This window comes from Apostichopus japonicus, chromosome 19 (genome assembly GCF_037975245.1).
Source record: "Apostichopus japonicus isolate 1M-3 chromosome 19, ASM3797524v1, whole genome shotgun sequence".
NCBI classification, from domain to species: domain Eukaryota; kingdom Metazoa; phylum Echinodermata; class Holothuroidea; order Aspidochirotida; family Stichopodidae; genus Apostichopus; species Apostichopus japonicus.
The window spans coordinates 9,750,625-9,809,077 of record NC_092579.1 but is presented as its reverse complement, the minus strand read 5'-3'; the positions used below and the strand labels follow the sequence as shown (position 1 = coordinate 9,809,077).

General features: G+C 44.2%; 1 protein-coding gene across 5 annotated transcripts; it reads left to right on the top strand.

Annotated features, from left to right (window-relative positions):
* Positions 1 to 28,595: 28,595 nt before the first annotated feature.
* LOC139959939 (3-oxoacyl-[acyl-carrier-protein] synthase, mitochondrial-like) lies at positions 28,596 to 55,968 on the top strand. 5 transcript variants are annotated; one of them, XR_011790264.1, is made up of 13 exons: positions 39,941 to 40,280; positions 42,380 to 42,496; positions 44,070 to 44,134; positions 45,355 to 45,462; positions 46,094 to 46,165; positions 47,023 to 47,109; positions 47,614 to 47,765; positions 48,385 to 48,499; positions 49,215 to 49,281; positions 49,858 to 49,995; positions 51,426 to 51,574; positions 51,977 to 52,197; positions 55,523 to 55,968. XR_011790264.1 is itself a non-coding variant. In XM_071957885.1 (12 exons), the coding sequence occupies exons 1-12, from the start codon at positions 28,611 to 28,613 to the stop codon at positions 52,145 to 52,147; spliced, it is 1,347 nt and encodes a 448-aa protein (XP_071813986.1). In that variant the 5' UTR covers positions 28,596 to 28,610; the 3' UTR covers positions 52,148 to 55,351. The 5 variants fall into 5 exon arrangements, 2 of the variants coding, with proteins under 2 accessions (XP_071813986.1, XP_071813985.1); XR_011790262.1 differs by having other exon boundaries at positions 39,942 to 40,280; positions 51,977 to 52,201; XR_011790263.1 differs by having other exon boundaries at positions 39,942 to 40,280; positions 51,977 to 52,213.
* Positions 55,969 to 58,453: the final 2,485 nt, after the last annotated feature.

Below are 58,453 nucleotides of genomic sequence, written 5' to 3'. Positions count from 1 at the left end.
CGGGGAGCTGTAAGTATTAGTTAATCCGCCTAATATCTCAGTCCATACAGTGGCGCGATGGCTCGGCGCACTGTACGAGCTGATGATCGAGACTCTCTTTTGCATCCGTGGTTCGAACCCCGGGTGATGACGTCTTTTGCCGATCTCTTACAGCAAGTGCCTACACGGGGAGCTGTAAGTATTAGTTAATCCGCCTAATATCTCAGTCCATACAGTGGCGCGATGGCTCGGCGCACTGTACGAGCTGATGATCGAGACTCTCTTTTGCATCCGTGGTTCGAACCCCGGGTGATGACGTCTTTTGCCGATCTCTTACAGCAAGTGCCTACACGGGGAGCTGTAAGTATTAGTTAATCCGCCTAATATCTCAGTCCATACAGTGGCGCGATGGCTCGGCGCACTGTACGAGCTGATGATCGAGACTCTCTTTTGCATCCGTGGTTCGAACCCCGGGTGATGACGTCTTTTGCCGATCTCTTACAGCAAGTGCCTACACGGGGAGCTGTAAGTATTAGTTAATCCGCCTAATATCTCAGTCCATACAGTGGCGCGATGGCTCGGCGCACTGTACGAGCTGATGATCGAGACTCTCTTTTGCATCCGTGGTTCGAACCCCGGGTGATGACGTCTTTTGCCGATCTCTTACAGCAAGTGCCTACACGGGGAGCTGTAAGTATTAGTTAATCCGCCTAATATCTCAGTCCATACAGTGGCGCGATGGCTCGGCGCACTGTACGAGCTGATGATCGAGACTCTCTTTTGCATCCGTGGTTCGAACCCCGGGTGATGACGTCTTTTGCCGATCTCTTACAGCAAGTGCCTACACGGGGAGCTGTAAGTATTAGTTAATCCGCCTAATATCTCAGTCCATACAGTGGCGCGATGGCTCGGCGCACTGTACGAGCTGATGATCGAGACTCTCTTTTGCATCCGTGGTTCGAACCCCGGGTGATGACGTCTTTTGCCGATCTCTTACAGCAAGTGCCTACACGGGGAGCTGTAAGTATTAGTTAATCCGCCTAATATCTCAGTCCATACAGTGGCGCGATGGCTCGGCGCACTGTACGAGCTGATGATCGAGACTCTCTTTTGCATCCGTGGTTCGAACCCCGGGTGATGACGTCTTTTGCCGATCTCTTACAGCAAGTGCCTACACGGGGAGCTGTAAGTATTAGTTAATCCGCCTAATATCTCAGTCCATACAGTGGCGCGATGGCTCGGCGCACTGTACGAGCTGATGATCGAGACTCTCTTTTGCATCCGTGGTTCGAACCCCGGGTGATGACGTCTTTTGCCGATCTCTTACAGCAAGTGCCTACACGGGGAGCTGTAAGTATTAGTTAATCCGCCTAATATCTCAGTCCATACAGTGGCGCGATGGCTCGGCGCACTGTACGAGCTGATGATCGAGACTCTCTTTTGCATCCGTGGTTCGAACCCCGGGTGATGACGTCTTTTGCCGATCTCTTACAGCAAGTGCCTACACGGGGAGCTGTAAGTATTAGTTAATCCGCCTAATATCTCAGTCCATACAGTGGCGCGATGGCTCGGCGCACTGTACGAGCTGATGATCGAGACTCTCTTTTGCATCCGTGGTTCGAACCCCGGGTGATGACGTCTTTTGCCGATCTCTTACAGCAAGTGCCTACACGGGGAGCTGTAAGTATTAGTTAATCCGCCTAATATCTCAGTCCATACAGTGGCGCGATGGCTCGGCGCACTGTACGAGCTGATGATCGAGACTCTCTTTTGCATCCGTGGTTCGAACCCCGGGTGATGACGTCTTTTGCCGATCTCTTACAGCAAGTGCCTACACGGGGAGCTGTAAGTATTAGTTAATCCGCCTAATATCTCAGTCCATACAGTGGCGCGATGGCTCGGCGCACTGTACGAGCTGATGATCGAGACTCTCTTTTGCATCCGTGGTTCGAACCCCGGGTGATGACGTCTTTTGCCGATCTCTTACAGCAAGTGCCTACACGGGGAGCTGTAAGTATTAGTTAATCCGCCTAATATCTCAGTCCATACAGTGGCGCGATGGCTCGGCGCACTGTACGAGCTGATGATCGAGACTCTCTTTTGCATCCGTGGTTCGAACCCCGGGTGATGACGTCTTTTGCCGATCTCTTACAGCAAGTGCCTACACGGGGAGCTGTAAGTATTAGTTAATCCGCCTAATATCTCAGTCCATACAGTGGCGCGATGGCTCGGCGCACTGTACGAGCTGATGATCGAGACTCTCTTTTGCATCCGTGGTTCGAATCCCGGGTGATGACGTCTTTTGCCGATCTCTTACAGCAAGTGCCTACACGGGGAGCTGTAAGTATTAGTTAATCCGCCTAATATCTCAGTCCATACAGTGGCGCGATGGCTCGGCGCACTGTACGAGCTGATGATCGAGACTCTCTTTTGCATCCGTGGTTCGAACCCCGGGTGATGACGTCTTTTGCCGATCTCTTACAGCAAGTGCCTACACGGGGAGCTGTAAGTATTAGTTAATCCGCCTAATATCTCAGTCCATACAGTGGCGCGATGGCTCGGCGCACTGTACGAGCTGATGATCGAGACTCTCTTTTGCATCCGTGGTTCGAACCCCGGGTGATGACGTCTTTTGCCGATCTCTTACAGCAAGTGCCTACACGGGGAGCTGTAAGTATTAGTTAATCCGCCTAATATCTCAGTCCATACAGTGGCGCGATGGCTCGGCGCACTGTACGAGCTGATGATCGAGACTCTCTTTTGCATCCGTGGTTCGAACCCCGGGTGATGACGTCTTTTGCCGATCTCTTACAGCAAGTGCCTACACGGGGAGCTGTAAGTATTAGTTAATCCGCCTAATATCTCAGTCCATACAGTGGCGCGATGGCTCGGCGCACTGTACGAGCTGATGATCGAGACTCTCTTTTGCATCCGTGGTTCGAACCCCGGGTGATGACGTCTTTTGCCGATCTCTTACAGCAAGTGCCTACACGGGGAGCTGTAAGTATTAGTTAATCCGCCTAATATCTCAGTCCATACAGTGGCGCGATGGCTCGGCGCACTGTACGAGCTGATGATCGAGACTCTCTTTTGCATCCGTGGTTCGAACCCCGGGTGATGACGTCTTTTGCCGATCTCTTACAGCAAGTGCCTACACGGGGAGCTGTAAGTATTAGTTAATCCGCCTAATATCTCAGTCCATACAGTGGCGCGATGGCTCGGCGCACTGTACGAGCTGATGATCGAGACTCTCTTTTGCATCCGTGGTTCGAACCCCGGGTGATGACGTCTTTTGCCGATCTCTTACAGCAAGTGCCTACACGGGGAGCTGTAAGTATTAGTTAATCCGCCTAATATCTCAGTCCATACAGTGGCGCGATGGCTCGGCGCACTGTACGAGCTGATGATCGAGACTCTCTTTTGCATCCGTGGTTCGAACCCCGGGTGATGACGTCTTTTGCCGATCTCTTACAGCAAGTGCCTACACGGGGAGCTGTAAGTATTAGTTAATCCGCCTAATATCTCAGTCCATACAGTGGCGCGATGGCTCGGCGCACTGTACGAGCTGATGATCGAGACTCTCTTTTGCATCCGTGGTTCGAACCCCGGGTGATGACGTCTTTTGCCGATCTCTTACAGCAAGTGCCTACACGGGGAGCTGTAAGTATTAGTTAATCCGCCTAATATCTCAGTCCATACAGTGGCGCGATGGCTCGGCGCACTGTACGAGCTGATGATCGAGACTCTCTTTTGCATCCGTGGTTCGAACCCCGGGTGATGACGTCTTTTGCCGATCTCTTACAGCAAGTGCCTACACGGGGAGCTGTAAGTATTAGTTAATCCGCCTAATATCTCAGTCCATACAGTGGCGCGATGGCTCGGCGCACTGTACGAGCTGATGATCGAGACTCTCTTTTGCATCCGTGGTTCGAACCCCGGGTGATGACGTCTTTTGCCGATCTCTTACAGCAAGTGCCTACACGGGGAGCTGTAAGTATTAGTTAATCCGCCTAATATCTCAGTCCATACAGTGGCGCGATGGCTCGGCGCACTGTACGAGCTGATGATCGAGACTCTCTTTTGCATCCGTGGTTCGAACCCCGGGTGATGACGTCTTTTGCCGATCTCTTACAGCAAGTGCCTACACGGGGAGCTGTAAGTATTAGTTAATCCGCCTAATATCTCAGTCCATACAGTGGCGCGATGGCTCGGCGCACTGTACGAGCTGATGATCGAGACTCTCTTTTGCATCCGTGGTTCGAACCCCGGGTGATGACGTCTTTTGCCGATCTCTTACAGCAAGTGCCTACACGGGGAGCTGTAAGTATTAGTTAATCCGCCTAATATCTCAGTCCATACAGTGGCGCGATGGCTCGGCGCACTGTACGAGCTGATGATCGAGACTCTCTTTTGCATCCGTGGTTCGAACCCCGGGTGATGACGTCTTTTGCCGATCTCTTACAGCAAGTGCCTACACGGGGAGCTGTAAGTATTAGTTAATCCGCCTAATATCTCAGTCCATACAGTGGCGCGATGGCTCGGCGCACTGTACGAGCTGATGATCGAGACTCTCTTTTGCATCCGTGGTTCGAACCCCGGGTGATGACGTCTTTTGCCGATCTCTTACAGCAAGTGCCTACACGGGGAGCTGTAAGTATTAGTTAATCCGCCTAATATCTCAGTCCATACAGTGGCGCGATGGCTCGGCGCACTGTACGAGCTGATGATCGAGACTCTCTTTTGCATCCGTGGTTCGAACCCCGGGTGATGACGTCTTTTGCCGATCTCTTACAGCAAGTGCCTACACGGGGAGCTGTAAGTATTAGTTAATCCGCCTAATATCTCAGTCCATACAGTGGCGCGATGGCTCGGCGCACTGTACGAGCTGATGATCGAGACTCTCTTTTGCATCCGTGGTTCGAACCCCGGGTGATGACGTCTTTTGCCGATCTCTTACAGCAAGTGCCTACACGGGGAGCTGTAAGTATTAGTTAATCCGCCTAATATCTCAGTCCATACAGTGGCGCGATGGCTCGGCGCACTGTACGAGCTGATGATCGAGACTCTCTTTTGCATCCGTGGTTCGAACCCCGGGTGATGACGTCTTTTGCCGATCTCTTACAGCAAGTGCCTACACGGGGAGCTGTAAGTATTAGTTAATCCGCCTAATATCTCAGTCCATACAGTGGCGCGATGGCTCGGCGCACTGTACGAGCTGATGATCGAGACTCTCTTTTGCATCCGTGGTTCGAACCCCGGGTGATGACGTCTTTTGCCGATCTCTTACAGCAAGTGCCTACACGGGGAGCTGTAAGTATTAGTTAATCCGCCTAATATCTCAGTCCATACAGTGGCGCGATGGCTCGGCGCACTGTACGAGCTGATGATCGAGACTCTCTTTTGCATCCGTGGTTCGAACCCCGGGTGATGACGTCTTTTGCCGATCTCTTACAGCAAGTGCCTACACGGGGAGCTGTAAGTATTAGTTAATCCGCCTAATATCTCAGTCCATACAGTGGCGCGATGGCTCGGCGCACTGTACGAGCTGATGATCGAGACTCTCTTTTGCATCCGTGGTTCGAACCCCGGGTGATGACGTCTTTTGCCGATCTCTTACAGCAAGTGCCTACACGGGGAGCTGTAAGTATTAGTTAATCCGCCTAATATCTCAGTCCATACAGTGGCGCGATGGCTCGGCGCACTGTACGAGCTGATGATCGAGACTCTCTTTTGCATCCGTGGTTCGAACCCCGGGTGATGACGTCTTTTGCCGATCTTTTACAGCAAGTGCCTACACGGGGAGCTGTAAGTATTAGTTAATCCGCCTAATATCTCAGTCCATACAGTGGCGCGATGGCTCGGCGCACTGTACGAGCTGATGATCGAGACTCTCTTTTGCATCCGTGGCTCGAACCCCGGGTGATGACGTCTTTTGCCGATCTTTTACAGCAAGTGCCTACACGGGGAGCTGTAAGTATTAGTTAATCCGCCTAATATCTCAGTCCATACAGTGGCGCGATGGCTCGGCGCACTGTACGAGCTGATGATCGAGACTCTCTTTTGCATCCGTGGCTCGAACCCCGGGTGATGACGTCTTTTGCCGATCTTTTACAGCAAGTGCCTACACGGGGAGCTGTAAGTATTAGTTAATCCGCCTAATATCTCAGTCCATACAGTGGCGCGATGGCTCGGCGCACTGTACGAGCTGATGATCGAGACTCTCTTTTGCATCCGTGGCTCGAACCCCGGGTGATGACGTCTTTTGCCGATCTTTTACAGCAAGTGCCTACACGGGGAGCTGTAAGTATTAGTTAATCCGCCTAATATCTCAGTCCATACAGTGGCGCGATGGCTCGGCGCACTGTACGAGCTGATGATCGAGACTCTCTTTTGCATCCGTGGCTCGAACCCCGGGTGATGACGTCTTTTGCCGATCTTTTACAGCAAGTGCCTACACGGGGAGCTGTAAGTATTAGTTAATCCGCCTAATATCTCAGTCCATACAGTGGCGCGATGGCTCGGCGCACTGTACGAGCTGATGATCGAGACTCTCTTTTGCATCCGTGGTTCGAACCCCGGGTGATGACGTCTTTTGCCGATCTTTTACAGCAAGTGCCTACACGGGGAGCTGTAAGTATTAGTTAATCCGCCTAATATCTCAGTCCATACAGTGGCGCGATGGCTCGGCGCACTGTACGAGCTGATGATCGAGACTCTCTTTTGCATCCGTGGTTCGAACCCCGGGTGATGACGTCTTTTGCCGATCTTTTACAGCAAGTGCCTACACGGGGAGCTGTAAGTATTAGTTAATCCGCCTAATATCTCAGTCCATACAGTGGCGCGATGGCTCGGCGCACTGTACGAGCTGATGATCGAGACTCTCTTTTGCATCCGTGGTTCGAACCCCGGGTGATGACGTCTTTTGCCGATCTTTTACAGCAAGTGCCTACACGGGGAGCTGTAAGTATTAGTTAATCCGCCTAATATCTCAGTCCATACAGTGGCGCGATGGCTCGGCGCACTGTACGAGCTGATGATCGAGACTCTCTTTTGCATCCGTGGTTCGAACCCCGGGTGATGACGTCTTTTGCCGATCTTTTACAGCAAGTGCCTACACGGGGAGCTGTAAGTATTAGTTAATCCGCCTAATATCTCAGTCCATACAGTGGCGCGATGGCTCGGCGCACTGTACGAGCTGATGATCGAGACTCTCTTTTGCATCCGTGGTTCGAACCCCGGGTGATGACGTCTTTTGCCGATCTTTTACAGCAAGTGCCTACACGGGGAGCTGTAAGTATTAGTTAATCCGCCTAATATCTCAGTCCATACAGTGGCGCGATGGCTCGGCGCACTGTACGAGCTGATGATCGAGACTCTCTTTTGCATCCGTGGTTCGAACCCCGGGTGATGACGTCTTTTGCCGATCTCTTACAGCAAGTGCCTACACGGGGAGCTGTAAGTATTAGTTAATCCGCCTAATATCTCAGTCCATACAGTGGCGCGATGGCTCGGCGCACTGTACGAGCTGATGATCGAGACTCTCTTTTGCATCCGTGGTTCGAACCCCGGGTGATGACGTCTTTTGCCGATCTCTTACAGCAAGTGCCTACACGGGGAGCTGTAAGTATTAGTTAATCCGCCTAATATCTCAGTCCATACAGTGGCGCGATGGCTCGGCGCACTGTACGAGCTGATGATCGAGACTCTCTTTTGCATCCGTGGTTCGAACCCCGGGTGATGACGTCTTTTGCCGATCTCTTACAGCAAGTGCCTACACGGGGAGCTGTAAGTATTAGTTAATCCGCCTAATATCTCAGTCCATACAGTGGCGCGATGGCTCGGCGCACTGTACGAGCTGATGATCGAGACTCTCTTTTGCATCCGTGGTTCGAACCCCGGGTGATGACGTCTTTTGCCGATCTCTTACAGCAAGTGCCTACACGGGGAGCTGTAAGTATTAGTTAATCCGCCTAATATCTCAGTCCATACAGTGGCGCGATGGCTCGGCGCACTGTACGAGCTGATGATCGAGACTCTCTTTTGCATCCGTGGTTCGAACCCCGGGTGATGACGTCTTTTGCCGATCTCTTACAGCAAGTGCCTACACGGGGAGCTGTAAGTATTAGTTAATCCGCCTAATATCTCAGTCCATACAGTGGCGCGATGGCTCGGCGCACTGTACGAGCTGATGATCGAGACTCTCTTTTGCATCCGTGGTTCGAACCCCGGGTGATGACGTCTTTTGCCGATCTCTTACAGCAAGTGCCTACACGGGGAGCTGTAAGTATTAGTTAATCCGCCTAATATCTCAGTCCATACAGTGGCGCGATGGCTCGGCGCACTGTACGAGCTGATGATCGAGACTCTCTTTTGCATCCGTGGTTCGAACCCCGGGTGATGACGTCTTTTGCCGATCTCTTACAGCAAGTGCCTACACGGGGAGCTGTAAGTATTAGTTAATCCGCCTAATATCTCAGTCCATACAGTGGCGCGATGGCTCGGCGCACTGTACGAGCTGATGATCGAGACTCTCTTTTGCATCCGTGGTTCGAACCCCGGGTGATGACGTCTTTTGCCGATCTCTTACAGCAAGTGCCTACACGGGGAGCTGTAAGTATTAGTTAATCCGCCTAATATCTCAGTCCATACAGTGGCGCGATGGCTCGGCGCACTGTACGAGCTGATGATCGAGACTCTCTTTTGCATCCGTGGTTCGAACCCCGGGTGATGACGTCTTTTGCCGATCTCTTACAGCAAGTGCCTACACGGGGAGCTGTAAGTATTAGTTAATCCGCCTAATATCTCAGTCCATACAGTGGCGCGATGGCTCGGCGCACTGTACGAGCTGATGATCGAGACTCTCTTTTGCATCCGTGGTTCGAACCCCGGGTGATGACGTCTTTTGCCGATCTCTTACAGCAAGTGCCTACACGGGGAGCTGTAAGTATTAGTTAATCCGCCTAATATCTCAGTCCATACAGTGGCGCGATGGCTCGGCGCACTGTACGAGCTGATGATCGAGACTCTCTTTTGCATCCGTGGTTCGAAACCCGGGTGATGACGTCTTTTGCCGATCTCTTACAGCAAGTGCCTACACGGGGAGCTGTAAGTATTAGTTAATCCGCCTAATATCTCAGTCCATACAGTGGCGCGATGGCTCGGCGCACTGTACGAGCTGATGATCGAGACTCTCTTTTGCATCCGTGGTTCGAACCCCGGGTGATGACGTCTTTTGCCGATCTCTTACAGCAAGTGCCTACACGGGGAGCTGTAAGTATTAGTTAATCCGCCTAATATCTCAGTCCATACAGTGGCGCGATGGCTCGGCGCACTGTACGAGCTGATGATCGAGACTCTCTTTTGCATCCGTGGTTCGAACCCCGGGTGATGACGTCTTTCGCCGATCTCTTACAGCAAGTGCCTACACGGGGAGCTGTAAGTATTAGTTAATCCGCCTAATATCTCAGTCCATACAGTGGCGCGATGGCTCGGCGCACTGTACGAGCTGATGATCGAGACTCTCTTTTGCATCCGTGGTTCGAACCCCGGGTGATGACGTCTTTTGCCGATCTCTTACAGCAAGTGCCTACACGGGGAGCTGTAAGTATTAGTTAATCCGCCTAATATCTCAGTCCATACAGTGGCGCGATGGCTCGGCGCACTGTACGAGCTGATGATCGAGACTCTCTTTTGCATCCGTGGTTCGAACCCCGGGTGATGACGTCTTTTGCCGATCTCTTACAGCAAGTGCCTACACGGGGAGCTGTAAGTATTAGTTAATCCGCCTAATATCTCAGTCCATACAGTGGCGCGATGGCTCGGCGCACTGTACGAGCTGATGATCGAGACTCTCTTTTGCATCCGTGGTTCGAACCCCGGGTGATGACGTCTTTTGCCGATCTCTTACAGCAAGTGCCTACACGGGGAGCTGTAAGTATTAGTTAATCCGCCTAATATCTCAGTCCATACAGTGGCGCGATGGCTCGGCGCACTGTACGAGCTGATGATCGAGACTCTCTTTTGCATCCGTGGTTCGAACCCCGGGTGATGACGTCTTTTGCCGATCTCTTACAGCAAGTGCCTACACGGGGAGCTGTAAGTATTAGTTAATCCGCCTAATATCTCAGTCCATACAGTGGCGCGATGGCTCGGCGCACTGTACGAGCTGATGATCGAGACTCTCTTTTGCATCCGTGGTTCGAACCCCGGGTGATGACGTCTTTTGCCGATCTCTTACAGCAAGTGCCTACACGGGGAGCTGTAAGTATTAGTTAATCCGCCTAATATCTCAGTCCATACAGTGGCGCGATGGCTCGGCGCACTGTACGAGCTGATGATCGAGACTCTCTTTTGCATCCGTGGTTCGAACCCCGGGTGATGACGTCTTTTGCCGATCTCTTACAGCAAGTGCCTACACGGGGAGCTGTAAGTATTAGTTAATCCGCCTAATATCTCAGTCCATACAGTGGCGCGATGGCTCGGCGCACTGTACGAGCTGATGATCGAGACTCTCTTTTGCATCCGTGGTTCGAACCCCGGGTGATGACGTCTTTTGCCGATCTCTTACAGCAAGTGCCTACACGGGGAGCTGTAAGTATTAGTTAATCCGCCTAATATCTCAGTCCATACAGTGGCGCGATGGCTCGGCGCACTGTACGAGCTGATGATCGAGACTCTCTTTTGCATCCGTGGTTCGAACCCCGGGTGATGACGTCTTTTGCCGATCTCTTACAGCAAGTGCCTACACGGGGAGCTGTAAGTATTAGTTAATCCGCCTAATATCTCAGTCCATACAGTGGCGCGATGGCTCGGCGCACTGTACGAGCTGATGATCGAGACTCTCTTTTGCATCCGTGGTTCGAACCCCGGGTGATGACGTCTTTTGCCGATCTCTTACAGCAAGTGCCTACACGGGGAGCTGTAAGTATTAGTTAATCCGCCTAATATCTCAGTCCATACAGTGGCGCGATGGCTCGGCGCACTGTACGAGCTGATGATCGAGACTCTCTTTTGCATCCGTGGTTCGAACCCCGGGTGATGACGTCTTTTGCCGATCTCTTACAGCAAGTGCCTACACGGGGAGCTGTAAGTATTAGTTAATCCGCCTAATATCTCAGTCCATACAGTGGCGCGATGGCTCGGCGCACTGTACGAGCTGATGATCGAGACTCTCTTTTGCATCCGTGGTTCGAACCCCGGGTGATGACGTCTTTTGCCGATCTCTTACAGCAAGTGCCTACACGGGGAGCTGTAAGTATTAGTTAATCCGCCTAATATCTCAGTCCATACAGTGGCGCGATGGCTCGGCGCACTGTACGAGCTGATGATCGAGACTCTCTTTTGCATCCGTGGTTCGAACCCCGGGTGATGACGTCTTTTGCCGATCTCTTACAGCAAGTGCCTACACGGGGAGCTGTAAGTATTAGTTAATCCGCCTAATATCTCAGTCCATACAGTGGCGCGATGGCTCGGCGCACTGTACGAGCTGATGATCGAGACTCTCTTTTGCATCCGTGGTTCGAACCCCGGGTGATGACGTCTTTTGCCGATCTCTTACAGCAAGTGCCTACACGGGGAGCTGTAAGTATTAGTTAATCCGCCTAATATCTCAGTCCATACAGTGGCGCGATGGCTCGGCGCACTGTACGAGCTGATGATCGAGACTCTCTTTTGCATCCGTGGTTCGAACCCCGGGTGATGACGTCTTTTGCCGATCTCTTACAGCAAGTGCCTACACGGGGAGCTGTAAGTATTAGTTAATCCGCCTAATATCTCAGTCCATACAGTGGCGCGATGGCTCGGCGCACTGTACGAGCTGATGATCGAGACTCTCTTTTGCATCCGTGGTTCGAACCCCGGGTGATGACGTCTTTTGCCGATCTCTTACAGCAAGTGCCTACACGGGGAGCTGTAAGTATTAGTTAATCCGCCTAATATCTCAGTCCATACAGTGGCGCGATGGCTCGGCGCACTGTACGAGCTGATGATCGAGACTCTCTTTTGCATCCGTGGTTCGAACCCCGGGTGATGACGTCTTTTGCCGATCTCTTACAGCAAGTGCCTACACGGGGAGCTGTAAGTATTAGTTAATCCGCCTAATATCTCAGTCCATACAGTGGCGCGATGGCTCGGCGCACTGTACGAGCTGATGATCGAGACTCTCTTTTGCATCCGTGGTTCGAACCCCGGGTGATGACGTCTTTTGCCGATCTCTTACAGCAAGTGCCTACACGGGGAGCTGTAAGTATTAGTTAATCCGCCTAATATCTCAGTCCATACAGTGGCGCGATGGCTCGGCGCACTGTACGAGCTGATGATCGAGACTCTCTTTTGCATCCGTGGTTCGAACCCCGGGTGATGACGTCTTTTGCCGATCTCTTACAGCAAGTGCCTACACGGGGAGCTGTAAGTATTAGTTAATCCGCCTAATATCTCAGTCCATACAGTGGCGCGATGGCTCGGCGCACTGTACGAGCTGATGATCGAGACTCTCTTTTGCATCCGTGGTTCGAACCCCGGGTGATGACGTCTTTTGCCGATCTCTTACAGCAAGTGCCTACACGGGGAGCTGTAAGTATTAGTTAATCCGCCTAATATCTCAGTCCATACAGTGGCGCGATGGCTCGGCGCACTGTACGAGCTGATGATCGAGACTCTCTTTTGCATCCGTGGTTCGAACCCCGGGTGATGACGTCTTTTGCCGATCTCTTACAGCAAGTGCCTACACGGGGAGCTGTAAGTATTAGTTAATCCGCCTAATATCTCAGTCCATACAGTGGCGCGATGGCTCGGCGCACTGTACGAGCTGATGATCGAGACTCTCTTTTGCATCCGTGGTTCGAACCCCGGGTGATGACGTCTTTTGCCGATCTCTTACAGCAAGTGCCTACACGGGGAGCTGTAAGTATTAGTTAATCCGCCTAATATCTCAGTCCATACAGTGGCGCGATGGCTCGGCGCACTGTACGAGCTGATGATCGAGACTCTCTTTTGCATCCGTGGTTCGAACCCCGGGTGATGACGTCTTTTGCCGATCTCTTACAGCAAGTGCCTACACGGGGAGCTGTAAGTATTAGTTAATCCGCCTAATATCTCAGTCCATACAGTGGCGCGATGGCTCGGCGCACTGTACGAGCTGATGATCGAGACTCTCTTTTGCATCCGTGGTTCGAACCCCGGGTGATGACGTCTTTTGCCGATCTCTTACAGCAAGTGCCTACACGGGGAGCTGTAAGTATTAGTTAATCCGCCTAATATCTCAGTCCATACAGTGGCGCGATGGCTCGGCGCACTGTACGAGCTGATGATCGAGACTCTCTTTTGCATCCGTGGTTCGAACCCCGGGTGATGACGTCTTTTGCCGATCTCTTACAGCAAGTGCCTACACGGGGAGCTGTAAGTATTAGTTAATCCGCCTAATATCTCAGTCCATACAGTGGCGCGATGGCTCGGCGCACTGTACGAGCTGATGATCGAGACTCTCTTTTGCATCCGTGGTTCGAACCCCGGGTGATGACGTCTTTTGCCGATCTCTTACAGCAAGTGCCTACACGGGGAGCTGTAAGTATTAGTTAATCCGCCTAATATCTCAGTCCATACAGTGGCGCGATGGCTCGGCGCACTGTACGAGCTGATGATCGAGACTCTCTTTTGCATCCGTGGTTCGAACCCCGGGTGATGACGTCTTTTGCCGATCTCTTACAGCAAGTGCCTACACGGGGAGCTGTAAGTATTAGTTAATCCGCCTAATATCTCAGTCCATACAGTGGCGCGATGGCTCGGCGCACTGTACGAGCTGATGATCGAGACTCTCTTTTGCATCCGTGGTTCGAACCCCGGGTGATGACGTCTTTTGCCGATCTCTTACAGCAAGTGCCTACACGGGGAGCTGTAAGTATTAGTTAATCCGCCTAATATCTCAGTCCATACAGTGGCGCGATGGCTCGGCGCACTGTACGAGCTGATGATCGAGACTCTCTTTTGCATCCGTGGTTCGAACCCCGGGTGATGACGTCTTTTGCCGATCTCTTACAGCAAGTGCCTACACGGGGAGCTGTAAGTATTAGTTAATCCGCCTAATATCTCAGTCCATACAGTGGCGCGATGGCTCGGCGCACTGTACGAGCTGATGATCGAGACTCTCTTTTGCATCCGTGGTTCGAACCCCGGGTGATGACGTCTTTTGCCGATCTCTTACAGCAAGTGCCTACACGGGGAGCTGTAAGTATTAGTTAATCCGCCTAATATCTCAGTCCATACAGTGGCGCGATGGCTCGGCGCACTGTACGAGCTGATGATCGAGACTCTCTTTTGCATCCGTGGTTCGAACCCCGGGTGATGACGTCTTTTGCCGATCTCTTACAGCAAGTGCCTACACGGGGAGCTGTAAGTATTAGTTAATCCGCCTAATATCTCAGTCCATACAGTGGCGCGATGGCTCGGCGCACTGTACGAGCTGATGATCGAGACTCTCTTTTGCATCCGTGGTTCGAACCCCGGGTGATGACGTCTTTTGCCGATCTCTTACAGCAAGTGCCTACACGGGGAGCTGTAAGTATTAGTTAATCCGCCTAATATCTCAGTCCATACAGTGGCGCGATGGCTCGGCGCACTGTACGAGCTGATGATCGAGACTCTCTTTTGCATCCGTGGTTCGAACCCCGGGTGATGACGTCTTTTGCCGATCTCTTACAGCAAGTGCCTACACGGGGAGCTGTAAGTATTAGTTAATCCGCCTAATATCTCAGTCCATACAGTGGCGCGATGGCTCGGCGCACTGTACGAGCTGATGATCGAGACTCTCTTTTGCATCCGTGGTTCGAACCCCGGGTGATGACGTCTTTTGCCGATCTCTTACAGCAAGTGCCTACACGGGGAGCTGTAAGTATTAGTTAATCCGCCTAATATCTCAGTCCATACAGTGGCGCGATGGCTCGGCGCACTGTACGAGCTGATGATCGAGACTCTCTTTTGCATCCGTGGTTCGAACCCCGGGTGATGACGTCTTTTGCCGATCTCTTACAGCAAGTGCCTACACGGGGAGCTGTAAGTATTAGTTAATCCGCCTAATATCTCAGTCCATACAGTGGCGCGATGGCTCGGCGCACTGTACGAGCTGATGATCGAGACTCTCTTTTGCATCCGTGGTTCGAACCCCGGGTGATGACGTCTTTTGCCGATCTTTTACAGCAAGTGCCTACACGGGGAGCTGTAAGTATTAGTTAATCCGCCTAATATCTCAGTCCATACAGTGGCGCGATGGCTCGGCGCACTGTACGAGCTGATGATCGAGACTCTCTTTTGCATCCGTGGTTCGAACCCCGGGTGATGACGTCTTTTGCCGATCTCTTACAGCAAGTGCCTACACGGGGAGCTGTAAGTATTAGTTAATCCGCCTAATATCTCAGTCCATACAGTGGCGCGATGGCTCGGCGCACTGTACGAGCTGATGATCGAGACTCTCTTTTGCATCCGTGGTTCGAACCCCGGGTGATGACGTCTTTTGCCGATCTTTTACAGCAAGTGCCTACACGGGGAGCTGTAAGTATTAGTTAATCCGCCTAATATCTCAGTCCATACAGTGGCGCGATGGCTCGGCGCACTGTACGAGCTGATGATCGAGACTCTCTTTTGCATCCGTGGTTCGAACCCCGGGTGATGACGTCTTTTGCCGATCTTTTACAGCAAGTGCCTACACGGGGAGCTGTAAGTATTAGTTAATCCGCCTAATATCTCAGTCCATACAGTGGCGCGATGGCTCGGCGCACTGTACGAGCTGATGATCGAGACTCTCTTTTGCATCCGTGGTTCGAACCCCGGGTGATGACGTCTTTTGCCGATCTCTTACAGCAAGTGCCTACACGGGGAGCTGTAAGTATTAGTTAATCCGCCTAATATCTCAGTCCATACAGTGGCGCGATGGCTCGGCGCACTGTACGAGCTGATGATCGAGACTCTCTTTTGCATCCGTGGTTCGAACCCCGGGTGATGACGTCTTTTGCCGATCTTTTACAGCAAGTGCCTACACGGGGAGCTGTAAGTATTAGTTAATCCGCCTAATATCTCAGTCCATACAGTGGCGCGATGGCTCGGCGCACTGTACGAGCTGATGATCGAGACTCTCTTTTGCATCCGTGGTTCGAACCCCGGGTGATGACGTCTTTTGCCGATCTCTTACAGCAAGTGCCTACACGGGGAGCTGTAAGTATTAGTTAATCCGCCTAATATCTCAGTCCATACAGTGGCGCGATGGCTCGGCGCACTGTACGAGCTGATGATCGAGACTCTCTTTTGCATCCGTGGTTCGAACCCCGGGTGATGACGTCTTTTGCCGATCTCTTACAGCAAGTGCCTACACGGGGAGCTGTAAGTATTAGTTAATCCGCCTAATATCTCAGTCCATACAGTGGCGCGATGGCTCGGCGCACTGTACGAGCTGATGATCGAGACTCTCTTTTGCATCCGTGGTTCGAACCCCGGGTGATGACGTCTTTTGCCGATCTCTTACAGCAAGTGCCTACACGGGGAGCTGTAAGTATTAGTTAATCCGCCTAATATCTCAGTCCATACAGTGGCGCGATGGCTCGGCGCACTGTACGAGCTGATGATCGAGACTCTCTTTTGCATCCGTGGTTCGAACCCCGGGTGATGACGTCTTTTGCCGATCTCTTACAGCAAGTGCCTACACGGGGAGCTGTAAGTATTAGTTAATCCGCCTAATATCTCAGTCCATACAGTGGCGCGATGGCTCGGCGCACTGTACGAGCTGATGATCGAGACTCTCTTTTGCATCCGTGGTTCGAACCCCGGGTGATGACGTCTTTTGCCGATCTCTTACAGCAAGTGCCTACACGGGGAGCTGTAAGTATTAGTTAATCCGCCTAATATCTCAGTCCATACAGTGGCGCGATGGCTCGGCGCACTGTACGAGCTGATGATCGAGACTCTCTTTTGCATCCGTGGTTCGAACCCCGGGTGATGACGTCTTTTGCCGATCTCTTACAGCAAGTGCCTACACGGGGAGCTGTAAGTATTAGTTAATCCGCCTAATATCTCAGTCCATACAGTGGCGCGATGGCTCGGCGCACTGTACGAGCTGATGATCGAGACTCTCTTTTGCATCCGTGGTTCGAACCCCGGGTGATGACGTCTTTTGCCGATCTCTTACAGCAAGTGCCTACACGGGGAGCTGTAAGTATTAGTTAATCCGCCTAATATCTCAGTCCATACAGTGGCGCGATGGCTCGGCGCACTGTACGAGCTGATGATCGAGACTCTCTTTTGCATCCGTGGTTCGAACCCCGGGTGATGACGTCTTTTGCCGATCTCTTACAGCAAGTGCCTACACGGGGAGCTGTAAGTATTAGTTAATCCGCCTAATATCTCAGTCCATACAGTGGCGCGATGGCTCGGCGCACTGTACGAGCTGATGATCGAGACTCTCTTTTGCATCCGTGGTTCGAACCCCGGGTGATGACGTCTTTTGCCGATCTTTTACAGCAAGTGCCTACACGGGGAGCTGTAAGTATTAGTTAATCCGCCTAATATCTCAGTCCATACAGTGGCGCGATGGCTCGGCGCACTGTACGAGCTGATGATCGAGACTCTCTTTTGCATCCGTGGTTCGAACCCCGGGTGATGACGTCTTTTGCCGATCTCTTACAGCAAGTGCCTACACGGGGAGCTGTAAGTATTAGTTAATCCGCCTAATATCTCAGTCCATACAGTGGCGCGATGGCTCGGCGCACTGTACGAGCTGATGATCGAGACTCTCTTTTGCATCCGTGGTTCGAACCCCGGGTGATGACGTCTTTTGCCGATCTCTTACAGCAAGTGCCTACACGGGGAGCTGTAAGTATTAGTTAATCCGCCTAATATCTCAGTCCATACAGTGGCGCGATGGCTCGGCGCACTGTACGAGCTGATGATCGAGACTCTCTTTTGCATCCGTGGTTCGAACCCCGGGTGATGACGTCTTTTGCCGATCTCTTACAGCAAGTGCCTACACGGGGAGCTGTAAGTATTAGTTAATCCGCCTAATATCTCAGTCCATACAGTGGCGCGATGGCTCGGCGCACTGTACGAGCTGATGATCGAGACTCTCTTTTGCATCCGTGGTTCGAACCCCGGGTGATGACGTCTTTTGCCGATCTCTTACAGCAAGTGCCTACACGGGGAGCTGTAAGTATTAGTTAATCCGCCTAATATCTCAGTCCATACAGTGGCGCGATGGCTCGGCGCACTGTACGAGCTGATGATCGAGACTCTCTTTTGCATCCGTGGTTCGAACCCCGGGTGATGACGTCTTTTGCCGATCTCTTACAGCAAGTGCCTACACGGGGAGCTGTAAGTATTAGTTAATCCGCCTAATATCTCAGTCCATACAGTGGCGCGATGGCTCGGCGCACTGTACGAGCTGATGATCGAGACTCTCTTTTGCATCCGTGGTTCGAATCCCGGGTGATGACGTCTTTTGCCGATCTCTTACAGCAAGTGCCTACACGGGGAGCTGTAAGTATTAGTTAATCCGCCTAATATCTCAGTCCATACAGTGGCGCGATGGCTCGGCGCACTGTACGAGCTGATGATCGAGACTCTCTTTTGCATCCGTGGTTCGAACCCCGGGTGATGACGTCTTTTGCCGATCTCTTACAGCAAGTGCCTACACGGGGAGCTGTAAGTATTAGTTAATCCGCCTAATATCTCAGTCCATACAGTGGCGCGATGGCTCGGCGCACTGTACGAGCTGATGATCGAGACTCTCTTTTGCATCCGTGGTTCGAACCCCGGGTGATGACGTCTTTTGCCGATCTCTTACAGCAAGTGCCTACACGGGGAGCTGTAAGTATTAGTTAATCCGCCTAATATCTCAGTCCATACAGTGGCGCGATGGCTCGGCGCACTGTACGAGCTGATGATCGAGACTCTCTTTTGCATCCGTGGTTCGAACCCCGGGTGATGACGTCTTTTGCCGATCTCTTACAGCAAGTGCCTACACGGGGAGCTGTAAGTATTAGTTAATCCGCCTAATATCTCAGTCCATACAGTGGCGCGATGGCTCGGCGCACTGTACGAGCTGATGATCGAGACTCTCTTTTGCATCCGTGGTTCGAACCCCGGGTGATGACGTCTTTTGCCGATCTCTTACAGCAAGTGCCTACACGGGGAGCTGTAAGTATTAGTTAATCCGCCTAATATCTCAGTCCATACAGTGGCGCGATGGCTCGGCGCACTGTACGAGCTGATGATCGAGACTCTCTTTTGCATCCGTGGTTCGAACCCCGGGTGATGACGTCTTTTGCCGATCTCTTACAGCAAGTGCCTACACGGGGAGCTGTAAGTATTAGTTAATCCGCCTAATATCTCAGTCCATACAGTGGCGCGATGGCTCGGCGCACTGTACGAGCTGATGATCGAGACTCTCTTTTGCATCCGTGGTTCGAACCCCGGGTGATGACGTCTTTTGCCGATCTCTTACAGCAAGTGCCTACACGGGGAGCTGTAAGTATTAGTTAATCCGCCTAATATCTCAGTCCATACAGTGGCGCGATGGCTCGGCGCACTGTACGAGCTGATGATCGAGACTCTCTTTTGCATCCGTGGTTCGAACCCCGGGTGATGACGTCTTTTGCCGATCTCTTACAGCAAGTGCCTACACGGGGAGCTGTAAGTATTAGTTAATCCGCCTAATATCTCAGTCCATACAGTGGCGCGATGGCTCGGCGCACTGTACGAGCTGATGATCGAGACTCTCTTTTGCATCCGTGGTTCGAACCCCGGGTGATGACGTCTTTTGCCGATCTCTTACAGCAAGTGCCTACACGGGGAGCTGTAAGTATTAGTTAATCCGCCTAATATCTCAGTCCATACAGTGGCGCGATGGCTCGGCGCACTGTACGAGCTGATGATCGAGACTCTCTTTTGCATCCGTGGTTCGAACCCCGGGTGATGACGTCTTTTGCCGATCTCTTACAGCAAGTGCCTACACGGGGAGCTGTAAGTATTAGTTAATCCGCCTAATATCTCAGTCCATACAGTGGCGCGATGGCTCGGCGCACTGTACGAGCTGATGATCGAGACTCTCTTTTGCATCCGTGGTTCGAACCCCGGGTGATGACGTCTTTTGCCGATCTCTTACAGCAAGTGCCTACACGGGGAGCTGTAAGTATTAGTTAATCCGCCTAATATCTCAGTCCATACAGTGGCGCGATGGCTCGGCGCACTGTACGAGCTGATGATCGAGACTCTCTTTTGCATCCGTGGTTCGAACCCCGGGTGATGACGTCTTTTGCCGATCTCTTACAGCAAGTGCCTACACGGGGAGCTGTAAGTATTAGTTAATCCGCCTAATATCTCAGTCCATACAGTGGCGCGATGGCTCGGCGCACTGTACGAGCTGATGATCGAGACTCTCTTTTGCATCCGTGGTTCGAACCCCGGGTGATGACGTCTTTTGCCGATCTCTTACAGCAAGTGCCTACACGGGGAGCTGTAAGTATTAGTTAATCCGCCTAATATCTCAGTCCATACAGTGGCGCGATGGCTCGGCGCACTGTACGAGCTGATGATCGAGACTCTCTTTTGCATCCGTGGTTCGAACCCCGGGTGATGACGTCTTTTGCCGATCTCTTACAGCAAGTGCCTACACGGGGAGCTGTAAGTATTAGTTAATCCGCCTAATATCTCAGTCCATACAGTGGCGCGATGGCTCGGCGCACTGTACGAGCTGATGATCGAGACTCTCTTTTGCATCCGTGGTTCGAACCCCGGGTGATGACGTCTTTTGCCGATCTCTTACAGCAAGTGCCTACACGGGGAGCTGTAAGTATTAGTTAATCCGCCTAATATCTCAGTCCATACAGTGGCGCGATGGCTCGGCGCACTGTACGAGCTGATGATCGAGACTCTCTTTTGCATCCGTGGTTCGAACCCCGGGTGATGACGTCTTTTGCCGATCTCTTACAGCAAGTGCCTACACGGGGAGCTGTAAGTATTAGTTAATCCGCCTAATATCTCAGTCCATACAGTGGCGCGATGGCTCGGCGCACTGTACGAGCTGATGATCGAGACTCTCTTTTGCATCCGTGGTTCGAACCCCGGGTGATGACGTCTTTTGCCGATCTCTTACAGCAAGTGCCTACACGGGGAGCTGTAAGTATTAGTTAATCCGCCTAATATCTCAGTCCATACAGTGGCGCGATGGCTCGGCGCACTGTACGAGCTGATGATCGAGACTCTCTTTTGCATCCGTGGTTCGAACCCCGGGTGATGACGTCTTTTGCCGATCTCTTACAGCAAGTGCCTACACGGGGAGCTGTAAGTATTAGTTAATCCGCCTAATATCTCAGTCCATACAGTGGCGCGATGGCTCGGCGCACTGTACGAGCTGATGATCGAGACTCTCTTTTGCATCCGTGGTTCGAACCCCGGGTGATGACGTCTTTTGCCGATCTCTTACAGCAAGTGCCTACACGGGGAGCTGTAAGTATTAGTTAATCCGCCTAATATCTCAGTCCATACAGTGGCGCGATGGCTCGGCGCACTGTACGAGCTGATGATCGAGACTCTCTTTTGCATCCGTGGTTCGAACCCCGGGTGATGACGTCTTTTGCCGATCTCTTACAGCAAGTGCCTACACGGGGAGCTGTAAGTATTAGTTAATCCGCCTAATATCTCAGTCCATACAGTGGCGCGATGGCTCGGCGCACTGTACGAGCTGATGATCGAGACTCTCTTTTGCATCCGTGGTTCGAACCCCGGGTGATGACGTCTTTTGCCGATCTCTTACAGCAAGTGCCTACACGGGGAGCTGTAAGTATTAGTTAATCCGCCTAATATCTCAGTCCATACAGTGGCGCGATGGCTCGGCGCACTGTACGAGCTGATGATCGAGACTCTCTTTTGCATCCGTGGTTCGAACCCCGGGTGATGACGTCTTTTGCCGATCTCTTACAGCAAGTGCCTACACGGGGAGCTGTAAGTATTAGTTAATCCGCCTAATATCTCAGTCCATACAGTGGCGCGATGGCTCGGCGCACTGTACGAGCTGATGATCGAGACTCTCTTTTGCATCCGTGGTTCGAACCCCGGGTGATGACGTCTTTTGCCGATCTCTTACAGCAAGTGCCTACACGGGGAGCTGTAAGTATTAGTTAATCCGCCTAATATCTCAGTCCATACAGTGGCGCGATGGCTCGGCGCACTGTACGAGCTGATGATCGAGACTCTCTTTTGCATCCGTGGTTCGAACCCCGGGTGATGACGTCTTTTGCCGATCTCTTACAGCAAGTGCCTACACGGGGAGCTGTAAGTATTAGTTAATCCGCCTAATATCTCAGTCCATACAGTGGCGCGATGGCTCGGCGCACTGTACGAGCTGATGATCGAGACTCTCTTTTGCATCCGTGGTTCGAACCCCGGGTGATGACGTCTTTTGCCGATCTCTTACAGCAAGTGCCTACACGGGGAGCTGTAAGTATTAGTTAATCCGCCTAATATCTCAGTCCATACAGTGGCGCGATGGCTCGGCGCACTGTACGAGCTGATGATCGAGACTCTCTTTTGCATCCGTGGTTCGAACCCCGGGTGATGACGTCTTTTGCCGATCTCTTACAGCAAGTGCCTACACGGGGAGCTGTAAGTATTAGTTAATCCGCCTAATATCTCAGTCCATACAGTGGCGCGATGGCTCGGCGCACTGTACGAGCTGATGATCGAGACTCTCTTTTGCATCCGTGGTTCGAACCCCGGGTGATGACGTCTTTTGCCGATCTCTTACAGCAAGTGCCTACACGGGGAGCTGTAAGTATTAGTTAATCCGCCTAATATCTCAGTCCATACAGTGGCGCGATGGCTCGGCGCACTGTACGAGCTGATGATCGAGACTCTCTTTTGCATCCGTGGTTCGAACCCCGGGTGATGACGTCTTTTGCCGATCTCTTACAGCAAGTGCCTACACGGGGAGCTGTAAGTATTAGTTAATCCGCCTAATATCTCAGTCCATACAGTGGCGCGATGGCTCGGCGCACTGTACGAGCTGATGATCGAGACTCTCTTTTGCATCCGTGGTTCGAACCCCGGGTGATGACGTCTTTTGCCGATCTCTTACAGCAAGTGCCTACACGGGGAGCTGTAAGTATTAGTTAATCCGCCTAATATCTCAGTCCATACAGTGGCGCGATGGCTCGGCGCACTGTACGAGCTGATGATCGAGACTCTCTTTTGCATCCGTGGTTCGAACCCCGGGTGATGACGTCTTTTGCCGATCTCTTACAGCAAGTGCCTACACGGGGAGCTGTAAGTATTAGTTAATCCGCCTAATATCTCAGTCCATACAGTGGCGCGATGGCTCGGCGCACTGTACGAGCTGATGATCGAGACTCTCTTTTGCATCCGTGGTTCGAACCCCGGGTGATGACGTCTTTTGCCGATCTCTTACAGCAAGTGCCTACACGGGGAGCTGTAAGTATTAGTTAATCCGCCTAATATCTCAGTCCATACAGTGGCGCGATGGCTCGGCGCACTGTACGAGCTGATGATCGAGACTCTCTTTTGCATCCGTGGTTCGAACCCCGGGTGATGACGTCTTTTGCCGATCTCTTACAGCAAGTGCCTACACGGGGAGCTGTAAGTATTAGTTAATCCGCCTAATATCTCAGTCCATACAGTGGCGCGATGGCTCGGCGCACTGTACGAGCTGATGATCGAGACTCTCTTTTGCATCCGTGGTTCGAACCCCGGGTGATGACGTCTTTTGCCGATCTCTTACAGCAAGTGCCTACACGGGGAGCTGTAAGTATTAGTTAATCCGCCTAATATCTCAGTCCATACAGTGGCGCGATGGCTCGGCGCACTGTACGAGCTGATGATCGAGACTCTCTTTTGCATCCGTGGTTCGAACCCCGGGTGATGACGTCTTTTGCCGATCTCTTACAGCAAGTGCCTACACGGGGAGCTGTAAGTATTAGTTAATCCGCCTAATATCTCAGTCCATACAGTGGCGCGATGGCTCGGCGCACTGTACGAGCTGATGATCGAGACTCTCTTTTGCATCCGTGGTTCGAACCCCGGGTGATGACGTCTTTTGCCGATCTCTTACAGCAAGTGCCTACACGGGGAGCTGTAAGTATTAGTTAATCCGCCTAATATCTCAGTCCATACAGTGGCGCGATGGCTCGGCGCACTGTACGAGCTGATGATCGAGACTCTCTTTTGCATCCGTGGTTCGAACCCCGGGTGATGACGTCTTTTGCCGATCTCTTACAGCAAGTGCCTACACGGGGAGCTGTAAGTATTAGTTAATCCGCCTAATATCTCAGTCCATACAGTGGCGCGATGGCTCGGCGCACTGTACGAGCTGATGATCGAGACTCTCTTTTGCATCCGTGGTTCGAACCCCGGGTGATGACGTCTTTTGCCGATCTCTTACAGCAAGTGCCTACACGGGGAGCTGTAAGTATTAGTTAATCCGCCTAATATCTCAGTCCATACAGTGGCGCGATGGCTCGGCGCACTGTACGAGCTGATGATCGAGACTCTCTTTTGCATCCGTGGTTCGAACCCCGGGTGATGACGTCTTTTGCCGATCTTTTACAGCAAGTGCCTACACGGGGAGCTGTAAGTATTAGTTAATCCGCCTAATATCTCAGTCCATACAGTGGCGCGATGGCTCGGCGCACTGTACGAGCTGATGATCGAGACTCTCTTTTGCATCCGTGGTTCGAACCCCGGGTGATGACGTCTTTTGCCGATCTTTTACAGCAAGTGCCTACACGGGGAGCTGTAAGTATTAGTTAATCCGCCTAATATCTCAGTCCATACAGTGGCGCGATGGCTCGGCGCACTGTACGAGCTGATGATCGAGACTCTCTTTTGCATCCGTGGTTCGAACCCCGGGTGATGACGTCTTTTGCCGATCTTTTACAGCAAGTGCCTACACGGGGAGCTGTAAGTATTAGTTAATCCGCCTAATATCTCAGTCCATACAGTGGCGCGATGGCTCGGCGCACTGTACGAGCTGATGATCGAGACTCTCTTTTGCATCCGTGGTTCGAACCCCGGGTGATGACGTCTTTTGCCGATCTTTTACAGCAAGTGCCTACACGGGGAGCTGTAAGTATTAGTTAATCCGCCTAATATCTCAGTCCATACAGTGGCGCGATGGCTCGGCGCACTGTACGAGCTGATGATCGAGACTCTCTTTTGCATCCGTGGTTCGAACCCCGGGTGATGACGTCTTTTGCCGATCTTTTACAGCAAGTGCCTACACGGGGAGCTGTAAGTATTAGTTAATCCGCCTAATATCTCAGTCCATACAGTGGCGCGATGGCTCGGCGCACTGTACGAGCTGATGATCGAGACTCTCTTTTGCATCCGTGGTTCGAACCCCGGGTGATGACGTCTTTTGCCGATCTTTTACAGCAAGTGCCTACACGGGGAGCTGTAAGTATTAGTTAATCCGCCTAATATCTCAGTCCATACAGTGGCGCGATGGCTCGGCGCACTGTACGAGCTGATGATCGAGACTCTCTTTTGCATCCGTGGTTCGAACCCCGGGTGATGACGTCTTTTGCCGATCTTTTACAGCAAGTGCCTACACGGGGAGCTGTAAGTATTAGTTAATCCGCCTAATATCTCAGTCCATACAGTGGCGCGATGGCTCGGCGCACTGTACGAGCTGATGATCGAGACTCTCTTTTGCATCCGTGGTTCGAACCCCGGGTGATGACGTCTTTTGCCGATCTCTTACAGCAAGTGCCTACACGGGGAGCTGTAAGTATTAGTTAATCCGCCTAATATCTCAGTCCATACAGTGGCGCGATGGCTCGGCGCACTGTACGAGCTGATGATCGAGACTCTCTTTTGCATCCGTGGTTCGAACCCCGGGTGATGACGTCTTTTGCCGATCTTTTACAGCAAGTGCCTACACGGGGAGCTGTAAGTATTAGTTAATCCGCCTAATATCTCAGTCCATACAGTGGCGCGATGGCTCGGCGCACTGTACGAGCTGATGATCGAGACTCTCTTTTGCATCCGTGGTTCGAACCCCGGGTGATGACGTCTTTTGCCGATCTTTTACAGCAAGTGCCTACACGGGGAGCTGTAAGTATTAGTTAATCCGCCTAATATCTCAGTCCATACAGTGGCGCGATGGCTCGGCGCACTGTACGAGCTGATGATCGAGACTCTCTTTTGCATCCGTGGTTCGAACCCCGGGTGATGACGTCTTTTGCCGATCTTTTACAGCAAGTGCCTACACGGGGAGCTGTAAGTATTAGTTAATCCGCCTAATATCTCAGTCCATACAGTGGCGCGATGGCTCGGCGCACTGTACGAGCTGATGATCGAGACTCTCTTTTGCATCCGTGGTTCGAACCCCGGGTGATGACGTCTTTTGCCGATCTTTTACAGCAAGTGCCTACACGGGGAGCTGTAAGTATTAGTTAATCCGCCTAATATCTCAGTCCATACAGTGGCGCGATGGCTCGGCGCACTGTACGAGCTGATGATCGAGACTCTCTTTTGCATCCGTGGTTCGAACCCCGGGTGATGACGTCTTTTGCCGATCTTTTACAGCAAGTGCCTACACGGGGAGCTGTAAGTATTAGTTAATCCGCCTAATATCTCAGTCCATACAGTGGCGCGATGGCTCGGCGCACTGTACGAGCTGATGATCGAGACTCTCTTTTGCATCCGTGGTTCGAACCCCGGGTGATGACGTCTTTTGCCGATCTTTTACAGCAAGTGCCTACACGGGGAGCTGTAAGTATTAGTTAATCCGCCTAATATCTCAGTCCATACAGTGGCGCGATGGCTCGGCGCACTGTACGAGCTGATGATCGAGACTCTCTTTTGCATCCGTGGTTCGAACCCCGGGTGATGACGTCTTTTGCCGATCTTTTACAGCAAGTGCCTACACGGGGAGCTGTAAGTATTAGTTAATCCGCCTAATATCTCAGTCCATACAGTGGCGCGATGGCTCGGCGCACTGTACGAGCTGATGATCGAGACTCTCTTTTGCATCCGTGGTTCGAACCCCGGGTGATGACGTCTTTTGCCGATCTTTTACAGCAAGTGCCTACACGGGGAGCTGTAAGTATTAGTTAATCCGCCTAATATCTCAGTCCATACAGTGGCGCGATGGCTCGGCGCACTGTACGAGCTGATGATCGAGACTCTCTTTTGCATCCGTGGTTCGAACCCCGGGTGATGACGTCTTTTGCCGATCTTTTACAGCAAGTGCCTACACGGGGAGCTGTAAGTATTAGTTAATCCGCCTAATATCTCAGTCCATACAGTGGCGCGATGGCTCGGCGCACTGTACGAGCTGATGATCGAGACTCTCTTTTGCATCCGTGGTTCGAACCCCGGGTGATATCTCAGTTTCAGTCAAATTATATTCGACGACATAGTGAATTATCAAAAAAATTACAGCCCTTTAGGCGTTCCATAGGAAACGATTTGACAAGTCTATGTTCCTATGGTAGTATACGCACAGTCATGTGGTCTCTAAGTCTAGATAGAAGTTTTCACTAGCTAAACGCTACCCATCACCGCATAGCTGACAAGTTGGCCTTTCATGGCACTATCAATTTTCCGTATCATGACCATGTAGATTTTTTGCTTTCCGAGCCGGAACTTTTCGTCACTTGTAAACAAACCTCTTCACTCATTGGTAAACAAATTTCCTACGCTACTCCTGGGAGGCCTAAAGGGGTCTAAAATGTCCTCAATTGACCCACTTTTCTCACCACATGTACTTCCATTGATGCTTTTCAACATGCAAGCCATAAAAACTAGATTATGATTGATAACAGGTCACAAAAGATGTTCCCCCGCTGCTTTTTGGCACTTTTCCTGAAGGAGAACAATAAAGCGGATTGATATAGACTCTAATAAGAGTATGCCACCATAACGCGGATCGCAAAGTTACCAACCTGAAGCTATCCCAGGATTCATCACAGGATTCATCCCAGGATTCATCACAGGATTCATCCCAGGATTGAGATTCATCACAGGATTCATCCCAGGATTAAGATTTATCACAGGATTCATCCCAGGATTCATCAGAGGATTTAGATAATATATTCATCACAGGATTCATCCCAGGATTCAGATTCATCACAGGATTCATCCCAGGATACATCATAGGATTCGTTCCAGGATTCAGATTTATCCCAGGATTTATCACAGGATTCATCACAGGATTCATCCCAGGATTCAGATTAATCCCAGAATTCATCCCAGGATTCAGATTTATCACCAGATTCATTCACCGGAGTTATTAATGCAGCGGGATGTTCGTCGAAAAGTTCTTTCATTTTCATATTTCGTGACGCACATTGGGGGGGGGGGATGGAAAAATGAAGTCACCGAAGCTCCAGGAGGAATTGTCAGGAGCAACTCATTAGTTTATCACAACAGAATGACTTGGCCTTTGACGAGAAATTTGGCTAAAATTCGCCAATTGTTTTCGTTAATCGGATAATACATGGACTGGTTCCACGAAATCCCATTCTGTACACTGGTGTACTGCAGCTATAACAATGTAGCGTTTAGTTCCATTTCGTGGTAAAACTAAAGACTTTTTCTTGGTGACTAATCTTTAAACTTATAGTACCATATGGCGATTTATGGAGTATTTGGAATCATCAAACTTTGTATTGCATAAGGCTGGTAGGCTCATGATCTTGATACTTCCAGAGGTTCAACCAACTTTCCCAGCAGTTGCTGTGGTAGGTAAGAATTATTAAGATGAATGACTTTGTTTATTTATTTCCAACCACTAAGTAACCAAAGAGTCTTTTAACATACTTTGTTTTCGTCTAGTTATAATCAGTCTTCTTTGCACTCATTACTTTGCTAGGATATATAGTGAAGGTTTCATAATTGACACACCCCCGCAATTGACGCACCTCCAAATAGATTACTAGTGCGTTACAGAAGGGAACCTAAACTTTTCGCAGCGAAGCAGAGTTATATATTCCATGAATTTGAATCCATTACAGATATGTGCTGATCAAATTGTGTTTTTTTAAAGCCTTCCCCCAGTTTTGCAAGTTTCTTGGTATTTGAAAATGTTACTCCCTAAAAATAACCAAAATTACCTTAATATGATACCACTAATCTCTGAGACTGACCTGTCAGAGCTTAGCGGCTCAGAGCAAAGCAAACAGCATCAAAAGTCAATAAATGTATACTTAGGCCAACATTACAGTTAGCTTATTGATGAATGCGTCAGTGTAGGCGGGGGTATGAAAGAACTTGACACGGAATACATTTTGTGGCCTAGGCCTAATTCTGCTTCAGTGTACGATGCGTAGTCACAAAAATAAATACTTTGAGATCATTTCAACTTTGAGGAACTACACATATAAAAATCTCATACAGTTGAGTGATTTGTACTTTTCGTTGATAGACATTATTAATCAAATCATTAAAGGGTGTGAAGACTCATGCAAAAAGAAACGTCTAATGCCGGTAATCTGACCTAGTTTCGAATGAGGTGTAACAGAAGTGTTAGACACCACTATTGATCCTAGAAAATACACACACAGCTTGCTACCATCGGTAATTGGACACAAATGTACAGTCAGTATGTACAGCTGCGGTCAATACCCACAGCACAGTGTATAAACGATACAGCGATGGACATCTTAGGTCCGGCTAAAAAATAAATAACAAGGTATCACGTTTCATTTTTGTCTGCATTTTGTAGCTACACAAACAAAAGGTCACTTGCAAGCAACATAAAGTTAACTTTTTCAGATGGCTGCACTCGGTCTGGGGGGACTCTTCAATGCCTTTTAGGTGCGTCAATTATGAGCCCACCATGCTACTACTGCGCAGATTGATAACATTTGTCTCAATTAACAAGTTTGCCCTTGGAAGCTAAAGAAGTAAAGAGTAAATATTTGATTGTTCATCTTGTTAGAGATTCCTTTAAAAGACCTACTGTACTATGTTGGCCCCAATTTTAATATGTTCTTTCGCTTTGTGAATGTATATATATTGTTACGTTGGGGTGTGCTCCGGCTCAATTAGTTTGGGCTTCGTTATTAAATAAGTATAATGAACAACAGATAAAGAGAAACTCCAGACATAGATATAATTGTATAGAATATGAGCTTTATTGCTGGAGTGTATCTGAAGTACAGTCTCTGAAGTCTGGAATCTTAGTCTTTTACATATTAAAAAACAACAGTATTTAAGTCATTTCAACTTCCTGTGAGGGGGCAATAACCTCTCTGTGACATAAACTCTTGGTCTTACTTTATAATTACTAAGGCACATGGAGATGACTATGACTAACCTTATTTGTAATACACATGAGATGCAACAGGTTGTCATCTGTGTTTAAGCATGAGTATTTCATGGAATTAAGACAAAGGGGGCTTCTACGAATATGATGTGGGTGTAGGGTGAATAAGTCATGAACAGGAAGTAAGCAGTTACTCTTAAGACAAAGAGGCATGGAAGCAAATGTTTAAAGTAATATGATGGGGATATGACTACATACTACATTACAATATGCAAAACTCCATGGCAATGGTTTTAGAATGGCATATTCAGCAGGAACTGCTTCTTGTGTAAATATCTTGGTTTTACCATCATTAGCTATGTGGCCTTAAGAAAGTAAACTTAAGCAGACTTAGAAAAAACAATAAATGTTGTTTCTTGGCTGATTAGGTAAATAATTCAATGAGAGATTGAGCACAAAGTATTTGCAGTGTTAATTACCCCCTTATGAACTGACATGACATTCACAGCAACAACCAGCCTGCAAGTCAGATCCTATGGGAGATGAAAATGCCTTGAAATGCTACATGTTAATTTCATCTCAAACCGAAGAGCAAATTCGCAAGTTCACTGTCATAGCACATGGTAGAACAACTTTTGATTTTCTCGTTAAATGTCACTCCCTGAGCGGTGAGCAACATCATATAGCAACCTATTTGTTGCCAAGAGTTTCAATGTTTTTCTAATTTTACGATGTTTTTACCTAATACTAATTGAATAGCATATTATGATGTTAGGTAAGTGGTTGTCTGGTTGATCAACTTCAAAATATAATCATACTACATAAGCCAGCTTCCTAGGCTAAATAATGTTTATCATTAATTGTTACAAAAATGTTTTAAAAAGGAAGCACTGCTAGCTAACATGTTTGCTACTTGCAATGGTACACTGGGAATGCAATAGGGCACAAGAAACTGGGGTTGCAGAAAATTAGGCAGACATGACATGAAATGCCCCTTACAGAAATTGACACAAATTATGCAGCCTTGCATCCAATGATAATCATTTGAGTCAACAAATCCACTGTCTCTGATTTCCTGGCTATGAGTCTTATCTGTCTAAGAAGGTATAAATCTTTCTTTGGAATGACAGTAACATAATATTTAATCACTCTGCAAAGAAGCCAACTATGAAGTTATCCCAGCGTAATTAAAAAGTGGTCTTGCCTGGCCATGCAATTTGTGTACACAAGAGTGATAAGCACCCAGCTTTACAGCTGGAAGTGTGAACTCCAATATCAACTTTCTGCTGAAAACCAGAGTTGTGGCCTATATATCAGGAATTCAAGAGTGTTCAATTCTGTAAGGGTCACTTTCATAGCATGTGTAGTATAATTGCACTAGCCTAGTTCTCTGTGTTAGGGAAAGTTGTGCGGTATGTGGTTACTGTAAGTGAAATTCTTACAGTGTGGACACTGGCATTTGAAGTTACTTGTGTTCACAAAATGGTTAACACTTGGGAATGATTTAAACGGCTTCAGTTTACATGGTTCTATTGCTTTTGATTTCTCTTTTGCTAACTGTTTTGGCAATTTCACAAATCTGTTCAGGTGATGCAGAATTTATTTTGCAGGTGGTTCAATTCCACCAACAGAAATGACTCAGCCATACAGTTTCAAGAAGGAATACAAAGACATAAACATGTATATACCGATAACCGACAGTGAAACAGTTAGTTTCGCACATGGGCGGCAATCATGAGGGAGGGGGGGGGGAGGGACGGGGACAAGTCTCCCCCAATATTTTAGGTAGGGGATATAGTATATAATATCCCACCAATATTTGGTGGCATAGTTTATTTCGTGTGGCTATGAATAGAAAATAATGCGTGACATTATTTATCCAAATCATATTTGGCGGTGGTGAAACCTTCATCCGACACATGCTGCATGAGGTAAATGACACTTCGAGGTCGTTTCTTTGATCTGTGACCGTATACAGGTAGTTGCCACTCATCATTATTATCATGTCTGTACATCTATTGTGTATGAGTGTACAGTAAGTATCTGTTCGTACACTCATATATAATTGATCCACATCGATATGGGTTCCCTATTTAATTTCTTTTTTATGTTTTTACGATATTGTTAGTAATTACAAAAGAGAAAATGCTGAAGATGCCATTTACAAGGCCTGGGAAGTGCCATTTACAGCGATCTGGGAGGCATTTTCAGCCAAAATTTTCTTGTACGCTTCGCTCCAAAAATGGTGGCGCTAAGCTTAGATAGTTTTCAATGCCTACTGCTCTGATAGTTTGCCTACAGTTTGGCCCCTCCCTTGGCAAATTCCTGGCTACGCGCCTGAAACCGAAACAAAGCGAAAGTTTGTTCCCCGCTTAAATTGGGCTTAGTGATGAAATTTGATAACCCCCCAAAAAAAAAAAAAATCAATTGTATTTAAATCGATTTAAATCGATGATAAGTAAAATAAATCGATGATATGTAGAATGAAACTGGTATATGTCGATTTAAATCGATGATATGTAGAATGAAACTGGTATATGTCGATTTAAATCGATGATATGTAGAATGAAACTGGTATAAGTCGAAGGAAACTGGTATATGTCGAAGGAAACTGGTATATGTCGATTTAAATCGGTATAAGTCGATCTCCCATGATTTGAGACTGATGGCCCGCCATACACTCTACCGTGCGTTTATCACACGGATAATGCAGGAACGGGGGCTCAACGTTATTGTTGGATGAACTACAGTACAGTAACTCTATACGGCTTCGTGCATTACTTGCGCCATACACCCGTTCGTGCATTATCCTGTGATGAAAACACGGTACTGAGACTGTTTTGGTTAACATCTAGTTATGTTAAAATGGTAACAAGTGAAGTCTGGAATCTTAGTCTTTTACATATTAAAAAACAACAGTATTTAAGTCATTTCAACTTCCTGTGAGGGGGCAATAACCTCTCTGTGACATAAACTCTTGGTCTTACTTTATAATTACTAAGGCACATGGAGATGACTATGACTAACCTTATTTGTAATACACATGAGATGCAACAGGTTGTCATCTGTGTTTAAGCATGAGTATTTCATGGAATTAAGACAAAGGGGGCTTCTACGAATATGATGTGGGTGTAGGGTGAATAAGTCATGAACAGGAAGTAAGCAGTTACTCTTAAGACAAAGAGGCATGGAAGCAAATGTTTAAAGTAATATGATGGGGATATGACTACATACTACATTACAATATGCAAAACTCCATGGCAATGGTTTTAGAATGGCATATTCAGCAGGAACTGCTTCTTGTGTAAATATCTTGGTTTTACCATCATTAGCTATGTGGCCTTAAGAAAGTAAACTTAAGCAGACTTAGAAAAAACAATAAATGTTGTTTCTTGGCTGATTAGGTAAATAATTCAATGAGAGATTGAGCACAAAGTATTTGCAGTGTTAATTACCCCCTTATGAACTGACATGACATTCACAGCAACAACCAGCCTGCAAGTCAGATCCTATGGGAGATGAAAATGCCTTGAAATGCTACATGTTAATTTCATCTCAAACCGAAGAGCAAATTCGCAAGTTCACTGTCATAGCACATGGTAGAACAACTTTTGATTTTCTCGTTAAATGTCACTCCCTGAGCGGTGAGCAACATCATATAGCAACCTATTTGTTGCCAAGAGTTTCAATGTTTTTCTAATTTTACGATGTTTTTACCTAATACTAATTGAATAGCATATTATGATGTTAGGTAAGTGGTTGTCTGGTTGATCAACTTCAAAATATAATCATACTACATAAGCCAGCTTCCTAGGCTAAATAATGTTTATCATTAATTGTTACAAAAATGTTTTAAAAAGGAAGCACTGCTAGCTAACATGTTTGCTACTTGCAATGGTACACTGGGAATGCAATAGGGCACAAGAAACTGGGGTTGCAGAAAATTAGGCAGACATGACATGAAATGCCCCTTACAGAAATTGACACAAATTATGCAGCCTTGCATCCAATGATAATCATTTGAGTCAACAAATCCACTGTCTCTGATTTCCTGGCTATGAGTCTTATCTGTCTAAGAAGGTATAAATCTTTCTTTGGAATGACAGTAACATAATATTTAATCACTCTGCAAAGAAGCCAACTATGAAGTTATCCCAGCGTAATTAAAAAGTGGTCTTGCCTGGCCATGCAATTTGTGTACACAAGAGTGATAAGCACCCAGCTTTACAGCTGGAAGTGTGAACTCCAATATCAACTTTCTGCTGAAAACCAGAGTTGTGGCCTATATATCAGGAATTCAAGAGTGTTCAATTCTGTAAGGGTCACTTTCATAGCATGTGTAGTATAATTGCACTAGCCTAGTTCTCTGTGTTAGGGAAAGTTGTGCGGTATGTGGTTACTGTAAGTGAAATTCTTACAGTGTGGACACTGGCATTTGAAGTTACTTGTGTTCACAAAATGGTTAACACTTGGGAATGATTTAAACGGCTTCAGTTTACATGGTTCTATTGCTTTTGATTTCTCTTTTGCTAACTGTTTTGGCAATTTCACAAATCTGTTCAGGTGATGCAGAATTTATTTTGCAGGTGGTTCAATTCCACCAACAGAAATGACTCAGCCATACAGTTTCAAGAAGGAATACAAAGACATAAACATGTATATACCGATAACCGACAGTGAAACAGTTAGTTTCGCACATGGGCGGCAATCATGAGGGAGGGGGGGGGGAGGGACGGGGACAAGTCTCCCCCAATATTTTAGGTAGGGGATATAGTATATAATATCCCACCAATATTTGGTGGCATAGTTTATTTCGTGTGGCTATGAATAGAAAATAATGCGTGACATTATTTATCCAAATCATATTTGGCGGTGGTGAAACCTTCATCCGACACATGCTGCATGAGGTAAATGACACTTCGAGGTCGTTTCTTTGATCTGTGACCGTATACAGGTAGTTGCCACTCATCATTATTATCATGTCTGTACATCTATTGTGTATGAGTGTACAGTAAGTATCTGTTCGTACACTCATATATAATTGATCCACATCGATATGGGTTCCCTATTTAATTTCTTTTTTATGTTTTTACGATATTGTTAGTAATTACAAAAGAGAAAATGCTGAAGATGCCATTTACAAGGCCTGGGAAGTGCCATTTACAGCGATCTGGGAGGCATTTTCAGCCAAAATTTTCTTGTACGCTTCGCTCCAAAAATGGTGGCGCTAAGCTTAGATAGTTTTCAATGCCTACTGCTCTGATAGTTTGCCTACAGTTTGGCCCCTCCCTTGGCAAATTCCTGGCTACGCGCCTGAAACCGAAACAAAGCGAAAGTTTGTTCCCCGCTTAAATTGGGCTTAGTGATGAAATTTGATAACCCCCAAAAAAAAAAAAAAAATCAATTGTATTTAAATCGATTTAAATCGATGATAAGTAAAATAAATCGATGATATGTAGAATGAAACTGGTATATGTCGATTTAAATCGATGATATGTAGAATGAAACTGGTATATGTCGATTTAAATCGATGATATGTAGAATGAAACTGGTATAAGTCGAAGGAAACTGGTATATGTCGAAGGAAACTGGTATATGTCGATTTAAATCGGTATAAGTCGATCTCCCATGATTTGAGACTGATGGCCCGCCATACACTCTACCGTGCGTTTATCACACGGATAATGCAGGAACGGGGGCTCAACGTTATTGTTGGATGAACTACAGTACAGTAACTCTATACGGCTTCGTGCATTACTTGCGCCATACACCCGTTCGTGCATTATCCTGTGATGAAAACACGGTACTGAGACTGTTTTGGTTAACATCTAGTTATGTTAAAATGGTAACAAGTGAAGTCTGGAATCTTAGTCTTTTACATATTAAAAAACAACAGTATTTAAGTCATTTCAACTTCCTGTGAGGGGGCAATAACCTCTCTGTGACATAAACTCTTGGTCTTACTTTATAATTACTAAGGCACATGGAGATGACTATGACTAACCTTATTTGTAATACACATGAGATGCAACAGGTTGTCATCTGTGTTTAAGCATGAGTATTTCATGGAATTAAGACAAAGGGGGCTTCTACGAATATGATGTGGGTGTAGGGTGAATAAGTCATGAACAGGAAGTAAGCAGTTACTCTTAAGACAAAGAGGCATGGAAGCAAATGTTTAAAGTAATATGATGGGGATATGACTACATACTACATTACAATATGCAAAACTCCATGGCAATGGTTTTAGAATGGCATATTCAGCAGGAACTGCTTCTTGTGTAAATATCTTGGTTTTACCATCATTAGCTATGTGGCCTTAAGAAAGTAAACTTAAGCAGACTTAGAAAAAACAATAAATGTTGTTTCTTGGCTGATTAGGTAAATAATTCAATGAGAGATTGAGCACAAAGTATTTGCAGTGTTAATTACCCCCTTATGAACTGACATGACATTCACAGCAACAACCAGCCTGCAAGTCAGATCCTATGGGAGATGAAAATGCCTTGAAATGCTACATGTTAATTTCATCTCAAACCGAAGAGCAAATTCGCAAGTTCACTGTCATAGCACATGGTAGAACAACTTTTGATTTTCTCGTTAAATGTCACTCCCTGAGCGGTGAGCAACATCATATAGCAACCTATTTGTTGCCAAGAGTTTCAATGTTTTTCTAATTTTACGATGTTTTTACCTAATACTAATTGAATAGCATATTATGATGTTAGGTAAGTGGTTGTCTGGTTGATCAACTTCAAAATATAATCATACTACATAAGCCAGCTTCCTAGGCTAAATAATGTTTATCATTAATTGTTACAAAAATGTTTTAAAAAGGAAGCACTGCTAGCTAACATGTTTGCTACTTGCAATGGTACACTGGGAATGCAATAGGGCACAAGAAACTGGGGTTGCAGAAAATTAGGCAGACATGACATGAAATGCCCCTTACAGAAATTGACACAAATTATGCAGCCTTGCATCCAATGATAATCATTTGAGTCAACAAATCCACTGTCTCTGATTTCCTGGCTATGAGTCTTATCTGTCTAAGAAGGTATAAATCTTTCTTTGGAATGACAGTAACATAATATTTAATCACTCTGCAAAGAAGCCAACTATGAAGTTATCCCAGCGTAATTAAAAAGTGGTCTTGCCTGGCCATGCAATTTGTGTACACAAGAGTGATAAGCACCCAGCTTTACAGCTGGAAGTGTGAACTCCAATATCAACTTTCTGCTGAAAACCAGAGTTGTGGCCTATATATCAGGAATTCAAGAGTGTTCAATTCTGTAAGGGTCACTTTCATAGCATGTGTAGTATAATTGCACTAGCCTAGTTCTCTGTGTTAGGGAAAGTTGTGCGGTATGTGGTTACTGTAAGTGAAATTCTTACAGTGTGGACACTGGCATTTGAAGTTACTTGTGTTCACAAAATGGTTAACACTTGGGAATGATTTAAACGGCTTCAGTTTACATGGTTCTATTGCTTTTGATTTCTCTTTTGCTAACTGTTTTGGCAATTTCACAAATCTGTTCAGGTGATGCAGAATTTATTTTGCAGGTGGTTCAATTCCACCAACAGAAATGACTCAGCCATACAGTTTCAAGAAGGAATACAAAGACATAAACATGTATATACCGATAACCGACAGTGAAACAGTTAGTTTCGCACATGGGCGGCAATCATGAGGGAGGGGGGGGGGAGGGACGGGGACAAGTCTCCCCCAATATTTTAGGTAGGGGATATAGTATATAATATCCCACCAATATTTGGTGGCATAGTTTATTTCGTGTGGCTATGAATAGAAAATAATGCGTGACATTATTTATCCAAATCATATTTGGCGGTGGTGAAACCTTCATCCGACACATGCTGCATGAGGTAAATGACACTTCGAGGTCGTTTCTTTGATCTGTGACCGTATACAGGTAGTTGCCACTCATCATTATTATCATGTCTGTACATCTATTGTGTATGAGTGTACAGTAAGTATCTGTTCGTACACTCATATATAATTGATCCACATCGATATGGGTTCCCTATTTAATTTCTTTTTTATGTTTTTACGATATTGTTAGTAATTACAAAAGAGAAAATGCTGAAGATGCCATTTACAAGGCCTGGGAAGTGCCATTTACAGCGATCTGGGAGGCATTTTCAGCCAAAATTTTCTTGTACGCTTCGCTCCAAAAATGGTGGCGCTAAGCTTAGATAGTTTTCAATGCCTACTGCTCTGATAGTTTGCCTACAGTTTGGCCCCTCCCTTGGCAAATTCTTGGCTACGCGCCTGAAACCGAAACAAAGCGAAAGTTTGTTCCCCGCTTAAATTGGGCTTAGTGATGAAATTTGATAACCCCCCAAAAAAAAAAAAAAATCAATTGTATTTAAATCGATTTAAATCGATGATAAGTAAAATAAATCGATGATATGTAGAATGAAACTGGTATATGTCGATTTAAATCGATGATATGTAGAATGAAACTGGTATATGTCGATTTAAATCGATGATATGTAGAATGAAACTGGTATAAGTCGAAGGAAACTGGTATATGTCGATTTAAATCGGTATAAGTCGATCTCCCATGATTTGAGACTGATGGCCCGCCATACACTCTACCGTGCGTTTATCACACGGATAATGCAGGAACGGGGGCTCAACGTTATTGTTGGATGAACTACAGTACAGTAACTCTATACGGCTTCGTGCATTACTTGCGCCATACACCCGTTCGTGCATTATCCTGTGATGAAAACACGGTACTGAGACTGTTTTGGTTAACATCTAGTTATGTTAAAATGGTAACATTTGCCCAAACTGTGTTATGTTAACCCGCGGATAGTTGAAATGAGCATGTTTCTCCTGCTTTAAATGAGTTATTTAGTCATGCTCATAATACCTGAGAGGTTTCACGTGACCGTGCATGCTGGTTTATACTCCATACTTGGGTAGTATGCTATAAATATTATGCGAGGGACAGGAGGACCGAGGTGTTTTTGGGCCTTCACAAGCATTATTTAATTATTGTAGAAATTACGGTGGCCCAGATGAGACATGGAATTTTCGAACGTTTCATGTCATATGTATTACCTTCTTTAAACTGTCCAAGTTTTGAGTGTGTGACTTTCTATAGAAGAAAAGAAATAAGATCGGAAATTAGATGTATTGTGTGGTGAATGAAACGAACATTGATCATTTGTTTGCCAAACACTCTTCTGCTAATACAATGGATCCAGTTGAATGATTTAGTACTGCCGTGTAGTAAATCCCTCGTTGACGAGTAACAAATAGAAACGTAGGCTTTGTACTCATTTCCCCCATTTTTCTAAGTGAGCGGAGGTATGTCGGTGCATGTGGTGGGGCAGTAGCCCTCTCTGCCCTCCTGTGTACGTAAGTATATATGTGGTTGTAACGGCATCCCACATTTGGGGTATCAGAAAAGTCGATGTTCAAAAGCTGCGAATATTTACCGGACATTCGCTGAAATATTAACCATATTCAAGTTTTTTTTTTCTACCACTCATCCAGTTCCTTCCCGTGAAAATTCATCCTGATAGAAAATTAACATGTTGTTGTAAAGTTAGTGGCGCTATTTGTATTTGCCTAAATAATAATTGCCAAGGACATCTCTTTCTCTTTTCAATCATGTTGGTTTGAAAAACTCACTGTGAAAACAAACTCTCCTATTTGTTTATTTGAAATCTCGCTATGAATATCAGTCATTTAGACGGTTGTAGAAGCGAGATGTGTGAAGTAACTTTAAGTCCATCCAAAAAAATTAAACAAATACCTCCATAGCACCCAATGATCGATTACCATTTCTCTGTGACGAAAACTGGACCGAATTTGCTTGATGTGGGGTTTTCGAACTTCAACTCGATCTCGAAGAGAAGACAATGAAGAAGACCGTAGTCGGGCCTGCATCTATATTTCTCTTCTGTAGCGCGAAAAGAACTTTAAATATTCCATTTAGAAGCCAAGGTAGCTCGACTGGTATAGTGAGTGAAAGTGGTAGAGTGAGGGTTGGAGTCACAGGAATAGGTAAGTGGATTGTCATATTATCTCAATTATGAAGGTTACAGAGTTGTGCATGTACTAGATTCGCGACTAGGCCTAGCCTACTTAGATTGCTGTGTAGTAATAGCATGGTGTACGGTACTGTAACTTCGCGTGTTCCCTAAATTCGCGTTACTGTGTTATACATATGTAGTTGCACAAATAGTCAAATTGTAACCACTTTCATTCATAATTTCAATATACAAAGCATGAACAAATGCAGCCAAAACAAGGCATCATCAATTTTGTGATCTGAGACACTTTCATGGATTATTCCACAGAGTCAGGGAAATTTTTCCTTGCTTTGAGCAGTTTGACTCCCAACCTTTACAAGTATACATTTTCTATTTCCCGCGGAATCTGATCAACTAATTGATGAAATCACATAGCCGAATTGAAAGCACTAAGCCACCGAGCAAAGTAAGCTAGATGATAGATCGTGATCGCAATTATCTTTTAAAATAACTTTAATGCTATTACTAAAGCGAATTTACAGTATAGGCCTACCATCATCTAGTATTTCTACCGGGAATTTACTGCCTTGGATCGAGAATTGGCTTGGTAATAGGAAACAGAGGGTGGTAATTAAAGGCTGTGCTTCTTCTTGGCAGGACGTTACTAGTGGGGTTCCACAATGGTCTGTAGTGGGTCCCTTGTTGTTTGTTGCTATATAAATGACATCGACGGAGATATTTTGTGTACAGCTAAAAAGTTTGCTGATGACACCAAATTGTATTCTGAGGTCTCTTCCAAAAACTATTATAAGAAGTTTCAAATGGATTTGGATCAGGTTTTTTCCTGGTCTCAGGGGTGGCAAATGCTTTTTAATATTGATAAATGCAATGTAATGCACATTGGTAGTACAGTAACCAAAAGTTTATATACAATCTTAACAGTGTGGAGTTACAGGAGGTCTCTGTTGAAAGAGACCTAGGTATCTACATTGACTCATCTCTACAACCTTCTAAACATTGTCTTGAAGCTGCTAAAAGAGGTATATAATAGGGTTTTAGGTATGATCAAGAGGAACTTCAGTTTTCTGAAAGAGGACATCGTAGTTAGGCTTTATAAGCAGTTGGTTAGGCCTCATCTGGAGAATGCTGTGCAGGCTTGGAACCCATATTTTGCTAAGGATAAGGAAGTACTTGAAAAGGTCCAGGGGAGGGCTACTAGGATGATTAGTTCCTTAAAGAGTGTTCCTTAGCGGTTACAACTGTTGAATCTCACCACACTAGAGCTTAGGAGGTTACGTGGGGACTTGATCCAGGTTTTCAAGATTGTGTATGGTTTCGACAATTTATCCTTTACCGACTTTTTCATGTTTGCTAACAGTAGTTGTACCAGAGGTTATTGTCTTAAACTCCATAAGTCACATAGTAGGATTAATATTCAGCATAACTTTTTTTTCTAATAGGGTTGTGAATGAGTAGAATGGTTTGCCTGAGAAAGTTGTACTTGCAAGTAGTGTCAATGGGTTTAAGAATGCTTTGGACAAGCACTTTAAGCATTGTAATCGGGTCTGAGTGTTTGTGTCTTCAGTTTTTCTTTTCTCTCTCTATAGGGTCCTTGAGTGTCCCTCCTGATCCTTTTTTTTTCTACTAAACTAAACTAAACTAAACTAAACTAAACTAAACTAAACTAAACTAAACTAAACTAAACTAAACTAAACTAGTATTAGTAACCAGACCCTGGAAGTGGAAATCATCACAAAGGATCACAAGGACTTAAATCAAAGCCCCCCCTCCAACACCCCCCCCCCCCCCCCCTTTCAGCACAAGTTTTTATCTGGTATAAGAAGCTTTATGATCTTGGTGGAACTTCAGGGAGAATGTCAGACATCTCTTACCAAACCATGATCAGATGGTCACAGCTAAAAAGATAAAAATGCAGGGTAGTCTGCAATTTACAGTAGGTTAACACTGATAACTTACAGTGTCCAATTACAGTACAAAGTAATCACTTACCTGAATGTTATGAAGATGACCAAACTTGTCAGAACTCAGAACTTGTTCATTTTTTGTTGTTGTCTGAAATCATTATTTTCATACCATCACAGTCTCTTGTGAATAATTTATATCTTCCAGGAGTTGTAACACCATTGGGGATTGGTGTCAGCAATGTATGGTCAAAATTACTTCAAGGCAAGAGTGGCATTGGATTGCTGAGTGGAGAAAAATATGAAGGAATACCAAGTAAAGTAGGTAAGATGTTTGAGGATGAAAGAACTGAACCATTTATTTCGTTTTCATGTCTTTTGTGGGTAGCCAAAACAACTTTGGCAAATCTTTTCACTGGTCACTGAGTTATTAGTATCCTCGATAGTTTGCAAATCGTGTTTAATCAGAATTCATGTCTATAATCAGTATGAAATCATGTTTGTCAATATTTACATTTCTACTCAATGTAAATTTTTCGACAAAAAACGTTTTGTAATCAGTGATGATAATACCGGAGAGAATACCGTAGAGAATACAATGTGGTGTGCCACAAGGCTCTATTCTTGGTCCATTGTTTTTCATCCTTTATGTCAATGACATTACCAAAGTTTTTGGTAAAGTTAAAGTTGTTTTGTTTGCTGACGATCCAAATATCTTCTTCGTACCACAATCGAGTACTTTATTTCATATTGAAGTATCAACTGAATAAAGACAAGTTCAGCGACTGGTTTGCTGGCAACAAATTATCATTGAATATTGATAAAACAAACTATATAGTTTTTAATACTTCTTACAATTTTACATGGAATGCTGATATAACTATGGGCGGTCAACGACTACAACAAGTCAAAAGCACTAGATTTTTAGGCGTTTATATAGATCATAAACTTAAATGGTGTGAAGACATTACAACTGTCTGTAAAAAAGTTGCAAAAAACACTGGTGTTTTAGCTAAGCTTAAGCATTATCTGCCACAACACATATTAAAGATTCTCTACCAGACATTAGTCCTGCCACATATTACGTATTGTTGTAACATATGGTCTGGTACTAGATATACCAATCTGAATCCCATTTATATTACGCAGAAGAGAGCAGTCCACCATATAACACATGCCAAACCACGGGACCACACAAATCATTCTAGGTTGTTAAAAACTGATGACATTATTCGGGTTAATCTTGCAACATTTGCTTATAAGGCATGGAATGGACTGTTACCAAATGCTTTTAATGACTACTTAATAAGTAACAGTGATGTTCATCATTACAATACCAGATTTTCAGGCAATGCACATTATAACAGATATAATTCTACAATGGGGATGTTATCACTAAGGGCACGTACAATCAAAACATGGAATTCTCTATCAGACAATATTACAAATAAACCTTCTGCAAAATCATTCAGAAGAAACTTTATTCAAAAAATTATTGCATCTTATTAATTGAACATGTTCATTTCTTCTTATATATTTTGTTTTCTTTTTCCTTTTCTTTACAGGGAGTCCTCTACTTTGTTAAGCCATCTGAAGGTTTTTTAAAGGACTTCCTATCACATTGTATATATTCACGTGATGAAACAAAATAAATCAATCAATCAATCAATCAATAATTGTTTTATCAGTATTACCTTAGATCCACATATATGCTCCCAGCAAAATGAGCATGACTAATCCGTTCGATATCATTCATCTGGACAGTAAAATATTTCTGTACCCAATATTGCTTGGTGTGGTTTATATACGTAATTGTTATATTTACATTTTTAATCTGCATTTGTTATTCGATTATATTTAATGTGCTTTTATCAATATTATTTGATGCTTACCAACAGCTGGATTGGTTCCAAGGGGCGAGGGCGACGGCCAGTTTCATGCTCCGAGTCACCTTACGAAAGCTGTGAGTACAGTATGAGTGAAAGTGTGTAAAATTTATCCCAATTTAGCCTTTTGTTGAACTGAGATAGTACAATCTTAAGTCACATTTTTTTTTGTGGGGGGGGGGGGGGGTTACTAGTAGGTGCCCCCAGTTTAGCTCCTGATATCACCATTTACAATATCAAAACCATCAAATTATCTACTTTTTAAAATATTTATATTCAACCTATACATGTACAGGCATATTTTTTTGGTAGGCAACAAGGAAACAAATGTCATTGCAAATAAACTTAGCTATTCAAAAATGTGGCTTTAAATGATAAAGTAACAATGATTGATTGTATCTACAACATATTTATTTACAACCCAGTTTTCTTGAACTTTGAACTTCTTACTAAATTTATGAGATAATAGTTTTAATCCAGGCAGATTATTTAAAAAACACAAAAAAACTATCAGCTATTAGTGTAGCCTAGTTACAAGGCTGAAAGTAAGGCTTGGTCAGGGCAAGGCCATTGGGCCTCTTTGTTATAAATTTGGGAGGGCCCCAAGGTCATCAAATAGGGCACCAAGGTCAAACATTGTTTGGTAGTAGGGCACCAAGGCCAAAAACAATTATGTTGCTGGACAGTCAAAGAAACATCAGTATTAAATGTGATATTATGAATATGAAGCAGAACACATAACACATACTATTGGTTGGTTCAATCATGTTTTAACTCTGCTAACATAATGTAAAAATCACTAAGTATGCAAACACATATATGTGACTCATAGTTTGATATTAACTGATCTTTGTCTTGTGGAAGTTTATTTCGTGGACTTCATTTTGTAAAATGGTTTTATTTATCTACTTGGAATTGCATTCAAGTGAAAGGGCACAGCTGCCAAATTACAGCCAAAGAATTTGGGCAAGACAGCCGTTGTGACCTTCCCTGATGGGTGCTTTTGTAGGCTATCGTGGAGAAATACAACAGCCTTTGTTTACTTCCAGCACTGAATTATGTAGTTGTCCAGTTGTATCTAGCCTTGTTAACATTGCATACAGATAACAACCAGTATTTTAATTGCAACTCTTTGGACCAGGAGACAGCACTCTGCCAAGGTTTTACTACAGAACTTCAAAGTCATAAACTGGGTGACTCTTGAGTGGAGTGGGAATTGGTTATTGTAAAAAAGACAACTGTTTATAAGAAGGATGATGAAGATTCTGAAAATCTCTTGCTTTTACTTATCCTGTAGGAGTTGAAGATAGCAGAAGATGTGACTCAGTTCGCTCTTGTTGCCTCAGAGGAAGCCCTCTGTCAAGCCAAATGGAAACCGACATCAGATCAAGATAAACTGGACACAGTAAGCTATTGATTTTGAGTGAACAAATGTTGAATATGAGAAAGAAAAAGATCAAAATATAAAATAGAAGAAACAAACAATTTAAAAGAGAGAAAAAAATAAAAGCACTCAATCTGAGTAGTTGTGCAAACTCTTTAGTTGCTTTTTCTTACCTGTCTTAATTCAATTAAATTAGCCCATCTCTAGGGCAAGCTTTTGACCAGTACTTCGATTGTATGCGATGACCAAATTTCTGTTTGGACAATCACGTAAGCTTTTGAAATCATCAGGTGAAGGACTTGTTGTTTACATCATATACAGATTGCATTGTAAGTAAATACTGTACCTTCAAAATAGTAGATTGGCATCGCCCCATCACCTTGGAGGAACTGAAATTAAACAAAAAATAGTAGTAGGCCGTTGATCCACTCAAAGTTAAATTTTAATGGCCCAAAGCTGGTGTTCTATTCACCAAACCCACACAGCTCTCCTGCCATATACACCTTGGTTGTTGTTTTTGCTACCTTTTGTGGGCATCAATATTTGTTTGGACCATCAAGAAATACAATAAGAATTTTTTGTCCAAGGGATAACCTGAAAGAATCTTTAAATATCTTGTCTAATTGGTTATAATAATGATTCTGTTTTGTAGGGTATGGCTGTTGGTGTCAGTTTACCAGGACTCCAGGAAATTGTTGACACTGGTAGAACACTAGAGACAAAGGTAAGTCATCTGTTTTGTTCCATTTTCCTTAATGAAAAGAAATGATTTTGATTTGCATCAATCTAGAACATGCAGTGAACAACACTTACTGGTCAGTTATACGTTTATGTGTTTAACAAATAAATAAAGAGTCCAGTCACCAGAGGGCAATATTTGTCACTACGTCAAAGTGTATTTGTTGCCAAACTTCAAAGTAGTCTTACCAAGATATCTTATCTTTACAAACAAATTAATACCAATATAACAGGACACGTCTTGTCTTTATATACTCTAAGTAATAACTGCCTCCTAATCCGTTCCAAACCCTATTTAAAGAAAACATGCGCAACACGCACCATTCAAACAAATCATGCACCACACACATCCCAAGCAACACGCACAACCGACACACGCATAAACATTGTTAACACCGTCACACACGCACAGTTGACGCCAACATTAATTCAATCACACATTACAATGTGATAGAACTTGAATGGATCAGCATGTGTAAGGGAACAAGGAAGGATTTGCAGGTTTTTCTTGTGGGAGACATTTTGGTTTGTATAAACTTATAGAACTGCAGTCATTTTTGCAGCATAGCCTGCAAAAAGTTGAGACATTCTCTTGTTTTCTCCCCACCCCCCTTTATGCCATCCCTGACAACGTCTGTATTTCTTTATAGATTACTGTATCATCATTACCTGTGACAATAAGTTCAGCACATAGTGCAGAAAGAAAAGACTTTATTCTCCTCTTCTCTCTCCATGATACCAATTAGTGTCCCCCATTAAGTCACTGTATCATTACCAGTGACATTAGTTTAAAGAACCAGTGACATCCTTTAATATAACCTTTTGTTTTCCATTTGTCTACAGGGGTACCGCAAAGTCAGTCCTTTCTTTGTGCCAAGGATCTTACCTAATCTCACAGCTGGACACATTGGCATCAGGTATGGCTTCCAGGTAAGAGTGATGTACACAGAGAAAGGAAGGAATCAGAAGGGGACAATCAAATAATCCCTTCTGCTGTGCTCTGCCATGTGGTTATTTGGCCTCTTTCCTATTCAGATCTATAAAGAATCCATGATTGAGATGTATCGAATGTCTCACTTCATTAAATCTTCTGTTTTCGTTTAGAAAAAATAAGACACGTATTTACTTGTTGCCAATTTTTGCTATAATACAAAATCGACAGGTAGAGGTTGTACCCATCGCCCTTACCTCTCCACGATGGTACTACTCCTCTCCCTCCTCAACAGGGCCCCTTCCCCACCAGATTACTGTGTATACTATATATCTCATAGATCTGTTATGTACACATCTGTCATGACCTATATGAGAACTCTTGCCCCTCTACATAATGTAGCTGCTCCTTCCATGCACCCCCACCAGGTGAGACCCATCTGCTAACACCACTGGTAGTATCTGGAAGTTTTCTCTAACTATTTTGTATTCCTTTTCTCATAGGGACCTAACCACTGTGTGTCCACTGCATGCACCACAGGCTGTCACGCAGTTGGTGATGCCATGAGGTTTATCCGCAATGGTGATGCTAAGGTCATGGTAGCAGGAGGAGCGGAGGCCTGCATATGTCCGGTAGCAGTGGCAGGCTTTTCAAGGTATTAAGAAATGCAAGTGATTGTTTTTTTCCTCAAGACTAGTATCAGATTTTTCTTCTTCTGTATCTGTCAAAAGGAAGAAAACAAAATCTAACAGATAGAAATGTGAAGATGGCAAAACATCTTTTACTTTGCTGAAACCTGTTAAATAGTTATATCTTCACAAGTGATCTGTTTTACCAACAAATTTTATCCTTAACTATTCATAAATATTGTTATTATTTTGTCAGAAAAAAAATGACTAAGTGAAAGTGTTACATGATAATAACAATGTATTCATGTCATGGTTAAGGATCAAATAATAATTTATTATTTATCACAGTTTTGTCGGTGTGGCATGCCTTAGCAAATGTTTCAGCTAGACAATAACTGTCTTTATATTCTCAGAAGTAAATGCTGAAATAAGGAAACAGATTCGATGGAATTTATGAATATACTTGTTGTGCCCATATGTTAGGATGTTATAGTAATCTTCTACAGTAAACTATATTTAACAGCTCTTTGGATGATTAACATATAAAAACATGTGACAGCAAAGAATACAAATGTGCTGCCCTCTGAGTAGACATTTAGGATCCTTGGTCAAAAACTTTGATCCCTTATCATTTATATTTCCCAGGGCACGTGCTCTCAGCACCAAGTATAATGACAGACTACAAGAATCTTCCAGACCTTTTGATGCAAGGAGAGATGGTTTTGTGATGGCTGAAGGGGCAGCAGTTCTCATATTAGAGGTTTGGTCTGCTAAGGTTGATCTGATCAATCAAAAATACCCATATTTAGATGGTTACAATTGTCAGTCAACAATTTGCCTGTTGAAATATGGATTTATTTTAGCTACTAGTAGTATGTGTGTCTGCAAGATCAAGGGTAGGGACAGTTTATAGTGGGGGTGGGGGTGGGGGAGGGGAGGATGGATGTTGCTTAGTGGCAGGATTCCACGATCGATTAGATCAAAGTATTGTTTACTTGTACAAGGCACTTTAGCTCAATTGCCTCTTAGCAACCAGGTGTATAAACAGGGACTTATGTATATAGCTTGTGTATATAGTTGTGTGCACTGGATTGTGGCTGCATCCTTTGGGATACTCTATAAAGGACCCATAGATGTGGTGCTGTGTAATGCTCAGACAGCAACGTGCTGAATTGTTCACAGCTTGTGTGTCTTGGTTTGACAGTTTAACCATTGAAAGTTATTTGACAGACCTGTCAACCCCTAAATTTGTAAATCTGGAAAGATTTGAAAAGACAAAACCCAGGGGGTTGGTACCTGAACCCAGGAGATTTTACAAACTATTGTAAAGCCCAGTAAGACTCTGAGTGTTGGAATGTCAGGTATAGGAAAGCCATTGATACAAATAAACAATCAATTTGTAAACTTTAAATTGATAATTTCCTTTCTTATCTTACTCTTTAAAGCTAACACTTGTCATGTTTTCTCTCACTTAGGAGTGGAATCATGCGGAGAGTAGAGGGGCAAACATTCTAGCAGAGATACTCGGCTACGGTCTTTCAGGTGAGGTTGAACAACATTTGTAGCAATAAAAGGAATCTTGTTAGAATAATAGATGATAACAAAGTGCTGTGAATCAAACAGAATAAACAAGGAAAATGGGATATTTTGCTAGAAACATAAAAAAATCAAAATCACAAGGGAGTCTAATATCAACAAAGCTTTAGTTTCTCAAAAGACTCATTACAACTTTGCCATTTTTTGTACAAAATCATTTTACTGGTTCCTTTTCTCTATTGGAATATTTACAAATTTATTTGATGGTCACATGTATATTAATTTATTGCACAATTATTGTTATATGTGTTTTCTTGTTTCTTTTGAGAACTAAAGTACTCATTTTCAGTATTCTCCCTGTAAAAGTCTAGTTTGATATATGCAGATGCAGGAAATTCAATGCTAATGGTACCAGTAAATAAAGGACCATATTTCATGTTCTACATTGGTTTACCACTTACAACTTTACATTTAATGTAAACAAATGAGTTAACGTATGATACATTGTCCTGTGAAGTCTAGTTACTACTGTCCCAAGCTCTGCTAGTTTTGTAAATTAAACTTTTTCCCATCCAATGACAGGTGATGCCAGTCACATCACCGCCCCTAGGGGAGATGGATTCGGTGCACAACGATGCATGAAGGCTGCCCTGAGGGATGCACGTGTCAGAGTCGAGGATGTTGGATATGTTAATGCTCATGCAACTTCAACACCTCTAGGTAAGGTGAAAGTATTGTAGTGGGTTTGACACCCAATGAAACAGCAGTTACATTCCAGTTTGATGTTTACCATTTAAAGGGAGTAGTCATTAATAAATGTCAAATATATTAGAAATGTTGAAGTAAGTTTAATAAAATTCATTGCAATTGTTAACATCAAGATCTGATCACATCACAAAGATGGAGGGGGGATGGGGTTATTGGGTTGGAGAGAATCACAGCACTGAGTTAGGGTAGTTTGGTTGGAAAGAGAGTTGTGCCCTTTATTTGATCAAATTTCCTGTTTGCTTGCTGCAAGTAGTAGTTCTTCCCTCCTGTCCCGCCCTCCAAACTGTTTACTGCTTTAACCAGTGGCTGCACTTGGTGAATGGATTTCTTAATATTTTGAAGTACTCCATTAAATTTAACAGATTTGAGAAGTCCAATTCATTTCCTGGAAAATTTGCTAGTACTCTAATGAGAGACTAAGTTTTTTATGCACCCAATGGGGCAATGATTGGTTATAGAGTTTGAAACATTAACTGTATATTTATTGCTCCCGATGGTACCGTAATAAGTTGTCATACATTTTTAAGGGACATTTTACATTTGCAGATTAATTTTTGGTGATTTTGTGAATTACCAGATGAGAAAGATTATAACTCTGGATACTAAACAAATTGACCAGAACATGTTCATTAACAATTACATTCAGATTTATATCTCATATTATTGTACAGAAAAAAAACACTATAACATACGGCACAGAAATAAAATAACATAGTATGAAAATAGTGATTCTGTTAATAAGGCTAGTGACCATAGAACCCCCAAAAAAATAGTGAAGAATGATAAGAATCTCAATTCAACAAAAGATATTTACAAAATATAAGGAAAGAAAGAAACAGGACAGAGAATAAGCTGAAAAGTAATAAAAAGGAAATAAGAAAGGGATAGAACGCAATCAGCAAAAGAACAAATTCACAAGAGATGGCCAGGAAGAAGAGTAGCTCACAAATAATTGCTTAAAATTTTAACCCAATGACCCAAAATGACTGTTGATCTCTTCTAAAAGAATGAGGTATCTGAGCAGATTTAACAGAAGGAGAAAGTGGCTGCCACATGGTAATTGTTGAGGTGTAATTTGCCATGCTGATTATTTGTGACAGGTAACTGTCAAAATATGGTACAAATGGGTATGATCAGTACCAGATTATGCAATGGGAAGATCAGATCAGTGCTTAAGGCCCCCCAAATTCAAGGGGCTTGAAAGGTGAAGCATCCCCCTGAGGTCACAGACTGCTGTGAACACTGCCAAGAAAGACTTCTAGTTTTGGGTTGTGCATTCACACTTTAATGGGGATGTGGAAAGAATATGGTGCTGTAGGATCACCAGAGGTTGTTAATGTGGCACTGGATGATAAACAAGTATTTCATCACTTCTCCTACAGGCGATGAAATTGAGAATCGGGCAATCAAGTCTGTCTTTGGTTCCCATGCCAACAACCTGGCTGTGTCTTCCACCAAAGGAGCGACGGGTCATCTGTTAGGTGCTGCTGGAGCATTAGAAGCAATATTCACTGTACTAGCATGTCAACATGTAAGTGATAATAAGCTTAATTATCTTCCGTGTTAAAATATAATTTAAATCTACACTTCACATTGAGCATCGATTGCTGGTTGGAGTGTTAGCTCAGTGGTTAGCGCCGGTGCCTTTCAATCATAAGATCCCGAGTTCGAGTCACTCAAAGATTAATTTATGTCGTCCAGTTACAGAGTTGTTGACAATTGACAATTCATAATCATGGACATTAAATATGAATGTAAGAGACTGACTTCGGTCAGCTTGCGGATGGCTTCTTCGCGAGTTCCTGCTTGCAGGAGGATCTAAACTACATACATACATACATAATCTTTAGTACCACTGTGAAGTTATTTAAACTATTTCTACTCCTCCCTAAAGTATTTTTTTATTTTCATCTCCAATTTTCCTCTCTTCCAGGGTCAGCTGCCTCCAACAATTAATCTAGAAGAGACAGACGATGAATTTGATCTGAATTATGTGCCTAATAAATCTCAGGTTTGGCTGGGAGATGGTAGACGGATTGGACTCACAAACTCTTTTGGGTTTGGCGGTACCAATGCCTCTTTATGCATTGGAAGCGTCAGATGACAGTGGTCTATGATTGTTCATGTCTTTGATGGACAAGGGAAAGAACAGACGAAGGCAATTTAAGATGTTAATTCTTGATCTGTCGTGATGAAATATCGATGTTCGATGAAAAGTAATATCCAATTAAAGGAATGATTACAGCTATGACTATTTAAATTTTATTAATATGAGATTTAAAGAAGTCAAATGGGAAGATGACTGATGATATCACCCTTTGATATGTCAAATTTACCACTTTTTACGTTTTTGTTATCAAATTTACAAACCAGTTAAAGCAGAATTTTTGGATGTTCTTGTAGTCTCAATTAGCATCTGCTTATTCATACATATATTTGCGCATGCATATGTTAAAATTGTTGTTTTGACATGTATAAGGCCTTTAAATTTGAATTGTTCAAAGTGTACTTTGTGATGTTGTGTAAGTGCAACATTTTACATATAATCCTGTGTCTTAAACAGTGTTTCATATTCGGTCGCTACTGCAGCAATATTAAAGGCTTTACTATGCATTGAGCTGCATATCATTGTCAGACATATTACGTATATAGTTACCTTTCCAGTCCTTACTCCTGAATTGAACAGCATATTTGGCTAGTTAAGGTTAGTAGAAAAAGGATCAGGAGGGACACTTAAGTCCCCATCAAGAACCCTATAGGAGAGAAAAAACACAGAAAACACAAACACTTAGACCCGATTACAATGCTTAAAGTGCTTGTCCAAAAGTTTTCTTTAATCCATTTTTACTTCTTGCAAGTACAACTTTCTCAGGCAAACCGTTCCACTCATTCACAACCCTATTAGAAAAAAAGTTATGCTGAATATTAATCCTACTTTGTAACTTTTGGAGTTAACGTCAATGACCTTTGGTACAACTACTATTAGCAAACATGAAAAAGTCAGTGAAGGATAAATTGTCAAACCATACAAAATGTAGGAAACTGTGTTAACTGATGGAGGAGAGATGTGTAGGTTTGAGTGAATATACCATATGCCGAATGTCTACTTAGAAATTACCTTAAAACACCGTGATGACATTCGTATCAACTGGTTACATTGAACTTTTTTTCTAATAAGCTTTATGCTCTATTGAAGTTTTTTTAGACGAGAACACAATGAATGTGATTGAGAGAGAGCAAGAGAATAAAATGTCATTTTGGTTTTTTGTTGTTGTTCATGTCTATGTTACTGGAATGCTATTTTCCATTAATTAATGCCTATTAAGTGTCCAGTGTCCTGGAACTTTTTCACATCCAGGACAATTTGAAGGTGAAATAATCTGAGACAAATTGCGCTAAAACAGAATTGATGGTAATTGCAACATATTTACATTCACAAGGGCAGGGCTATGATTTTATATTTAAATCCGTAAAAATATCAAACCTACACCATTACGATAAGAATGATCCATCCTTTGACACATTGGTGTGAATTCGACGGAGATATTTTGTGTAAAGCTAAGAAGTTTGCTGATGACACTAAATTGTATTCTGAGGTCTCTTCCAAAAGCTACTATGAGAAGTTTCAAATGGATTTGGATCAGGTTTTTTCCTGGTCTCAGGGGTGGCAAATGCTTTTTAATATTGATAAATGTAAGGTAATGCACATTGGTAGTAGTAACAAAAAGTTTACATACAATCTTAATGGTGTGGATTTAGAGGAGGTCTCTGTTGAAAGAGACCTAGGTATCTACATTGACTCATCTCTGCAACCTTCTAAACATTGTCTTGAAGCTGCTAAAAGAGGTAATAGGGTTTTGGGTATGATCAAGAGGAACTTCAGTTTTCTGAAAGAGGACATCGTAGTTAGGCTTTATAAGCAGTTGGTTAGGCCTCATCTGGAGTATGCTGTGCAGGCTTGGAACCCTTACTTTGCTAAGGATAAGGAAGTACTTGAAAATGTCCAGAAGAGGGCTACTAGGATGATTAGTTCCTTAAAGAGGGTTCCTTATTATAGGCGGTTACAACTGTTGAATCTCACCACACTGGAGCTTAGGAGGTCACGTGGGGACTTGATCCAGGTTTTCAAGATTGTGTATGGTTTCGACAATTTATCCTTTACTGACTTTTTCATGTTGGCAAACAGTAGTTGTACAAGAGGTCATTGTCTTAAACTTCAAAAGTCGCATAGTAGGAATAATATTCGGCATAACTTTTTTTCTAATAGGGTTGTGAATGAGTGGAATGATTTGCCTGAGAAAGTTGTACTTGCAAGTAGTGTCAATGGGTTTAAGTATGCTTTGGACAAGCACTTTAAGCATTGTAATCGGGTCTGAGTGTTTGTGTCTTCAGTTTTTTCCCTCTCTTTATAGGGTCCTTGATGGGGACTTAAGTGTCCCTACTGATCCTTTTTTCTACTAAACTAAACTAAACTAAATTTGAGATTTTACACTCACACACTGCTGATCCAGTTCCAAGCTATTCACTGTTAAAATATGCTAAACCTCCGATATGTTCCTTTAAAGGCTAACTTGATGATGTTATCAGCTCTTCTAGAACAGGCTTTAATGTTAATGTTAAGTTTTGTTAACCCATTGCTTTACATAAATTCTCACTCAACCAAAGCATGTTCCTTTAACTTGATATTAAAACAACAACACCCTTGCACCCATTGAAAGAAAATTAAACACCATCTATCCAAAAGTTGACAAATTTGTACTACCACTGTAAACATGTCATTTGAGACAGGTAAATATCTTTTTGTGATTTTGTGCTGGATCTGAGGAACTCAGCTAAATGGATAAAGTATTAGACTAAATAGTCTTGTCACTCTAAACCGATGAACCTCGGCAAATTAATGGGTCGTTCCCGTACAAATTAAAAGTGGCATAAAAAATCTAGCCTGGTCTGATAGCACTGTTTTTCAACCATTCACAACAAATTAACTGAGGTTTGTTAAACTTTGTTTCTAAAATCATCTTTTTTATGAATTTTTCCTTCATGTCTTTCCATTGTAATATAGCTTGTAAATCTATTGCAATCAAAACCTTTTCCTTTTTTTTTTTACATTTTATAATAATATTCTGTAACTACTGTAGTTGATACAACAATACTAGACATTTCACTAGTAGATGGGTTATAAATAATAATAATAAAAAAAATTGACATTTCTGACATTACATAAGTTAGGGAAATCATTAAATGTTCTTAGATCTCTGTCTGTGGCTCTGACTCCCTCCCACCAAGAAAGTGTTAATCCCCCACCCCCTCCTATCGCCAAAAGCAATCCGTTTTCGCCCTTAAAATTACTGGCTATCGTTGACTCATTCGAGTCTTCAAATGTAACATGCATGATCTACACTTTATGCAGAGTTCTTACGTCTACATGGCTTGTGTATTCCTATCTAGTAATTTTCTTTCATACTCTTTTTATGGACAGAACCACCTATGGTGTCCACCATGGAACAGCTCACCGAGAGACCTCCAGAAGACTTAAATTTGGAAGAGACTTGGGAAGATGACGAAACATCAGACAGAGACAATAAACTGGAATCCCAAGCCCCTGTAGCCGATTCAGATCCCTACTCTAGTCTCATTATGGACATGAAAGCCTCCATCTCACCTCCGAGTTAAGTACAGTCTAACTCTTACCAGATCAGGAAAGGCTTACCAGACGATAACCTCCTGAAGGCAGAAGAAGACAGAAAAGTTTGTTCCAATTCTGGTAGCGACGTGCCGAACGCTTCATCGATCCAAAATGACAAGCTGATGGAAGTTTCCCCCGAAGGGTTTAGAAATAGGACTAAAGTTGAAGAAGAATCGGAAAGTGATTCGATATATATATATATATATATATATATATATATATATATATATATATATATATATCGAATATGTATATATATAGCCCTTTAACATTTACCTCGCAATTAGACTTAAGTCGAATACATTTCACTTAAGTGGAATACATTCTACTTAAGTGAAATGTTATTCCACTTAAGTAAAATGTATTCCACTTAAGTGGAATTCAATATCCCTTAAGTAGAATTCCATTTCTCTTAAGTGGAAATGGACATTTCTATTTCACTTAAGTGGATATGCCTCCCACTTAAGTGGAATTGTATTTCACTTAAGTGGAATTGTATTTCACTTAAGTGGAATACATTTCCACTTAAGTGGAATACATTTCCACTTAAGCTAAATAGCCCATCTATTTCACTTAAGTGGAATACAATTCCACTTAAGTGAAATGCATTTCCACTTAAGTGAAATACAATTCCATTTAAGTGGAATGCATTTCCACTTAAGTGGAATTGTATTCCACTTAAGTGGAATACAATTTCACTTAAGTGGAATAATATCTTTTGCTCGTCAATTTCACTTAAGTGGAATTCTATTCTGCCAAAGTAAAATACAATTCCACTTAAGTGGAAGTGTTGATATGTGGCTTATATATAAATACAATTTAGGGTAATGTTCGGTAATGTTATTTTGGTAATGGTATTCATCTGGTACCAGGTCAGGTATGTAGGCCTACGTACTCACCTTGCACGGATGTTAAGTGCTAGCTGGATCCCGATGGACAGCCGATATTCATTGTGCACAATCGCGGCAAGTTGTTTATAATGGCGCGCAAAGGCATGGGCAAAGTTTGGCGTTGAATGTACTAGCCAATCACATTCCACTTAAGTGGAATAGACTAGCCAATCACATTCCACTTAAGTGAAATAGACTATCCAATCACATTTCACTTAAGTGGAATTGTATTCCACTTAAGTGAAATAGAAAGGAAATTCCACTTAAGTGGAATTGTATCCACTTAAGTAGAATACAATTCCACTTAAGTGAAATGCATTTCCACTTAAGTGAAATACAATCCCCTTAAGTGAAATAGATTAAGCTTAAGTAAGATGCAGTGACAAGTTGATGAATTCAGCTTAAGTAAAATACAATTAAGCTTAAGTGGAATGGTATTCCACTTAAGTGAAATAGAATTCCACGTAAGTTAAATAGTATTCTGCTTAAGTGATATTGAATTCCACTTAAGTGAAATGTATTCGACTTAAGTCGAATTGCGAGGTAAATGTTAAAACGGCTTGCCATACGTGCACTGACCTAAATGGAGTGTAACCACTCCCGATTTTGCAATTTCCCAAGATCAGGCCCGAAAAATCCCAAGACATTCCAAGAACACTGTGCTGTATGGATTTCTAGCAATATCCAGCGATATCTAGGGATGAATATCCCAAGATCTTACCTAAACTGAAGGCAGATAGAGAATCGAAACCTTCAGTGTACTGAACTTGAAACTGCGTCTTTCGAAATGTAAAGAATGTCGGGATTTGCACAATAAACAAATCAAAGTTATTTATTTCAGTCTCATTTCAATTATTCGAATTTGTTAAGCAAACAGCAGATATCACATCATATAAGTGAGCATGAAAATGGCGTTCCAGGATGAACAGCCTCTAAACCATGGGCGCAGATCCTGGTGCGGACAGCGGGACGCGTCCCCATCAACTTTTTCAGTAGTGGGGACATGATATACCGTGTCCCCACCAATTTGTCTTGACCAATAGCTGCATTTCAAGTTCCCCTGTATTGAACCTTGGCGCAGTTAGATCCAGCTCAGCCCCCGGTTCCTACGCCCTTGCTCAGGGGCGTAGCGAGCGGGGGGGTGTGGGGGGGGGTGTCACACCCCCCCCAATAATTTGGTCGCTGTCGGCAAATTTTGGGTCTGTCGGCAAAAGGAGAAAAGGTGAAGAGAGCGGAAGAAAGAAGGAAAGCTGAATAGAGAAAAGGAGAACGGGAGCTTCTTCCGTGCCAAATTTGACTTAAAATATGCACCAGATTGCATCTAAGGACGTTTCAAAACTAAAAAATTTCCAAAGGGTAGGGATAGACCCCCTACCCTTAGACCCCTCCCCCATTTCAGTCACCACTTCCAGATCCGTCGGCAAATCAAATTTGACTTAAAATATGCACCAGATTGCATCTAAGGACGTTTCAAAACTAAAAAATTTCCAAAGGGTAGGGGTAGACCCCCTACCCTTAGACCCCTCCCCCATTTCAGTCACCACTTCCAGATCCGTCGGCAAATCAAATTTGACTTAAAATATGCACCAGATTGCATCTAAGGACGTTTCAAAACTAAAAATTTTCAAAAAGGGGAGGGGGACACCCCCTCCCCTTAGACCCCTCCCCCATTTCAGTCACCACTTCCAGATCCGTCGGCAAATCAAATTTGACTTAAAATATGCACCAGATTGCATCTAAGGACGTTTCAAAACTAAAAATTTTCAAAAGGGGAGGGGGACACCCCCTCCCCTTCCCCCTCCCCTTAGACCCCTACCCCATTTCAGTCACCACT

What these genes read in the sequence shown, in the direction of transcription:
- LOC139959939 (XM_071957884.1), top strand. Translation starts at nt 40,136, where the DNA reads ATGAAGAAGACCGTAGTCGGGCCTGCATCTATATTTCTCTTCTGTAGC. An exon ending in GTAGAACACTAGAGACAAAG is followed by an intron (nt 46,166 to 47,022) that starts GTAAGTCATCTG and finishes ATTTGTCTACAG; the next exon opens with GGGTACCGCAAAGTCAGTCC. An exon ending in CAGCAGTTCTCATATTAGAG is followed by an intron (nt 48,500 to 49,214) that starts GTTTGGTCTGCT and finishes TCTCTCACTTAG; the next exon opens with GAGTGGAATCATGCGGAGAG.